Source organism: Populus nigra, chromosome 3 (genome assembly GCF_951802175.1).
Source record: "Populus nigra chromosome 3, ddPopNigr1.1, whole genome shotgun sequence".
Classification (NCBI taxonomy): Eukaryota; Viridiplantae; Streptophyta; class Magnoliopsida; order Malpighiales; family Salicaceae; genus Populus; species Populus nigra.
The window spans coordinates 22,888,258-22,958,197 of NC_084854.1; the positions used below are offsets into that span (position 1 = coordinate 22,888,258).

Below are 69,940 nucleotides of genomic sequence, written 5' to 3' on the forward strand. Positions count from 1 at the left end.
GCAAAATTCTGAAAATACATATTTACTAAAAGTTCTAATTAAGAAATAAATTATTATAGTTTAAAAGTTCACAATGTTTAAGAATCTTTTATTTGTTAATTTCTTTATAAAAAGATTAAAAACATTTTATTTTTTGAAACACTTTCTAAAATTTTAATTGTTGATAAAATTCGAAATATCTTAATCTGTTAATATTTTAAAAAAAACTAATTTTTAAATATTTTATTAAATTTAAAAAGAAAACCAATAACAGAGCTTTTTTGAAAATTTTATTTTTTAATAATATTTATTTATTCATTAAAGATTTTCTTCTGAAAAAAATAGTATTTTATTTATTTATTAAACATTTCCAAAAAATTTAATTGTTAGTCATATTACTTAATAAGTTTGATCTTATTGGATAAATCTTGCAAACATCATATAAAAGTTGACAATATTTTTATTCCTTTCTTACAGAGGTTTATTTGCCAAATCGACAGAAACACATGGGCTAGTTTGAAGGGTGTTTCCAAAACTCAATCGAACGTGTGAAAAACGAACACACGCCGACGAGGCTTCAATACATGGCATTAAGCCTTAGTGGGATCAAAGCGTGTTGTGGGGTAGCAAGCAAGAGGCAATGCCCTTGATCCTGAATATCCTGTCATTTTGGTATCAATTTTGTCAGCATCTTTCAATTCCCAGTCGAAGCATTGCACTAGCATTCCTATCGTTGAGAGAGTGACAACCAACCCATGAGAGGCACCAACACATGCTCTCCTTCCACTCCCAAATGGAAGGTAATGAAAATCTTGATCACCCTTGAAGTCCAGTGTTGGATGCTGATCAATATTATCAACAGTACCGTCCGTCGATTTGGCCGATAAGAACCTCTCCGGCATGAACTCATCTGGCTTGTCCCACGTATTTGAGTCACGCATTATGGCATACGCATTGATGAGGATTCTACAACCAGCTTTAATGTCATAACCATTGATCTTAGTATCTACGTTGCATTGCCTTGCCCGCAACGTTCCTATAGGACTTAACCTTAGGGTTTCCTTCACAACTGCTTGTAAGAAAGGAAGATTTGGGACGTCTGATTCTTTGACTAGCCTGTTATCGGACCCTACATTCAAGTGAATTTCCTCCCTGAGCTTCGTAAATACAGTGGGGTTCTGTATTAACTCTGTAATGGCAGATTGCATAGCTGTTGCAATAGTTTCCACGCCCGCAAAAAATATTTCCTGTACAAAGAAAATAATTCATAGGTAGAGTTAATACGTTTAAATTACTATACAAGTGAACTTCATTAGTACTCGCGTGATTGGTTGTTTATTTCTTATTTTAGACTTCCTTGATTTTAGAGAAAAGTTTTATACATTGATTTTCATATGAATATTGATAGTTACATTAATTTGATGATCAATAATATCTAAGATAGTTAGGACAGAGAGTACATGCATGTACTCTTGTCTTCTATTTAATTAGCATTTAATTACTATTTTATGATTAAAAAAAAAGATGGGATATTTAAGACAAAGAATTAAGATATGTTCCGTTGTCTTTTTTGTTTTCAAAAATAAAAAATCACTCAAAAACTATCTCCAATTAAACATATTTTAATTTCTTCTATATTTATTATTTTTATTATAATACACTAACCAAACACATCTATTCACTTAAGAATCACAAATTAACTCATAACTTGAAATCATGCTCCTTGCACGAGACTATTACTGACTAGCGTATGAACAAAATTCCGAAAAAAATTAGATAAGAAAGTGCAAAAAAAAAAATTACTAATAATAACAAAACTCTGCACTCAGCGAAACCATTAAGATTAAAGAACTCACCAGGAAGAATTTTTTTATATGCCTCCTTGTTAACTTCAATTCAGAATTTGTGTCTTTATACGTCTCCATTAAAATGTCCATCACGTCTTTCTCCCCTTCGTCACCACCGTTGATCAACTCAACCTTTTCTTCATATTTCTTCATCAGCTGCTCCATTAGCTGGTCATACTTCCAAGTCGCTGAAACGAGCCTTTTCCCTTTTCCTAAAAAGTCAAATCTGCTTAAAGGACCAAAAACTCCATTGAAACTAAACTTTGCTGCATTTTTCATTATATTCCCTACCACCTTCCGTATTTCTATAGGTAAATTAGGGTTTTCCATGCATCTCTTGCCAATTGCCATTCTACAAATTATTTTACTCGAAAAGACTGAAAGCTCCTCGCCTAAATCACATGGCTTCCCCTCTCTTGACTTTTCCACCAGTGATTTTAGAAGCTTCAACGTCTCTTGCTCTCGGATATGGATGAATCGATCCAGTTGCGTGCCGGCGAATAGTTTGGTCATGCATAGCTTCTTCATGAACCGCCAATATGAGCCATACTCGGCATTGAAGAAAGTATATCCATCATAAATGTCAAATCTTGAGAGGCCAAAAGCGAGTGTATACTTAGAGGCAAAATCAACATCATGGATTTTCAATATCTCCTTGGCTGTTTTGGCATCGGACACAACAAAAATAGGTGTTGATCCAAAACGTATTAGCATGAGGGGGCCGTATTGGCTAGCAAGTGTTTTGAGGGAGCTTGGTAGCCTTGAGCTTAAAAGGTGAAGATGGCCAATGATGGGTAGGGCTGGAGGGCTTGGTGGGTGGCGAGTCTTGGTGCAAAAGCTGGTGCATGTTTTGATGAAGAGTTGCACCACAAGGATAATGGCGATCCAACTGCTGCCAAGGTAGCAATAATATGCAAAACCATGATCATCAGTGGCCATGAGCAGCAAGTTTTATAACATTTACACAAATGGAAGAGGTTTTTATTGTGATTTTCAATCTAGTGCTTAAGATTGTAGGCTTGGGAACATATACAATTGCTTGCATGAATTCTTTCGTCTACAAACCCCCAATTCAAACCATTGAACTTTTACTATTTATAATATTGATCATAAACTTACATGATTATATTAATTAGATTACTAATTACTTGCAAGTGCAGCACATGCTCACATGCATTAACACACTTCAAGGAGCAAACACTTATCAACTATATTTTTGCCAATATCATTACATTTTTTTTCCTGGTAGGTTGCCCATCATTTACTTTACAATCGAGCATTGATCAACCAAATATAAAGTGTTTCTAGCATATATATCTGATAGATCATGTATAAAGCAATGTGATATAGTTGATGCATTTTCATTATTTCATGTTGATCATCAAGATCCCTCCATTATTACATGAGAAATTTAAATTTGGATATTTGATAATATAATAATGATTGCTTTTTAAAGTGTTTTTTGGTTGGAAATGTTTCAAAATAATATTTTTTTTGTTTTAAAAAAATTATTTTTGATACCAACATATCAAAACATCTGAAAACATCAAATAAAATTAATTTAAAATAAAAAATATATTTTTTAAAAATATATATTTTTAAAATATAAAAATAAATAAGATATAAACCCATCTTCAAAAACTCAAAAATCCACGTTTTAATGGTCCCTCATCGTCATCGAGATTCGAATAGGCGTTGACTAGCTAGCTACAAGCTAGGCTTGTAGCTAGCTTTGACTTTACATCAACGCCATTGACTCGAAGTGTTTGATGCCCTGTAGCTAGCCTTATGGATTCGCTTGACCAGGTTACTTTGCCACAGCCATATGGCATGGGTTGATAATTAAACTGCTGAGAAAGTACCAATAATTTTGCTTGCAAAAAGGAGTTCTTAATACAATATTTTTAACAATAAGATCAGGTCAACGTAATTCAGGAATTAAATTATCAATTATGCTGTCTTAGTGTATATAATATATATTTATAAGAGAACTTCTCAACCAAATTATTAATCTAATCGCTAAAAAATAATAAAATTGAATTCACATCCTTCTCAAAAAGTTTTTATTATTATAAGAAATACACGGGGAAGTGTAGTTGGCACACCCTTATTTTTATTCTTTGAAAATGACGAAACTATCCTTAATTGTATTATCAATATAATTTAAAAGACTCTAAAAGGCATGGATATTTTAACGTGGCAATCCACGGAAAATCACCCTTCAGAAACAAAATCAAATAAGAGGGTATTTTAATAATTTTACAGGATTCCATCGGTCACTGTTACATTTAAAGGAGGCAATTCAGTATTGCTTATAATGCACAGTAAAATGGTCATTCTACCCTTATAATCATAGTGTTTTGAACTAGAGTAGAGAGGTATTTTTATATTTTTAATTTTTTAAACATAATAAAATGACTTTAAAAGTAACTTTTTCTTTAGCTTACATTTAGGGGCTCATTTGGGTATTTTGTCAGTTTGATAGAGGGGAAATTTTATAATTTTAGAAATATAAATATTATTTTTTAAAAAAAAATGATTAACGTGTTGATTGCGCACATCAGCGCGTGGGTGGTTGTTGCGCTTTTCAAACCACATATTCATTAGCCAAACACCGGCTTTAAAGACAGCGTTTGAATCGTATTAGTGGCCCCTTTATTTTTGGACAACAAGTGTGGTCAATGAATCTCTGGTTTGGCATCGGTGACATTTTTTTCTTGCTTTCTCTCTCCTGTAAATTCTCAAAAAATCCTTTCAATTTGGTTTTCCTTTAAATTCAGTTACTTTTTATTGCTATTTTTTTTATTTAAAATAATTCATAAAATTGAGTTTTTTTTCCTCATTTTGTTTCTGAATTTGTAGAAAACAAATACTTTGCAGTAATTATATATTGATTTGGAATTGTACCAAGCATTATGGATATAAACATGAGAAACAAGAAAGAAAAACAGAAGAGAAAATATAAAAATAAATAAAAATATTAATATGTGAAAATATTAATTTTATCATTTTCTATGGAATTAATTATATATAATTATTTTTCTTATATTTATCTCGATCTTATTGATTAAGTATTGGTAGTTAGAGTTTCAATATCATTAAATTTTACAACAACAATTATAACAATAATAATAAAAATAATAAAGAAGAAGAAGACAGATATAAGACAAATTAAGGTGTACACAAGGTAAATACACATACATTAATTTATTTCAATATATATTTCAAATCATAACTTTGTCCCAGGTACTGATTGAGGGAAGTACGTACTTGCATGTTCCTAAAACAACCAAACCTAAGGACTTTCAAAGTACATATATATATAGGCACACCTTACTAAACAAAGAAGTAAATGATCGATCGATGAGAGTTCCATGGTGGCTCTCCTAATATGCGTTCATGTGCTTAATAGGGTAGCACACGAGTGGATGAGCCATTTCTGCTGCAAAGCCAGGTCCTAAAGTTAAATCCACCTCCTTCCCATCCTTGATTTTCCAATCAAAGCACTGAACCAAGGCCCCTACTGCAGCATGCATGACCATCATAGCAAGGGATGCACCAGGGCATCCTCTTCTTCCACTCCCAAATGGAAGGAAACGGAAATTTTGACCCTTGAATTCCATTTGATGCTCGCCAATTTTCTCCTCGGAGCTCTCCAAAAACCTTTCAGGCATGAATTCGTCGGGATTAGCCCATGATTCCGGGTCCCTCATGACTGCATAGACATTGACAAGAACTCTTGTCTTGGCCTTAACGACAGAGCCGTTGACCTTGCAATCTTCAGCGCATTCTCTGATGATTAAAGGTGCTGAAGGGTGAAGTCTTAGTGTTTCTCTCATGACTGCTTTAAGGTAAGGGAGGTTTGGGACATCTGATTCCTTAACAAGTCTATTAGGCCCAACAACTGTGTTGATCTCATCTCTAAGCCTCTTGAATGCCTCGGGATTGTTGATGAGCTCTCCCATGGCCCATTGCATGGCTGTTGCTGATGTGTCTGTCCCGGCAAAGAATAAGTCCTAATTAAGCACATATTATAGATGTTAGCGATGCCAATAATTGAAGAAATATGCAAGAGATCCACATGTATTAATTTGTAGAAGGTAAAGAGAAGGAACTTACAAGCAAGAAGGACTTGATGTCATTTTTAGATAATTTAATTTCAGCAGTTGGATCATTATATATCTCCAACAATATGTCCATCAAATCCTTCCTCTCCCCTTCCTTGAAACCTTTATTTGCCTTCTCTTCATGCTCCTTGAATATCCTCTCCGCTAACCTATCATAGGCTTGTAGTGCACCAACTAGTTTTTTCCCATTCCCAGAGAAGTCAAAAATCCTGAAAGGACCCAAAACATCCCCTAAACTTAACTTTCCTGCAAGCTGTAAACATGTCTTAACCAACCGCTTAATCTGATCAGCATCATTATTACTGCCTGAGCATCGTGTGCTCATTGTCATCCTACAAATAGTATTGTTTGTCAAGGCTGTAAACTCACCACTCAAATCACACAATTTCCCTTCCCTAGCACACCCCATCACCGATTCGACAAGCTTGACCTTCTCTTCATCAAGGATGTCGGTGAATTTCTCAAGTTGAGGGACAGAAAGAAGCCTTGTCATGCATAGTTTTTTCATGAACCGCCAATAATCACCATATTGGGCAGTGACGAATCTTGATCCTCTATAAATGAAGTATTCGGAGGAGCCAAATTCAGGTCTAGAGGAAAAATTGATATCTTGGGTCTTAAATATTTCTTTGGCCACCACAGCATTAGAAGCAACAACACATGTTGATGCCCCTAGACGGATCTGCATGAGTGGACCATAGCGAACGGCAAGGGTTTGGAAAGATTTTGCAAGGACCGACCCAATTAGGTGGAGGTGGCCAATGACAGGTAGAGCTGGCGGGCTCGGTGGGAGGTTGTTTTGACTACGGGATCTTAAGAATGTTTTGATGAAGAAGTGTGCTAGTAGTGCAGTGACAAACCAAAGAAGGAAGAGGAGGTAATAGAACATATCAATTGTAGCCATAGCTAGTTTGGATGGAGGTTCTCTCTTGGGTTTTACACTTGTAAGTAATGAAAGTTTATGATGTGCTTATATAGAGAAATTGCATGCACTTGACTCTTATATATTATTGTTTTTGTTGTGGTTGGCCAGCCAAAAGAAAAATACATTTCATTTGAGTTGCGAGACGTTACACTAAAATATATTAAAATAATATTTTTTATTATTTTTTAAAATTTATTTTTAAAATCAATACATTAAAACTATTCAAAAACACTAAAAAAATTAATTTAAAATAAAAATAAATCAAAATTTTTAAAAAGTATAATTATATCGTTTTTCAAACACCGTATTTAAAAGGAATATACCATGTCAATAATAACTCCAGAAATGTCATTTTCAGGACATGGGAAGGATTGGATGGCTTGAAAATTAAATATGGGATCGCTATCACATTATTGAAGGTGGCATGATACATCTTGTGGTCCGCTTTTCTCATCAAAAGGACATCTTGTGGTCCGCTTTTCTCATTATGGACATTAATCTTTGACATTAATCTTCGGGGACTATCCTCTACGATGACTGGAGGGCCAATTATTCAATCTTGATTATTCTCTTAATGGTTGGCCGATTAAGAAAAAAACAAACTTAGACAGCACTTCATTTGTCAGTGCAGATTTCCAAAATTAGACAGGTCACTGGGCAATGATTCTTTTCTTTTTAAAAACCACATCCTGTTTTGTTGTTGAAAAAAAAAAAATAAATAAATAAATTATTTTCTGATATTTGATAGTGTAATGAAAAATAAGTTGGAAAATATTTTTTAATATTTGGTTATATCATGAAAAATGAGCTGAAAAATAATTTATTAATATTTTATTTTTTTCAAATTTATTCAAATAATAAGGAACAAATCTTACAATTAAAAGGTTGAATAAGAATGAAATTGAAAAAAATATTATTTCATAAATTATCTCAAATAAAATAAATAATAATCAAAATAATAGAGATTAAATCTAAAAAATAAAAAAATTAAAAGATGAAGAAATTAAAATAATAATAATTAACATTTCATAAATTTTTTCAAATAAAATAAGTAACAATTAAAAGAATAAGAACCAAATTTAATAGATAAAAAATTTCAATTAAAAAATACTAAGGGAAAAGCAAATAACAATTATAAAAATGAAAACCAAAATTAATATAAAAATTAAATTTTAAGGGATAAAATTAAAAAATAAATATTCAAAACAAAATATATATATATATAACAATAAAAAATTTGAAGATCAAATTTGATATAATCAGCAAATAATATGATATTTTTAAATTTTTCATAATTTTCAGAAAGTGTTTTCTGTTCAAAATAAAAGAAAAATACTTTTCTGAAAAATAAGTCAAATTTTTCTTTTATTAAAAAGTATTTTTTATTAACTAATTTTTCTAACAGAAAATAAATACAAAAAAATTTAAAAAGTAAATTTTTTAAAAAAACTTTTCAGAAAACAAAGGTAGACTTATTTCCAACCTATTTTTATACTTGGAATCTTTAACTCTGGAATGTAAATCGGAGATGTCGGGTCTCTTGTCGATAGAGGCCCGTAAAGAATGGCCCAAGAAGCTGCCCACCATACGAGCTTAACATAACATGCAACTAGAACAAGGCAAAACCACATTTATTGTACTTTATCCATCTACAAATTACCATACAATGATAGAATTCAACTGTTCAGAACTGTTTCAATATTACAATAGGAAGTAATAGATCATAGGCAAAAGACAGGAGTGCTATACCTGGTATTCTAACCTATGTACATCAGTCAAAACAAATACGTAGCCCTTGTCCTACATACCTTCAAACGAATGAAGGAACAACAGTAAAACCTTCATGAGAATGAAGGGAACGCTGGTGAAAGATTGCCCGGAAGCAATCTTTCACTAGCAAAATTGAAATCTAAGAGCCGTCTGCCAATAAGTACAAGACTCCCTGAAAAGATATCACAAGAAGATGATCAATCTTGATGCACAAGGATATCACCAGAAGATGATCAATCTCGATGCACAATGATATAACTAGACGATGATCAAAGTCACCGCACAGGTTGTCACCGAAGGTAGTGACTGTATTCCTCCTGTTGGTTTACCATAGAATACTGTGGAAATATCATCAGAAGATGACCAATCACCGCATTGACATAAGAGTTCGAACTCTTTTCTCTCTCTCAGCCTTCCTAGCACTAGGAGTCCTCTTCATTTTTCGCAACTCCTCCATCACTACTTTCTCAACTGTGTCAATTGAGTTAAGGAGTTTCTTCTGGGGTGTTAGAGAGTCTGGATCACCAGAGGCTTGGTTTGTAATATGCTGCAAAATTTTCGGCACTTTACCAATGGTAGAAGAACAGCCCTTGACTGCAGTAGTTGGTTTTGCGGACATAATCCTGTTGCTGTGCTCGAGATGAGCAACTGGTGTTGCCTCAGAAGAGTCATGATTCATTCGGACTTGAGGCATTGGGCTCCTGATTTCTAGGTCATCACTTCCTCCCAAGCGTTCCCTTCTCCTTTCGATGGCCTGATCAAAGAATTTCCCCAACATTAGTTGAAGAGGAAAATAAATAAAACCAAAACCCATGAACTCTATTTCAGCAACATTCCCACCTTACTTGAACCATAACAGGTCAATAAAGGTTCCCAGTTGAAGCCTCTGAGATTAGAGAATAAGTTGGCCTTTTGTCAACAAGGCAGTGTGCATTATTTGACAGCCCATTTAACGTGGGCACTCGAGTTGGACAATGGGGATTTTTATTCAAAACCAGTAAGATTCTGTTCTTTGACCAATTTGACAAAACACGCATGCGAATTGATCTAAAAACCTAGGACAGAGACTTGAGAGCAGCCCATCCCGCCGCAGTGACAGGGGGAATAGAGACCCCCACACACCTTTCACTTCACTCTGCAGGGACTGAAATGAAACCATATAGAACATGCAGAAGTTTATCCAGTAGTCTGTTCCACTCAGTACTCAATACACACCAGATATCATAGCATTGATTGTTTTGAAAGAAACCGGCACAAATCTTTTCCTCCATTTCATGCAAAGACCAAGGTTTCTTGAAAATTCAATTACATGAAAGCCATATATTTTATATTCCTCGGAATCAAAACTAGACAGGCAGCCTGAATATAAGAAAAGCAAATTTATAGTAGCAATATTGTCAAGAATGATCCATGCACTTCAACATCGCTGCTCTTTTGAAACCAAACTTTCCCAATTAAATTATAACCAATCAACACGAAAAAAAAAATAATTACCCTAACAACAGCAGTGACATCACGAAGAGGAGTCCTAGGGTACCAGGCAGGTAACACACTATTTGATCCACGACCCCTTCCTCTTCGGGCACTCCCAGGTGGAGGAATATTTTCTCTGCCCAATGTAGTCCGGCCACCTTGGTCCCTTGGAGTGCCCAAACCACCTCTTCCACGCACAGCAATGGTACCCGCACCCACTGTTTGAGTTCTTGTTGCTGCGTTTGGTCTAGGAGAACCAAACAGCGCCATGTCAAGCTCTGGCTGGTCTTGATAGACACCAAGAATCCTTGATTGTCTTCGAGCAGCAAAGAGTGCAGCTATGTCTACTGGGCTTGACAATCTATCTCTTGATACCGGCATTTTTAACTGAGAAAATTTGACCAAGCTTCTGTTAGATTGACTAGTAAAATAGAATATTACACAAGTTTAATTTACAAAAGAGAAACTGAGTTTGATTCTTCAAAGAAAACAGAGATCTCGGATTTGTGCAAAGAGAACCCACTTACTTTCCATGAAAATGTAAAGATTCACGAGAAAATGAAGGTTTTCTCGGAAAAATAACAAGAGAATAATCAAACACGGTTTTGTTACATTGATCATTGAAGAGAGATGCAAAATTATTTACTGGATACAATAAAGAACCTAAGCCTAAGGTTTACATTTATCATTTCAAGAAAATGAATAATCTGGGGTAACTATAAAACCCACTCTCCTTTTCTCAGAAAATAAAACTTTCCAGGAAAATTAGGGTTTCTTTCACTGCAAACGAAACAAAAAATAAAAGAAACAGAGATCTCCCACATTTTCCGGGCAAACCTCCCATTTCCCGAGAAAGCTCCCAGTTTATCATCATTCAGACCCAAATTCAATTTCTTTCATGAAACAAGAAATCTCCAGCGACACACTCGAGGAAATAACATTGTCTTAAAATCCATACCGCTGATTTTAAAAGAAGAATAGGAATCCAAAGAAACCAGGATAAAGGCAATTAACAAGTAAAATAACAAAACGAGAACCAGATTTTTTTCTGCTATAAAATGATAAATCTCCAACAACCCAGATAACAAAATAACATTTCAATGGAACCCAAATGAAAGAACAGAGAAATGAGAAGAGTTTCTTGTTTGCTTGGTTGTTACCTTTGAAAGGCAAGAAACACTAGGGTTTCGGTGCTTCTTTTTTATGAGGGAAGAGGGGCTGTGTTTGGTATCTCTGCAAGTGTAAAGAAGAAGAGAGAGAGCTTCGTTAGCGAGAGAAGAGATATTGGCAAATTCTTTTGAAATGAAATATGGGCGGTCTTATAGCAGGTGAAATTTTTCTGCATCTAAAACTTTTCAGGCACGTGTTACTCAAATTTTGAAATTTGTCCACCGGCGGGATACTTGCAGTTACGTTTCTGCCCCTAACGTTGGGCTTCGTTATTGGGCCATGACTGAAGAGATGGTTTTTGGGTCAAACTAAATTGTGAGCCCACACAGATGTGAAACTTGTGATCAAATTATACATTACTTTTACAAAAATATAAGATATATATATTATTTTTATAATAGATCGTGTATTTTTATTAGAAAACATAAAAAAAAATCCTTACATATCTAATGATTTTTCATAATTTATATGTTACATAAGCATATATTCCATGAAGATGATGATAAGAGTGTGTGGCACAGTTTCTATTTCTATTTTTAAATGCTTTTAGAAGTGAAACTTTATTAAATTTATATTGTTTTATAATATTTTTAATGTGTTGATATAAAAAAATCTAAAATAAATCTTATTTTAATATACTTTTAAATAAAAAATATTATTTTAAAAAACAGCACGCATCTCAAACACCCCAAATAATGACCTCGTGGGTATAACATTGTATATTTTTATAAAACATTTTACAAATATTACTATGTAGACATAATGTATAGTGGATAAAATAGTGTTTTTATCATCTTAAATTTTTTTTAAAAAAAACTTATATGCTAAATTATATTTGTAATAGAACCATTTTGGTATTTTAAAATTAACAGGTATTTTACTTTCTAATTACATAGTAAAATAATATAAATATTTTTAAAAATAAGAAATTGCTAAGCTTTCATAAAGGGTTGTTTTTTTATTTTCATATCAAAATGTATAGTAAAATAACTTATTTACCCTTATAATAATAAAAAAAAAAAACTTTAATTAATGTTGGGGGTGTTATCATTTTTTTTCTTCTGATAAGCACAATAAAAAAACATAATTGCCCATAAAGTTTAAATGATTTACCTTAGGTTAGAGGGTATGTTTATCATTGCGCTACTAGTTTCCTTGTTATTATTGGGTGAAACTAGAGAAAATTTAGTTCCTTAATAAATGAAAAGTATTTAGAAAAAAAATATGTTGATCTGCATGTCAGTCGCTTCGTTATCTTCGAACGGCGTGTGAGGCTGATTTTAGCGGCTAAAGAGGTTGTTTTAAGATGACATCTGATTCATCTCGTTATTTTTTCCATGACCCAACAGCACGTGCACTGAAAAGGCTTTTTATTTGGTGTCGATGATCTCTTTTTTTTCTTTTTTATTTTCTCTGTACTACTCAATGTTTGTGCTCTACCCTCAAATTTTTCAAATCAACCGCTAAACTTCTTTTTTTTTGTCTTTATTCTTTTGGTTATTATTTATTTTATTTGAAATAATTTATTAAAATAGAGTTTTGTTTCAATTTCATCCTCGTTTAATTTTCTACTTTATCAAATTTGATCTTCATTCTTTTAATTGCTATTTATGTAATCCGAGATAATTTTTAGAATTGAATTCCTTTTTCTTGCCATTTCACCCTCCATTTTTTCTTTCCTATTAGATTTTAACCTCATTATTTTCATTGTTTTATTTTTGTAAAATTTTATATAGCTATTTTTTTTTACTCGATTTCATCTTTCAAGATTTAATTAGTTTGGATTTGAGTTTCTTGGTTAAACCCCTGTCTAGGATTTCACAAATTGTAATTTTTTTAAAATTAACCTTGCTTTAGGAGGTTCGTCCGGGATTTTTTTTTTTCATTTTTTCTAGTTAATATTTTTTTTCAGTTTCATCTTTCAATATTTATTTAATTGGAGACTGGGATCTATTTTTTTATGCTTTCTATGTCCTTTATTTTATTTATTTAATTGAATTATCTCAAGTCTTTTAATTTATTTTTATTTGTTAAATTTATTTTTTTAAAATAACGTTTTTCCCATGCAACTTCTTTCGATGTCATTATGCAACTTTTTACAGTGAGGTTTGATTTTTCTCAATAAACTCTTTTGGTGGTGGACGATATCCATAGTGGAGTGACATTGAATTTTCAGTGATATTTTCTTCTTCTTCTTTTATTCGGAGTATGATATTAGTGGCTCCTTTTCATTTAATTGTTGCCAAATGATTTTTTCTAATTCATCCGCTATCATTACCTACTATTTAAATCAAATTAATAGATGTTATTAAATCCATTCAAGTTCATGATTCATGTATCAATTTTTTTTTAAAAAAAAAACACTATCATTACTTGAGCATCTCTTTTATAAGTTAAAAAAAATTAGACTGCGGAGGTCACCATTCTATTTAGATACTACTAGTATATTGGCTCACGTTCCGCAGCGGGTCAATATAAGTTTTTAAAAAAATATAAAAAATATTAAAAGTATAGAGAATGTTTTAAACCATTTGGATCTGACAGCTATAACAGACCCAAGCAACTTGGGTCTGACGAATATGCCAGACTCAAGAGACATGGGTCTGGCGGCCCAAGTTACTTGGGTTGGCGCCCCTTCCCTGGGTCTAGTGTTCCCTTCCAGACCGAAGTTACTTGGGTGTGGCATCCCTGCCAGATCCTGGTTCTTGGGGCGTGGCCGTGCCAAACCCAAGTATGACTTTATTTTTATTTTTTTAATAGTAATAATATTTTTTTTCAAATTTATTAATAATTATATAAATTATATTAACAATAATGAAAAGAATAACAACAAGAACAATAATTTTTAATTTTACCCTTCAAATCAGATCTATGATTTTTTTTTAACAGTAATAATATTTTTTTCAAATTTAATAATAATAATAATAATAATAATAAACATGTCTGACCCAAGTTCTTATAGTTTTTACCCTTCAAATCAAATATGTGGTTTTTTTCAATAATGGTAATTTTTTTTTCAAATTTAATAAGAATAAAAATAATAATAATAATAATATGACCAACGTTTCTTAGGAATGACATCTTTTTCCAAACCCAAGTAATTTGGATCTAACACCCTTGTCAGGCCCTAGCTAATAGGGTTCGGCCGTGCCACACCCAGGTTCCTCGGGTCTGGCCGAGCGAGACCCGAGAGCTTTGGGTCTGTCAGTCCTTGTCTGATCCAAGGTGCTTGGAACAAATAAACATAGGACAATTATGCATTTTAATTGTCAGAAGAAAAAAAGAAGAAAAAACACAAACAACAAAAGAAATATCTCGTAAAAATATATAAAAAAATTAAAAATAAAACTATTATTATAATCCATAATAAAATATCTCTTAATTTACAATAATTTCACCTCATCATTTAGCTTTTGTTATAATTAGGATATCCACTTTCTAAAGAATACATGTAGCATTGTTCCGAAAAATGGAGACTAAAATAGACAGCATTCCAAAAATCAAACAAATTTCCAAATTGGAAACTAGAATTACATGCAACAACCCTTCTTTTCAGAATTCTGCGCTTGTGAAGGAACCAAAATCCTAGTTCCCTTGAAGACACCTGGATTTCCATCCGACTTATCATTGCCAGCAAGAGTTTTCTTGCTGATTATCCTATATATTTCTGTCAGCACTGTCCAAAAGGCAGTTTCAACATTGGTGGCCTCCAGTGCTGATGTCTCCATAAAGAAGAGATTCTCTCTCTGAGCAAACTCCTCTGCATCTTCTGTTGGAACTGCTCGAAGACTTCCCAGGTCACACTTGTTGCCAATGAGCATGATGATAATGCTCTTATCAGCATGACCCCTCAGTTCCTCCAGCCATCTGGCCAAGTGATCGAATGACTGACGCTTGGTCATGTCGTAAATTAACATCGCACCAACTGCTCCCCTGTAGTATGCACTCGTCACTGCCCTGTACCTGACAGAAGAGAAGAAACAGTTCACACACAAATTCAGATTTAAGCGTACATCGTCTTAACTTTCAACAAACATAATGGAAGAGCTCTCAGTTAGCAAACTGCCAGTGTTAGGCCTTAATCAGGGTTAAGGTCGAGGTCAATAGAGACATTGATAACCAATCAGAAGCAAACAAACAGTTAAAGCAGGCAGTCAAGCTTTTCACTTTTAGTATTAGTGGGCACAACAAACTATGCTCAGATAACGGGATTCCGGATTGCTTCAAATTAAATGAGAGAAAGTTCCTCGATATGTAATAAACAAGGCCATAGGTCTTGCAGAACTGCTGATTTCTTACTGTTTAACAAGTGGGTTCGGTGTCAATACCATACAAATAAAAAGATCAGACTTTGTTTCAAGATTAGGAACTTTTAAAGCATCAATTGTTTCCTGAAAGTTGGGTGAAAGAGCTTCAAGTGAAAAGGACAGAAACAAAAGAACTAAGATGTTTATCAAGGCTGTGTTGGTCAAGATATTTGGAGAGTCGCATAGAATGCCCTGTGTGTATGATTAGATTCTCTTAAACAAGGCACAATGCAGAAGGAATAACAAAAACAGGTCCTGAGAAATAATGACAGAGATGTAGAAAACTTCAGACAGTTGAACTTATACATCCACAGAAGTCATGCCAATGGGAGTTTCATATTGCCATAATAGCAAGTGTTCAAGAAATCTAAAATGTAAGATCTATATTTTTTTCCCATGCGAAAGCCAGATCATAAATTTTCAAGCTTAACAACTTGTACAGTAAGAATTGTTGTTGAGGGGGCGAGCCGCATGCTCCTCCATGACACTTCATTTATCTGCATCTTGAATCTGTAGCCTAATGGCTACTGAGTTTGGATTACTATAAGAGGAAAAAAACGGAAGTATGGTACTGCATTTGATGCCAAACCAACCTTCAAGCAGGTGCAAACTAAATAGAAGCAGGACACAGCAAGGAGAAAGGTGGCATACAAAAAAGAAAAAGGGTTTAAAACAGAAAAGGGAATGGTGAAATGGTCATCCTCTAACAAGCTTCCCTCATTAAGCAGCATCACCCACATACGTTCCTGTGTTTACATATGAAGTCGAAAGGAAAAGGAATTTGCTTCGAGTTTTGATAGTGAAAACAGTAGAAGGAACCGATCCCCAAAAGAATGAATGTCAAAATTTGAGAACGAGAAAAGGTGATTCTTGTTCATATAAAGCAACCATTTGAATCTTAATGAATATTTGTCTCGGTTCTTTGTCTACCAAACCTTATGCATACTCTTCATTTTCAGACTATCAGAAACAGGAATTCATGAAATCCCTCGTATTTTATTTCTTCAATTGTAAGCTCATTCACTCGATCCACCATAGCATTATCTATGTTAGACTGGAACATATTGAAGCACATATTTTCCAATCTGATTTTTAATCTTCAAATATATAATACTCAAGCACGTATCGCAAGTGATCTAATATGAATCACAACAACAAAATATCGAAAGAAAGTGTCTGAAAAGTAAAAGCATACCTTTCTTGGCCAGCAGTGTCCCAAATCTGTGCTTTGACCGTCTTGTTATCCATAGCAAGCGTTTTTGTCTGGAATTCAACCCCAATGGTGGCTTTAGAATCCGCATTGAATTCATTTCTTGCGAACCTTGCAAGAAACTGTGATTTTCCAACTGCTGAATCTCCAATTAGCACAATTTTGAAAACATAATCAATCTTTTGATTGTAATCTATATAATTCGACATTTTCAAATCCAAAATTAAATCCCACTAGATTCCCTCCTCAAAAACATAGAAAACCATGCAGCGAAAAAAAGATAGAACTTGTTGTGATCTGTTGTCAAAACAACATTATTTGTCCATGCATTAAAATCAATAGGAAGCTTTAAAAAAAGATCAAATCATGGCTAGCAAAAGGGTAAAATGGGAATGATAGGTGGATGATGAAGCAGAAATGGGAATTGGAATTGAGGGTTAGGGTTAGGTTTGAGAGGGAAAAAAAATGGAGTTTGGAAATGGTTGGTTTTGATTGTGAAATGGCTTGCGGAGAGGGACAAGCGTGTGAGTAAGGAGGAGGGAGAGATGGAGGGAAAGACCAACGGCCAGTGCGGGGCCCATTAACGGTTTGTTATGGTAAAGGTTTTTGGTGCATTATAGGATACACAGATAAATCAAGTGGGTAGATCTGGGCCGTCCATTGTGATGAAGTTGATAGGGTCAGCCATGCCATTTTCTTTGGGTGTTTTGGCAGTTAACCACCAGTACACAAAGAATAATATATTATTTATGAAGCCAAAGAAATTTAATATTTTGAATTTAAACTTGGAGATAAAGGAATGAGAAAACCAAAATAAAAACCCTATCACTCATGAAATTATTTAAAAAAAAAATGGAGGAGATTTTTTCTATTATAGTTACTAAAAAGAATTATCATACTAGAAAACGATTGAGAGGATAAATAAAATAGAAATTTCAAGATTCTCTATGTTGCATGAAAGAAAGAAAGAATTGTCGTGTTGCTTAGAGAATCTTCTAATATTTGAAAAGCATTACGTTTTAACATAGGTTAGATTTGATTTCAGACATCTCTTTATTTGAAATTTATACAAATAATTATATTTGCTTGAGTTATATTATTTTTTTATTATTATTATTTTAAATGACTAAAAAAATTTGTAGAATAATTTATCAATAATATTCACATCAATAAAATTATAACAGAATCTTCATACGCATGCGCCATCAACTACTAGTTTATAATGGTAATATATTAAATTTCTATGCAAATAGAGTAAATTAGTGTTAAAAAATAATATAAATTATATATTGTGGTTTCACTATAAAATAGCTTATATATTAGATAAATAAATAAATAAAAACTTTATTTCACATTGAAAATATAAGAGGTTTTGTTGTACTTTATAATATAAGAAACACCAAAACAATAGATTTATGTATTTGAGGGAATATATATATATATATATTCAAATTAGATAATTAATTACTTATGCATGACACTTTTTGCCAAGTTATTTCGTTAATTTGATCGAAAAGTTGTTTTTTAAATTCAATAAACATATTGATATGAAGAGTTGTATCTTATAAATATCAATCTGATATTGGCAAAAATCAATTAGAAAATAATATTTTTTTTATCTATTTTTTCTCTACAAACTCTATGTTTACGCTTATCATAAACAAAATAGAAATTCTTAAAAAACTTATAGAAATTATTATTTATAAATTTAAACTTTTATTGTATCTTAAAAGTTTATTGTTTTAACCCTACAGTAAATATAATAGGTATAATTAATACCTTAAAGATGATAATTTTTACGTTTTAAAATATGTTTGAATTCTGTTTGCTATGTCTACTGACATAATACTAAACTAAACTAATAGTTTAAATTTTTAGATTAAAAAAGTTGTTAAACAATTAAAACCAGTAAGTTTTGTATTTCAGGCAATAAACTTTAATTTAGCAATTATTATCTCTTGTTTCAAGGGTTTTGACTTTTAATAAATTCTTGATTGATCTCCCTTATACTTGTTCATGATGATCCATTGTTACTGAACCAATCATAATATGAGCTATCCATAGGTAAAGAACTTGTTGCAGAACTCTGCCTTGGATAATGAGGAGGCAAATCTGAATGCCTCTGTGGACAATTTACAAGATTAACACCATCCTCTCTCACTCTTGCAGCAAGTTCTCTCTCCAAACACTAGAAAATTCAAAACAGACTTATCCTCGACTCGATCCATTAACAGCATGTGATCTTGGAGCTAACCAACCTTACAAGGACTGGCTGTTGTGATGATAGTTGTGATTCCTACATGAATTCATTATTAACAAATGCTCTGTCTGTTCTGTTTTCCTCTGTCTATTCTCTGAACGATGAGCTCAGATTACAGCTTTGATGCTTGAGAACCTTGTACAAATAATGGTTTTCAGCAGACGACACCATCATTCAGAACTACCATAAAATGGTAAGCATTCTTCACTGTCAGAATCACAGTGAACATTCTATTTACTTATACGAACACTTGCTGATTCTTTAAGATTAATCTGGGCATTACAAACACTATATTTGTTTCATTAACCATGTAATCCAATATGTTAAAATAGCGTTTAGAGTATCCAATTTCACCCAGAATAAACAGCTACAAAGGAGATATTAAACATAAAAGAATATAACAGAGTACAAAGTGTCTCTAATTGAGAAAGGAAGGTTCAAAGACCAGAAAGATAATCTTCAAAAAGATGACAGCATTAACGTTGCCCACTGAAAGCTACTGCAGCAAGACTAGCCACGTCCTTAAAAGATCACAGTTATCCTGTCCTCATAATACTCGCTGGAGACAAGGTCGTTTATTTCAGATATATCAATACTTTCCATGAGATTGTCCTTCAACTCGAGGAACTTTAGCCTCAGAGATTAGACACAAGATTTCAGCTTCCCCGACGAGTCTACCACATGCCACACTTCACGAGGTTAGAATTCAACAGAAGGAACTCAGCACACTCTGCAAAGCACATGATGGATTCTTTATTAAAAGCAAACACATTAAACCTGACAATTTCCACTACCTTAAGCCGTTGATGTTCTGGGCGGCTAATAAACTCCATGATGGAGACAAAGCATACAATCCACATTCACTGCCCAAAATCGACAAACATAAAGATAAGGGATGTAATGAAGGAGAAGCTTCTATCAAAGACAGGATATAGTGTAGAGGAGTGTCATCATTATCAAATGTTTTCACCGACATCTGCATCTTATTGCTATAGGTAGTTTCTGGAAATTTAGGACGCTACCGTAAAAAAGTATCAGCCATTTAGGCTTCAATGTGATAGCTGCCATTGAGAAAGACAGCTTGAAAGATCAGAAAGATTACCTTCTAATTAATAATTGAAGGCAAAAAGCCCCCCAACATCTACTGCAGCAAGACGGGGCTGTTGTCTCGTCCCCATAATGCTTATAGGAGACAAGGTTTCTTGTGGATATCCTTAACTCTAGGCATTATAGCCTCAAATTTTCAGCTTCCCCAAACACTGCGAGACTAACATATGTAATACTTCAACACGGGTTCGCGTTGCTTCCCCCAGTGTCAATCGAGGTAGAATATTGTTGATCAAAATATCAGCATGTGGTCGACTAATGTGATCCATGGAATTGCCAATGGGTATGGGAGGTTTCTTTTTGCCAAATCCAAGCAACGGCAACGAAATCAAGTGATCCCATTACCCTCTTTGGATAGTAAATATCTGAGGGTCGAACTGTTCTCTTGTTTTTCAGTATTGCAATTGCAGCCAGCTGCTGCCTTGTTCCTTGGTTCCTTCCTTGCGGTAGATTTTCCAGTGACAGATGCGACCATCTTCGAATTTTTTCTTGTTTTTTGTGGGTGTATTCTTTTTCGCTTTTTAGGATGAATTAGATTGGTTACCCATGTGATGACGAGGGCTGGACTAACTTTTTTAAACCTGAAAAAAAATTAAATACCAGATTAAATCTTGAATAACTTGATGAAATGATAAAAAATTAAAGTAATAACAACAAAAAAAAAATTAAAAAAATATTATCATTAACAAAGTTAGGTTAACATGTAAAATTTATGACTTTGATATGAGATATATCCACGTTACATGTCAATCTTGCGTTCCAGATTATGAGATCAGGATAATTTAATAGAAAAATAAATTGACAAAAAAAATATGAAAAATTAAAAAACATATGTAAATCAATATATTTAATAATATAACACGGGTCATTTACACAGTTGTGTTTGATAAATTTGTTAACTAAAATTAATTTGTAATAGAAATTGACACACATAAGATTTATTGAATAAAATTAAAGGAAAAAAATTACTATGTAAGGTTGAACAAGTTAAAAATATTATAAAAAATAAAAAATTTAATTTTTTAAAATAAATTTAATCTATATGAAATATATATATATAGAAAAGATAAATCATACTAACCTCAACAAAAATTAAACACAACCAATATAATTTAAAAAATAATCATTATTTAAAAAAAGCTAAATAAGTAAAAAACAAATCACAAAGAAAGAGTATTAATTAAAAAATAAACTTAAGAATTATTTAAAAAAAAACATAAAAAAATAATTAAAAAAGTATTAAGAAATGTCAAGCCCACGCCCATGCGCCTAGCCCTGTTATTTTTTGTATTATTTAAAGAGGTAGATGACTAATTTTTTAAAAAAATAATAGGTAGCTGACATGTTACTCGCTGTGGTAAATGACGTGTCGTCTACTAACCCAGATTCTAGTTACTCTTGTGGTGGCCAACAGGATTATGAAATTTTTACTCAAAAAACTCATTTTTCAACTCGTTTCAACCATAAAACACCCTACAAACACCTTTAAAACACCAAGAAACCAACTTATCAAACTAATAAACCCAAAAGAAAGGGACTAGACCACAAAATTGAACCACGGAAAATATTTCATTATCGATCTAGATCTGGTTTTTTAGGCTACATTGAAACTTGATATAACCACCATAAGACTCTCTTCATTTAATGGAACCCGCTGACACCAATTTTATCCTGTCTTTTGGTCGGGAAAGGTGTCAATGATGAGTTTTTTCTCTCTACACTGAAATCCAACGAGCTCTCTCTTTTCTTACAAAAAAAGGACTGGAAAATAAAAAAATAAAGTTTGGTATCGAAATGAAATTTTTAAAAATCAAAAGGACTAGTAACCTAAGAGAAAAAAAAAATAGGAAGGTGAAAATGAACATTTAAGACAAATTTCAAAGTCACCATTTATTTCACCCACTTTTTTTCACTTCAGTTCCCTATCTTTCAATTCAATCATTTCTCCTAAAAAAATATGCAATTAGGTTCTTATTTGAACTCAAAAGAGTTAAATTGTGCAAAGTAAAAGTTTAAGGGTCAAATTAAATTTTTTTAAAAAAATTACCGCTCCAGTCCATAATGATTTGTGAGATAATAAACAGTATTTATGCTAAAAAAAAAATTTGTTTTAGTATATATTAATCAATTAGTGGCGAAACTCGACCATTTTTTAAGGGGGGAGAAACCAAAATTTTTGAAAATTTGTATTGATGCGCGTTTATTATCAGATTGCTGATTTTTCTAAGATTTTGAATTCATACATAAAGATTCTCCTATGAATTTGACTATTAAATTACACAGAAAAATAGAATATAACATAGATTAGTAAAATGATATTTTTTTAGAAAATAAAATCAAAATCTTTTGAGAGTTAAGAACTTCGAATTGGAATTAACAATTTAATGTAATATAGTAATACACTACAAAATATAAGGTATAATGACACAGTTTTGTAATATAGTAACACACTACAAAAAATTGCACAAAAATTAACAAATAAAAGAGAGAGAGTCCCAAATTAGTTCCTTAGCTTAAAAAATAAAAAGATAATTAATTATTTTTATATCTAGAGGATTATTTAATTTGTTTTGAAAAACTAAAAAAAATACTGATTTATAATTTAATCGTTGCAATTTTGTGTTATCAATTGAAGATAGGTTTAAATGAGCTTTCAATTATAACCTCTATCTTAATTGAGTATTCAAAGAATTTTTTGTTTCAACAGGGTCCTTCAAGCACTCCGAAATTTATAGGTAAGGCTAGAAATTGTATAATTTATATTATTTTTTAAGTTTAAGGATTAAAATATATCTTTTACAAAACTTATAGCACACTATTCATGTTTGACACTTTTTTTTATTTTTACTTCTCGTCTTTCAAACCTATTTTTTATAAAAAATCATTAATTGATCTTCAATTAGAATTAAATCACTAAAAAAAAAGCTTGAACATCAAACTGAAAAAATAAAAAATTTTGTAAGGGATGAACAATATACTTCTACACACTAAAATACTCGCGCCTATAAGTTATATCCTTAAAACTTAATAGTACATTGCATAACCACACGTTGTAAAGAAGTTACAGAAATTGTATAAATCGTGAGAGACAAATAATAAGAAATTCCAATTTCATATCACTGCATCTCTCTCTTTCTTTTCTTCTCAATTCTCACTTCATTTTTCTTCTTGAATTTTCATTATTAAGAGAAGTTCTTTTAACAAGTTTTGAGAGTGACTAGCAAAACATTTATTATATATCCACATCTTTCATAAAAGCTTCAATAATTACTCTACATGAAACAGTACTAGTAATAATTAATGTCTAATATATGAGTTTCCAATAAATTGGAAAAGCACCAAAACAACCAAGGGCATCGAATCAGTTCAGTTCAGGCTATACACCAAAGAAGAAAGATTCAACTTGCCTTGTTAATCCACTCCTCCATGTAAGAATTGAAAAATTGGGAGGATTTGTACAGACAATTATAATCCCCTCTTCATCTCACCTTGTGTGTGATAGACCAAGAATCAAGATACAATGATTGGCATTACTTTCCTTGAATATCAATAAAGATATAACAAGACAGCACAAGGAATTAATGCATTTATCTTTTCATAACAAGGAATTGATGCGTTACAACATGTTCTGTACATTTATGGCTTTTTTTCAGGTATTGTGTAATTGGAAGCTTTGTTAGCTTCAGGATCAGAACATGAGGGTGGAAATTTCTACCAAACTTGCTACATAAAAAAAAAATATTTATCTTTGCTTACTGATGCTAAAGATCAACAAGAACTGGTCGTACAGCCCCTTGGATTTCTGTACAGAAGCACCTCAAACAATTCTGTTTTGCACTGGCTTCTGCTTGCTTAAACACTTGCAGTTGGCTCGGTTGTCACTTAGTGTCTGCAAAGGAACATAGATTCGTGAATGACGGATGATATATTAGGAAATAATTCCTTGGTTTTTTGTTTTTCTTCTCCATACCTTGTACTGTTTCTGAAGGTCTTTAATGTACACTACAGCCAAATCTAACATGTCTGCTGTGTTCGTTTGCTGCCAAGAGAAAAATGAACATATAAGATTTCCAAGACAACTTTGAAGCTGAACCGTACATGGAAATATCCTACCTTGTCCATGTTTGGAACAAGCTCTTGTAGTTTCCTCATTCTTTCACTGATCCGAGTTCTTCTCACCTGAAAAATAGTTTATGCCATCTAATTATAACTACGATCACTGATTGAGCAAATGAAGGTGAAGGTGAAGGTGACTGTAAATATGGTGATATGTGATAAGAGGCTCATTATCTGGATACTTAAAAACGGGAAGTGTATGGCATGGGATTTAGATAGATCACATACTCTTTCCGCGATACTTCGAGGATGAGTGGCACAACCACGCTTTGCTCTAATTTTACAAGGAACAGAATCTTGGAAATGGAGAAACTTTTCCATGGCAACCATTTCCATTGCAGTCTTTGGCAAACTCAAGTGGTGGGATAATACATGAGCCCGATTTCCAAGTTCTCCGCTCTAAATTTAAGCAATCACTTGGATTAGAAATTGAGGAATCAACAGTAATGGATAACTTAACACCTAATACACAAATTACCTGAGCATTAGAAAACAAGTTTTCATTTTCTTGCTCTCTTTTCATGCTGCTATAGTTCTCTGACAAATGCAAATCATTCCAAGAACCATACGGAAACCCGTGACTGCTATAAAATCGACCGCCAACACTGACACTTGTGAGTTTTCCACTGTCAGGGCTGCCTGCCTCCATGCTTTCGCTCCCAATTTCAGAAATCTGTGACAGCAAGCCTAAGGAAGAAGGTACTCTTGATGAGAAGCTAAGTTGACTCTGCAATCTCGGACTTGCTTCTCCATTAGTACCATTCAACCCAGAATAGTTTCCCACTCCTTTTATGGTGGGATAGCCAGCAATTTACTGAGAGGTTTTCTATAAATCTTTCTATCATCTACCACAATAATATATATATATATATATATAAACACTCGAATTGCATTCTTGAAGATTCTTCAATCATTTAGGGATAATGGAACCTTTCTGGTCTATAATTCGGAATTAGTAATTCCTAATGCCGAAACACCATACTTGTTCAACAGAAAGGAAAAAAAACACGCACACAACCATTTAGTTGCTTCGATAAAATGTTATCTTTAGATCAACCTTTCTACGAATCTGATGAAACATTTGAGATTATTTCAACTATCTTCAAAACTCAATGACATTTTCTAGCACCTCGGATCAATTTCCCTAATACAAGCATCTTGGACTAAAACACAGATTCTAAATTAATAGCAATTGATGGTTTGATACAAAGACACATACATACACTCTATCTTCGGAGCAAACGAGCTTCTAAAAACAATACGTTGAACACGAGTATCAGAAGCAAACATGGAAATTCATTTCAAGAAATTAACCTCCATAGTAAAAGAAACTCCCAACAATACAAATCTAAACAACCATGTATTACCAAATCGCTCAAAAACACATCATTTAGAAATGAGAATAAAAAAAATACCATTTTGAACAGGAAGGTTCCCAAAAAGTCCAGCGGGAGAGCTATTCTGCCTAGCAGGATTTGAATCAACCTTTTCAACTTGCTCATGATGACCCATTGATATTGAACCAATCAAACCATATGAACTATTCATAGCTGAAGAACTTGTAGCTGAACTTTGCCTTGGATAATGAGGAGGCAAACCTGGATAACTCCGCGGCAAACTTGAATAATTAACAGCTTCCTCTCTCACTCTTGCAGCGGATTTATCCTCAAACTCTTGGAAATTCAGAACAGAATCATTTTCGACTCCATTATCAGTGAAATTTGCAAGAAGTGAACTCGGAGCTGAGCGAAATCTCAACGACCCTGAACTGGAGTTGTGACTACTACTCGAATCCATTAACAAATGCTCTGATTCTCTCTGTTTCTTCTTAACTATTGTGGGCTCAAGTTAACAGATTTGATGCTGAAGAACCATTTACAAGTACCTCAATAGTAACTACTTTATTAAGGCTGGAAGAAAATTCTGGGAATATTTTAGCATCGCTTTCTTGATAAAATTTTCTGTCAGCTTATTTTTTAAGCAGAGTAAAGATAAGATCTTGAAGAGGAAGCAATCAAGAAAAGAAAAGGTTTAAACCTTTTCAAGAGAAGCATTAAAGCTTAATGAGAAGAATGAAAAACCTCTAGAAAAGGTTTTACTGATTGTATGCGTATATTGTCAAGTGAAAAGATTGAAAGTGAGAGAGAGAGAGAGAAGGGAAGGTGAGTTTTTGTGAAGGAAGTGGAGAGGTAGGAACCTCAGATTTGCTTTTCAAAGCACCGAAAGCAAGGAAGATCTTGAGCTTAAAGGGTGAGAGAGAGCGCGGTAATGATGAGAGCAGTGGAGAGAGGAAGACCGAAAAGGAAAAGAGAGAGGCGAAGGTTTATCTTTCTTCTTTGTTGGCCAGAAAAGGTGATGAAGTACGGAAAGCGATCGATCTAATTTATCTACCAAACTTTTGTGTCTTTTCCTCCCTTACCAAAATGCCCTTGTTGTTTTCCAAAATAATATATATATATACATATTTAAAATTGTTTTTTATTAAGATAATGTTATTACCATCATCTCATCCATGAATTAATTTTACTGTTCGAGATTAATTGAAAGACAAGGAAAATCTTCACAGGGAGAGAGAGCGAGAGACGGGGTGGATCGAGTGACGCTGACGGCGTTAATCCTCGAGAATAGTGGAACCGATACCGTGGATAAGGCATATTAAGAAAAAACACAAGGGGCAGGAGACTACAAGATTATTGGCTGATTAAATGCCTCGACGTCACCGTTAGATCCTTTGAGAACAAGATTCATGCCGCATCTGATTCGTGCATTCCGTCTTGTCACTTTCCCTCCGCGCGTAGCTGTGATAACTGTCGCAGGCGCCGCCTTTCCATTTCATCAATTCCACCGCTTCTCTCATTTACAGAACCCGAGAGCCCGTTTCGGCATGTTCTTATATATATATATATTTCTTCCCCTCGAATGCTTTAACTTTTTATCGGTATCGGTATCTAAGCTTGAGAATCTTTGTGTGGGGAGAAATAAATAGGAATAATTCCTGATTCTTTGAAGTAATCAGATCCTCATCTTACCAGGGAATCAGTTGTTTTCATGCATCCCAGAAATAGAAATAGAAAAAAAATAAAAATAAAAGGAGGAAAACAAAGGAGAGGAGAATCTGGGATCGGAGAGAGAGTGCATGATTTATTTATTTATTGTTAGTACTAGTATTAGCTTGTTGTTAATTGCTAGAAACAAGAAGAGATCCCCTTTTAAGCATTGCTTTTGTTTTTTCATTAATGTTTGTTTAATCATTGATTGAATCTAATCTATGTATTTATTGGAACATTAATTAATCAACTCAATGATCCTCTGTTGTCCCTTGTGGTCCTCCTCCTCCTCCTCCTCTCATCGTGCCTGCCATAAAAGGACCCAAAAAGGGGGAAGAAATAAAGTCAACACAAAAATGAGCGAGGGATAAAAGACAATGCTACCACCATATTTAAAGCAAGGTTGTGTGTGTGTGTGTGTGTGTGTGTGTGTGTGTGTGTGTGTGTGTGTGTGTGTGTGTGTGTGTGTGTGTGTGTGTGTGTGTGTGTGTGTGTGTGTGTGTGTGTGTGTGTGTGTGTGTGTGTGTGTGTGTGTGTGTGTGTGTGTGGTGGGTACCAAGTACACGTGAGAGAGCATTTTCTTCGATGCTTACATGAATGAATGAAACAGTGGTCCTGCTAGAGTTAATTTTCCAGGAGTAAATCTTTTTGGAAAGGGCAGGGGAAGAAAGGGGGCTAGGGCAAGGATCTCCTGGGCAAGATGCTAGACATCTCTTCTCATGTTCTTGAGGGGGGGGTGTGGGACTAAAATAACCTAAAATCTAGATAAATTTTATAATGATTCTATTTGACGCAGCAAGAAAATAACAGAGGGATCCTCACGTTCACCCTCAAGAATTCGTCTGGATTCCACCAGAAAATGAGATAAAGTCTCAAAACTGTATTCAAATTTGGAATGTCAAAAGTGCCGTAAAACAAGGCTTACATTGTGTATTTATTCTAATTGTAACATGCATGATTAATTATAGCTATTGAATGCTATTTAAAACTTCAACGTTTAATATTCAGGACCTCTGCACCTATCAATTTGCTCTTCAATCTCCCCTGCCAAGCGTTCTGCATCAGACTCCTCTTCTTTGAAAGAACTCGCCTCTGAGTTATCTTCAGAATAAAGAGCTTCATCTTCATGATACTCATACAAATCGGCAACATTAAAAGTACTTGAAATTCCCATAGATGCAGGCAGGTCAATGATATAGGCATTATCATTGATCTTCCTTAAAATCTTGTAAGGCCCATACTTGCGCGGCTTCAGCTTGCTGTAGGTTCCAACAGGAAATCGCTCCTTTCTGAGAAAAACCATCACATAATCTCCTTCATTGAAAACTTTAGCTCGCCTATGCTTGTCTGCAGCAGCCTTGTACTTAGCATTGGTTTTCTCTAGCTTATCTCGCACTTCTTCTTTAACCTCAATAACATCTTTAGCCATATGTTGAGCACTTATGCTAACTCCATGAGCTTTTGGAAGTTTTACTAAGTCAACGACATGGTTAGGAACTGAAGTATATACCAAAGAGAAAGGAGACTTTCCTGTGGCACTATGAACTGCATTATTGTAAGCAAACTCCACTTGCGGCAAGGCATTATCCCACTTCTTTGACTTATCAGTGCAGACACTTCGAACCATGTTGCCAAGCGTTCTATTAGTCACCTCTGTCTGGCCATCTGTTTGTGGATGTGCTGTACTGCTTCGCTTCAAGGTAGTACCGAAGAGCTTCCATAGAGTAATCCAGAAATGACTCAGAAATTTGGTGTCACGATCAGATGTAATAGTTTTGGGTACACCATGCAAACGCACCACCTCCTTGAAAAATAGTTTGGCTATATGAGTAGCGTCAGAAGTCTTTCGGCAAGCTATAAAATGTGCCATTTTAGAGAACCTGTCGACCACAACAAACACGGAATCAACCCCACTTTGGGTTCGAGGAAGCCCCAACACAAAATCCATGGACAAGTCTTGCCAAATATCGCTAGGAACCGGTAAAGGCATATAAAATCCAGTATTTTGAGATTGTCCCTTCGACACCTGACAAACATAACAGTTTCTCACAATTTTTCCAACATCTTTCTTCAACTGAGGCCAAAAATAACGTTCCTCAACTCCTGCAATGGTCTTGTCTCTTCCCAGGTGCCCGCTTAAACCACCCCCATGAATATCTCGAATAAGCTTCTCTCGTAAGGATGAGCTGGGGATGCATAACCTGTTGCCTTTAAACAAATATCCTTCTCTCAAGTGGTAGTCTAAAATAGGTTGACTTTGAACACACTTCACCCAAATGTCTTTGAAACTGAAATCAGCTTCGTATAACTCCTTCAGAAATTCGAATCCCACAATCTCTTGTGCTAAAGTAATCAACAAATTTGCTCTCCGACTTAAAGCATCAGCAACACGATTGAGAGATCCAGATTTATGCTTAATCACAAAAGGAAACTTCTGAAGAAAAGTGGCCCACCTGACATGCATCTTACTGACACTCTTCTGGCTGTTGATAAATTTTAAGGCTTCATGATCAGTGTAGAGAACAAATTCTCGTTGCACCAAATAATGCTCCCATTGCTTCAAGGCACGAACAACTGCATAAAATTCTTGATCATAAGTACTCCATTTTTGACGGGCTTCACTTAATTTTTCACTGAAAAATGCTACTGGTCTTTTTTCTTGAGACAACACAGCTCCCACCCCCAATCCACTTGCATCACATTCGACTTCGAATATCTTTTCGAAGTTAGGAAGGGCCAAAACTGGTGCCGTGCTAAGCTTCTCTTTAATCAGTGCAAAACTTTGATCTTGTGCTTCACCCCAACGAAACTTTCCTTGCTTGAGACATTCGGTCATAGGGGCTGCAAGGGTACTAAAATTTCGTACAAAACGCCTGTAAAAAGTAGCAAGACCATGGAAACTACGTAACTCACTTACAGTCTTTGGAGTTGGCCATTCTCTGATTGCCCGTACTTTGTCCTGATCCACATGAATTCCATCTTCACTAACAATATACCCCAAAAATAGCAGTTTGTTTGTAAGGAAAGTGCACTTCTTCAAATTAATATAAAGCTTATTCTCTTCCAAAACATCCAGAACCTGTCTTAATTGCACCAAATGTTCTTCTTTGCTTTTACTGAAAATAAGGATATCATCAAAATATACAACTACAAATGACCCAGTAAAAGGACGCAAAACCTGGTTCATGAGTCGCATGAAAGTGCTTGGTGCATTTGATAATCCGAATGGCATCACCAACCATTCATAAAGACCCTCCTTGCTCTTAAATGCAGTCTTCCATTCATCCCCCGGTTTAATTCGAATCTGGTGATAGCCACTACGCAAATCAATCTTCGAAAACACCTTGGAACCCTCAAGGACATCCAACATATCCTCCAACCGCGGAATTGGAAATCTGTATTTGATAGTGATTTTATTAATAGCTCTACTATCAACACACATTCGCCAGGTGTTATCCTTCTTTGGCACTAGCAAGACAGGAACTGCACAAGGACTCATGCTCTCACGAATAAATCCTTGTTTCAGCAGCTCTTCAATCTTCTCCTTCAAAATCACATTTTCCTTCGGGCTCATCCGGTAATGGGGAAGATTAGGTAGGCTTGCTCCAGGGACTAGATCAATCTGATGTTGGATATCTCGCATAGGAGGAAGTTGTGCTGGTAACTCTTCAGAAATCAAATCTTCATACTCGCTCAAAATTGCTTGCACCTCGTCTGGAATGTGACTCGAAACAGCATCTGTCACCATAAGCCCCTTAAGAACAATTGGATACATAAATCCAACTTCTTTAATACTGTCTTCAAACTTGCGACTACTCCTGGAGATAGCTAGAAAATTTGAACTCCCAGCTTGCGGTTTTTCTAACTTTCCAGATGGGTCAACAGGAGCAAGTGCAATTTTACGAGAACCCCACTCAAAGATAAACACATTATCACGCCCTTTGTGGGTAGCATTAACATCAAACTGCCAAGGCCTTCCTAGTAATACATGACTGGCATCCATTTCAATAACATCACACCAAATTTCATGTTTGTAATGCTTACCAATAGAAAGAGGAACCCTGCATGCTTCTGTCACCTTTACTGATGGTCCTCTCTTCACCCACCCTAGCATATAAGGATTTTTATGCTTCTCTGTTGGGAGTTTTAAATGATCAACCAGCTTTTGTGACACAAAATTCTCACAGCTGCCACCATCTATAATCAGTGTGCACACCTTGTTGTCAACAGAACACAAGGAACGAAATATGTGATTCCTCTGCCCTTCTTGTTTAGGTGAAAGGAGAGCTCGTTGTAGCACCATGTTGAGCACTTTGTCTTCTTCCAGAGCAGTACGGGTCATCATCAAATTTACAACCTCATTATTATCTTCATATGCAAACTCAGCCCCATCATAATCATCATCATAATTTTCACTATTATCATCAGCTTCGTCGATTTCTTCTACAAGGTTTGCTTGCTTCCGCTTCGGGCAAGTATTTGATCGGTGGCCAGGCTGGAAACACCTGTAGCAAACATCACCAGTTGCTCTAGTGTATGGGCCATGGTTTGGTCTCTGATTTCGACTCTGATTGATGTCATTGTTCTGGCTGCTCTCTCTTCTGTAATTCTGCCCTTTATAATTATTTCTTTGCATCGGCTGGATCTCTTTCTTCTCCCTGTTAGGAACATAAGGATCTGCTGCCTTCCTCGGGTAATTATTGTTGTTGCCATAGTTTGTTTTCTTTCCCTTCAGTTCACGTTCCTTCAGTTCTTCCTCTAAATGTTGCGCCTTCATAGCCATATTTTGAGCCTCATGGACGTCCCAGAAAACTTGTAACCCGATTCGCTCCTGGATTGATGTCGTCAATCCATTGACATATCTTGATACCGTCTGCCCCTGAGTCTCATTCAACGAATTCCTCTCTGTCAACCGTAGAAATTCATCAGTATAATCTTCTACGGTTCTGCTTCCCTGGACACAATTATGATAGAGGCGATATAGATGTTGCTCATAATCTACTGGAAGAAAACGGTCCATCATCAATTGTCTCATCCTACGCCATGTCCTGACCGGTTGTTTGGCCTGCCTTTGTCGTGTCTTCTGCAAATTATCCCACCATACAGCCGCACTCCCTTTCAAACGAAATGCTGCTATCTTAGTCATCCTCTCCTCTGGTATTGACATAATCTCAAAAAATCTCTCTACCTCCACAAGCCAATCTAAAAATCCTTCAATGGATAGATGACCATTAAAATAAGGGATGTCGGCCTTCATCCGATAATCCTCAATGGGTTGTCGATTATGTAGATTGGCACCAAATGCGTTCCTGGGACGTTCTATCTCCTCCTCAGAATCCGATTCAATCTCCTCCCGTTGACGACGACCTTCGCGGTTGCCTCTGCCACCACCACGTTGGTTATCTTGTTCATTGTTGTCGTTGATGTTTCCCATGTTGAGCAGCAGTTGTCGAATCTCTTCAACGCTTGTAGCAAGCGTGTCAAACTCTCTCCTGGAAACTGGTTCCCCACCAGGAAGGGGTAGATCATTGTTTGGGTCATTCGCCATCGAGCCAAGGCAAACCTGCTCTGATACCAATTGACGCAGCAAGAAAATAACAGAGGGATCCTCACGTTCACCCTCAAGAATTCGTCTGGATTCCACCAGAAAATGAGATAAAGTCTCAAAACTGTATTCAAATTTGGAATGTCAAAAGTGCCGTAAAACAAGGCTTACATTGTGTATTTATTCTAATTGTAACATGCATGATTAATTATAGCTATTGAATGCTATTTAAAACTTCAACGTTTAATATTCAGGACCTCTGCACCTATCAATTTGCTCTTCAATCTCCCCTGCCAAGCGTTCTGCATCACTATTAGTTACTTCTTAGAATTTATATGTTGTTGAAAAATTCCGAGGAGAAATATTTTTATTATTTTTTATAGATCATGAATACAAATTTTTATATTTTCATTGTATTTATTTATTTCTTAAGTAACTACTTATATGTCACAGATTACTCCCTTTAACGCCATAAATTTTTTTTATTATTTTTAAGGATCTAAGTATTTTTACCTGAAACATTAAATAAATTCCAATTGTTCTTGAGAGGGGGAGGAGAGTTGGATGTGAGGACTAATAACCTGTTTATTTTTATATTTTAAAAGTGTTTTTGAAAGAATTTAAAAACTTTTATTTTTTTATTTTAAATTAATTTATTTTTATATTTACATATCATTTTGATATTCAATTTTTATACGAGCTCATGCTAAAATTATCATTTGTGATAGGCTCGGGCTTGATTAACATATTTCCTATACATCTTTCTTGTTGCTGATTCCCAGTTTATATCTCAAGCAGCATGTCAAAGACATAGCTTTGAACAATTTTAAGCCTGCGTTTTGGATTTTAGGTGCCCCCTTCGAAGGAGAACATGCCCAATATTATATGGTCGGTTACATGTCTTCCATCGCGGCAACCTTAGCTTTGCTAGGAATTGATATCACGACTGAAGATTCCAAGTATTAGAGACAGATTAATTATTAATTAACATATCCTCGAAGGCATTTGCATTTAGTGAAATGCTTTGTCCTTTTGCAATTTTTTCATCAAGATTTTTTTTTCATGGGGTATTGAATTTTATATTTTATTTTTATGAAGTTATATAGGGTTTATTACTTGGTTTTGACAAGTAAAATTTGGTTTTTTTTTTGTTTTTTTTAATTTTATTTGTTAATATTAGGTTGATTGAAAATTTAATTTTAATTTTAATTTATTTATTTTTCATAAATTATCATAATTTTACAATTTAAATAACAAGTTTGGCTGATTTCTCGTGACATATCTGAAGTGGTTCGCAAGTGGCGGTGATAACAAAGACGTCGGGTTCAGACTCCGGGCGGACAACGGCTTCTTTTACTCGACAGGCAACTTCTCGCCTGTTTTTTATAAAGGCAGATTACAAGTTACTTGCTTCTTATCAAAAGCAAGCAGAAAAATAATAATAAAAAAGGACCTAGGGGTGTAGGCTTATCTCTAGCCCATGCGACTGGGCTTTTTTAAACAGGTCCAACGTAGATCTTTCAAGTCAATATTGCAGTAAATCAATTTTAGTGCGTCTCTGACAGTTTGTGCTACAATACCTCCAGTGGACTACTTCACCAAAGAGTTCATCATCACCGTGTGGGACAATCAGAAGCTTGAATTAACCTTCATTCCGTCTCCAGCATCTTTTGCCTTCATTAATGGTATCGAAATCGTTTCCATGCCAGACAGCTTCTATGCTCGTGGCGATGATAATCCACTGACCTATGTGGGCACCGATAACCTCTTCTCTCTGTATAACACAACTGCGCTTGAGACAGTTTATCGACTGAATGTTGGGGGGCAAGATATCAGCAGCATAGAAGATACGGGCATGTACAGGACATGGCATGAAGATTCATATCAACACTTAAATTTACCCTTATATTTTTGTTGTATTTATAATTATAATGTAATGCTTTTTGCCTCTCTTTTTTGCCTTCCGTTATAATGTAATGCTTTTAGCTTCCTAATGTGGCATTCTCAACTTCAACTTTGGAATAAGGGATTTTTCAATGAAATCATCAATTCCATCATATTTTTGCTTTAATGGGCTGCTCGTTGTAAGGATTAACCTATTAGATTTCTCCACATACGTAAAATATAACAGAAATAATAAATTTTAAAATTTTAAAAATTTTCAAAAATCTTATTAAATAGATTTAAAGTTGTTTAGAATTTATAGAAAATCACCTTAAGATTAAATATTCTTCTTAGTTTTGAATAATTGCTTCAAGTCAAAGTTGTCGCAAATTACAAACTCTCCAAGTATTTGACCTCTAATAATAATTCATATTAATCACCAATGAGAAATCTCACACACCTTTTTATAAGAGAGAGAGATTGCTATATTTTTTAGTGTTATGTCTTTTATTATATGTTTAGGTGTTTCAATACTGTATTTGTTATATTATCTTATATAAAAAAATAAGAGATATAACATTTTATTTATAAAAATTTCTAAAAACTCTATAAAAGATAAAATATCAATTTGCTCTTTAAATAATATCACATATAATTTTCTATGCAAAACATTTTTGTTCCACAAACTTCAGATTTATTTATCAAACACTAGATTCATTAATAAGAAACATTAGATTCATTAATCAGATGTAAATTAATATTAAATATATATATTTTTATTAATAATAATATATTTTACATAAGTAAAATTATTGCTACATGTAACAACAGATTACCTGCATGACATATTCATAAACATAATCTCCACTAGCTATCCCTGTAAGCCATTCAATAAACCTAACGCAATAACTTCCTGCAAAACAATGCCAATTGCCAGCTTCACCATAAAACGCAACTGGATTTTTTTTCTACCTTTTGCCTCTTGACATGAACGTGTTAGCTGTAAACTTGCACTCCAACATACCAGCGTGTGAATACCATCCTTTTATTTTCTCCTTTTTTTCCCTTTAAGTTGATAATCTCGTGTTTCATCTAGATTTGCTATAGACATTTGACTACTGATAAATGTAATCAAGTTTTCCAAGTCGGGCAGTTTCAAATATCTGCATGTCTATCGTGCAAAAGAACCACCGCAGGTCACGACGGACAGATATCATCACATTCAAAGAGAAAAGGTTGCCTGGAATAATCTGTCTAACAAGACATCCAGTCCTCTCCAGAGCTTGGAGGGGACATCAAATACAATTGGAATATTACATTAGACATACAGAATACATCCAAAGAACAGTACACAGATTTCAGAAGCAAAGCAAGCTTCAGCATCAGTCGCAACTGGAAACAAGAACTTTATCAGGGGTCTTCCTCTCTTCAATGCAATTTGATGCAGTCAAGATTCTCAGACACAGTTCTCATCCTAGGACGCAATTCAGGATCCAGTTCAGTGCAATTGAGTGCGATATGAAACACTGCAACAACATGTCTCTCTGCGTGAACCTCACTTAATAGTGCAGGGTCTATAATCTCAGACAAGGGGCGCTCCTCTCGAAACATGTTCCTCACAAGGCTATCTAGTCCCTTACCATCATTTTCTGGTCTTGCATCTGGTAACCGACCAGTTAAAAGCTCCATCAGTACAATTCCAAAAGAGTACACATCGCATTTCTGAGTGAACTTGTGGCCAGAGACTCGAGCTTCTGGTGCCAAGTAAACGTTAGAGGGAGCTGAAATTTTCAAGCCCGTTGCAGAGGAAATGGTTTGGTTCAAATACTGCTTTTTTGATGCTGAAGTAGTGAATTTTGAGCCACTCGATACAAGACGAGCAAGCCCAAAACTGGAGATGTAAGGCTGGAGTTCATCGTCCAGCAGAATTTTTGTAGATTTTAAGTTGCCATGAACATGCTTTCGAGGGCTGTGCTCATGTATGTACATTAAACCCCTAGCCGTTCCTTGAGCAATTTTCAACCTAGCCGCCCATGATAGCACTGGCAAAGTATTAGAAGGTCCTCCTGCAAAAATTTTAACACCATATGGAGATTCATTACATTGATAATTGAAACCTTCAGGGGCTGTCTTTAACACCATATGGAGATTCATTAACATCGCTAATTGAAAACCTCAGAGCCTGTCATACAGGTTATGAGTGAAATAATAGCAACAAATGATCGTTGCAAGCACGATAATACCAGTGCTGCAATGCATATTCTCTTTTATATTTTAAGATGCAAAAAGGAACTTAACATGCATGTGTCAAGAGTATCAGTTAACATGAGAAGATTATTCGGTGTACTGAGAAAAATCAGATAACTTACACGCCACACACCAATATATAAAAGAACAAAGTTCCATATTTTAGAGTCAAATAGCACCTATGATGCATGATGAATCACAGTAATACAAACAAAAAGCCTGCCCAGTGGTCCATGATTTGGATACATGTCACAGAGAAATATCAATAGTGAGAAAGATATCGACCTCAGCATTCACCCTCGAGGGCTGTTAAAAAACGTTAGATCTTGTATTTATAGACACCAGCTATGGTAGATTGAGAGGACCACACAACAGTGAGCATAAGCAAGCGTGGTAGATTGAGAGGGCCACAGCATCAAGAATACGTCCTGAAGCCAATTACCATTTATGGGAAATCAAGTGAGACAAATACTTTGAATATTTGAAGGGTAGAAAACGACGAGAATGATGCCCCAGGTGCATCAGAGCAGGAGTTATTACCGCTTCAAAGAAGAGGAAGGCATTGCAAACTTGAAATATTCCAAAGTTGCCAGTGCTAACTGCTAGGATAATTCCAACGTACATACCTGAGTATATTCTTGTGGTTGAAACATATTCAAAACTGGGAATGTGACATCAACACGTTCCACAACTGGAACATAACATCAAATTGCCCCCAAAAATAAACACTAAGTATTTCAATTTCTAATATTTAGGGTCAAGCATTGCCGCAGGTCCTTTTCAGTTGCCAACGAATTTGACCCATTGTTGAATATGTGCTCTTCTTAAAGCACCCATCAACCATCTCTTAAAACCGAGGAAAACAACATTTGACACAATTTACTAGCTTCAACAGGCTTCACTATTCCAATCTCACCACCCAACTTAAAAGACTAAGAAAAACATTTTGTTCATGGAGATCTACGACCCTGAAGTGTGTACGCAGAGTAATGATATCCAGATATAGCATTAAAAATCGAATGCAAAATCAATATCTCGAGAAGTTACAGCAGATAAAAGCATAAAACATCTCACAGATGCAATTAACAGTTTGAATTTTCGCATTTTAAAGCATAGTTATCAAATCAAGCTTCGAGGTTTGGTTGTTAAAATGAAACGATATCATTTTAAATAAAAATTAAAAGAAAAATCATTGGAGTTGACCGAGCTAGGTCTCTCACCCTGGTATGACCGAGCATACCTCCAAACTGGTTCAAAATAAAAACCGGTTAGAGCTAGGCCCAGGGTCAGGTCATCTTGGGTTTGTTAACTATGTTTTAAAGTTTTGTCGTCTATGGTTGATCAACTAAGCGCTCCTCATACATGATCTGAATTCACTTGTTTTGTTCGGGAAAAAAGCATTAGACAACAAGGCCAAGGATCAACATCACATGAAATTTAAGACTCGTGATATTTTTGGATAGAAAGGTTCCATCTTTGGACTCCACACTTCATTGTAAGGCAATCAAGACATTATTTATCGGGTTTTTTTTTTAACCAACGACGTTATTTATCATGGAATATATTGTTAGTGGAAACTTGAAGTATATTGTAAAGTTAAAATGAGTAGTAGCAAATCTAATAAATGCTCCTAGAATATTGTGTGACCAAAAACAGCAACATTTGACTTGCAAGTATGAAGGGGACCGATGTTAAATTCGATGCAGAAAGACATGAACATGGCTAAGAGAATTAGAGAAATGTTACCATGCAGGGCAGAGTATAAACTTCCATTGCGGATAAAATCAGAGACCAACAACTTCTCATCATGCGCAAAGTAATAAGCTCTCAGCCTTGCAATATTAGGATGATGGACCCTCCCAATTGCTTCAATCTCGGATTCAAATTCCTTCAGCTTCCACGTGGCATCATCTTCACTCAGCCTCCTCACAGCAACAACCATAGGCACCACCGTACCAGACCCACGACCACCCACGACCACCTTGTACACGATCCCACTCCTACTTTTCCCCACCACAGAAGCAGATGCCCTCAACAAATCCTCTAATTCCAAATTAAACCCTTCATCGATCACCAGAAATTTACCATCCTGCCCCTCCTCTTTAAAAGTAACCTCATTATTGTCGCTCTTGTCTATCTTTTCTTTTCCCACTTTACCCTCGTTAGCCCCCCATTTCTTTCGATACAGCCACGCTGATACCGAAACAACACCGATCACCACCGAAACGCCCGAAATTAAGGGAACTGCTATCGACTCTGTTTTGATTTTCACGTTCTCAACACTCCCAGGGATAAAAAAAGGATTTGGGCCTTTTGGGTTCTCAGGATTATCACTAATCGTGATATTAACAGCTTCAGGACATGGAGTTTGTAAAGGAAAACCACAAAGACTTGGGTTTCCAGCAAATGCAGTTGGCCCCTGGTTCACTAATGACCCAACTAAAGGCACTTTGCCACTAAGATTATTGTGTCTTAAATCTAAACTCAACATTACTGGAAAAAACCCATAAGACCCTGGAATCTCCCCAGAAAACGAATTGTAAGACAAATTTAAAGTCCCAGTTAAGCTTTTTAGCTTGATCAAAGATGCAGGGAGAGACCCGTTAAGACAATTGGAAGATAAATCCAAGTGGGTTAAGGCTTGCAAAGATTCAATCTTGGCAGGAATTGGACCCGACAGAGAATTGTGAGACAAATCAAGAAAGCGGAGAGTTGATGCATTGAAGAGGTGTAGAGGTATGAGTTTAGACAAGTTGTTGCGAGAGAGAGTGAGTCGAGTTAGTGAGTCGAGAAGGCCAAGTTCAGAAGGAATGTAGCCAGTGAGGTTTTTGTTAGGGAGCGAAAGAGAGGTGACTCTGTGGTTAATGCAAGTGATACCATGCCAGTGACACGGGGTTGGGTCAGTTTCGGTCCAGGAAGCTAGAGTGTCGGTTGGATCAGTTGTGATTGCGGCTTTGAGGGCTAGGAGAGCTAGACCATCAGTGTTAAGAGACAAGGAGAGAAATCGAAGGTTGGTGAAGGTGATTGTAACGAGAAAGGCTGTGACTTTGAAAGGGATTAGTGACATTTTCATTTTTTGCTGTTTTAGTTCTGAGTTTTAACCATTTAGGAGAGTGAGAGATCGGAGAGGATATTTTGCAACGAGGAGTTGCTGAAGAGAAATAGTGGTTAAGTGTGGGGAGAAGAAGAAGAGGAGAAGGTTTTTGGATTTGAAAGTTTTGAACTTGAAATTGAGTTTCGAGTTGGGAAAATCGAGGTTGGCAAGCACCGAGCAACATGGGAAAGTGGTTAAGTGTTTTTATTTTTAGAAATACATTCAATTGAAATGCTATTTTATTATTTTTAAAATTTTATTTTTATAATATAAAAAAATAATATTTTTTAAAAAATACTTTTAAAATATAAAAACAAACATTAAATATAAATGTTCAAGTTTATGATGCGCTTCTCTGCTACTTTCTACCCACAGCCTTTTTATTTATTTAATTAATTACTTATATATTTTTTAAATAATTAATTAATTACTTTTAAGATAGTTTATTTTATTATGGCAGTAATTGCTTTTAAGAAAAATTTAATTATAAATATTTTAAAAATATATTTTAAAAAAAATTATTTTTAACGCCAGTATATTAAAATGATTTAAAAAATATCAAAAAATAATAATTTATAACAAAAACAAAATATCTCAAAATTTTATAAAACACAGATTTTACGTCAAAAACAATCATGTTCTAGCTTATTCTCGATATGGTTGAAGCTATGTTTTATTTTAATTATAATTTTAAAAATATCTAACTAATTAATAAACATCATTATAATTTTTTTATTGTTAAGAAAAAATTATAATAACACGTGAAACACACACACTTGATTAAAAATTCTCTTATTTATAATTTTATACTACATCGTACTCTCATAGCATAAAAAACCCAACAATATTGATGTAAGGGACTGAGTTCAGAAGACTGCAACATAATTTAGAATTTAGCATTGCTAGGAATAAAAAGTTCTAGCTGAGGCGTTGAGAAAGGAGAGCAAAACCTCGGTCACTTGCCACTTTAACTGGAAAAAGGATCAAGGGTCTTTGAAGTGCCCTTTCTCAAGCTGGTTTTAACAAAAATGCTGAAGTTTGATTGTCAAATTCTGGGAAGACACCGCAATCACTATTTATTTTTGTATTTTAAAAGTAGTTTTAAAAAATATTCAAAATATTTTATTTTTTTATTATTTTAAATTAATATTTTTTTGATATTTTTAGATTATTTTGATATACTGATATTATAAATATTAAAAAAAAACAATATTTTCAAGTAAAAAAAATAAAAAATAAAAAATTTTAGTTTGTAAAACTATGACTGGAATTTAATTGGACGGCCCAGTGGAGGATTAGTTTGACAAATTAAATTCCAAGTACAGTTATTAACTCCACACGGAGAGATGTGATTGTCTCTGGTTCATCGTACATACAATAACGTGTTCTGGGATCAACTAGTTTATCGTCATGCGTCACGTCTAACGAAAAAACAATCTTCCTACTTTGAAAAATTTAATCATAAATGTAAAGATTTGATATATATTAAATATTTTTTTTAATATTAAGATAATGATATATTAAAATTATTTTAAAAAATATTAAAATAATAATATATTGAATTAACTTATTAAATTTATTATTTAAGTTATTTATATCTTTAAACTTAATAACTTTTTACCTCTTAAATTATTCTGCATTTAATTATAAAATAAAAAATAATTAAAAAAGAAAAAGATGACTCTCATGCCAGTTGGAAAACAAACTTGACCTTTAAATAACAATTTTTTTAAGTAATTATTGAAAAAAATCTAAATAACAAAGGAATTCTTTTTTTCTTCGAGGAGTTGAAAATGCTTCTGTAAGAAATGCATTTAAAAAAATAAAATAACAATCTTTTTGTGTATGAATCATCCATTCGCATGTCCCATCAAAAAAATAAAAATAAAAATTTTAAAAAATAAACATTAAAAAAAATAATTAAATTCAGTGCGTGCATTTTATTTATTTGAATTGGGTTTTAGATTTTTTATTTAATTATACAAGGGCACGAGATTTTTTTTGAATAAAAAACTTTTCAAATGACAATTGATAAGATTGACAAATGACAAATGACAAGATTTGGAATGATTAGCCTTCAATGATTGCCTAACATGTCAACCAATCTTTTTTTTTCAAAAACAATTCATCAATAAAAAATTTCTAAAAACATTTGAAAAAGATCAATAAAAAAATACCTTTAGCCAGAAAAATTTAGTTTAATTTTTAAAAAGATATTTTTTTTTCAAAAAAATGTTTTAAGAAGTTGTCAAAAATTCAAAAATATTTTATTATTTATTAATTATTTCAAATTTAGTTCAAATTTTTTTTATTATATATTTTGTTTTGAATCTTATTTTTTAATCTTGTCCATTAGAATTTAATTTAATGTTTTTTTTATCAACTTTGGTATTTATACTTTAGATTGTTTTTTGTTTTGTTTTTTTAATTAAAATTTTTTATCTATTTTGGTATTCATTTTTTTTATTATTATTTTTTTATTTAAAATAATTAATGAAATTATTTTTTTAATTTTATTATCTTTCAGTTTTTTAATACATCAAATTTAATTTTTAATATTTTAATTGTTATTTTTTATTTAAAATAATTTATGATATTATTTTTTTTCAGTTTCATGTCCCTTTAACTTTTTATTTGTAATATTTGGTGTCTCTTCTTTTAATAAACTTGAAAAAAAAACATCAATAAAATATTTTTCTACTTATTTTTCATGGTTAAACACTGAATAATGCAATCCAATTTATTTCTCATGATATTACCAAACATTATAAAATAATGCTATCCAATTTATTATTTATTTGGAATTGCATTCCAAATTTAAACAAAAAAAATAATTAAAAAACTAACTACTACTGTGCTCCTAACCACCCCTATTCAAAATACAAAATACAAGATACAAGACAAACGAGGTGTGAAAATAACTCTTCCCAAATTTTAAAAGGAACTCTATTCAGTTAACAGTGAACTCAATTTAAACTACTGAAACAGAAAAAAAAACTAAAAGAAAATTTTTCTTGCACCGTTTGCAGTATTAACTCTCAATTTTCTTCGTGATATGAATTCTATCACTTTCTATAATCATATTTTTCATGATAAGATTTTGGAAGATTCTTCCACTTTTCTCGTAAATTTTATTGCAATCAAAAAGCTGAGCTGTTATTATCAATCAGTAGATGTGATTTTTAAATTATTTTTTATAATATTTTTTATTTTTTAAAAATTATTTTTAAAATTAATGTATAAAAATAATTTGAAAACATTAAAAACATATTAGTAAAAAAAATTTAAAATTTTTTTAGAAACGCTTTTGAAAAGCACTCCCACACGCTCTTATTTAAAAGCTGTTTAGGAACGCGGTGTAAACCATATTTTTTAAAAAATAATTTTTTTTGTTAAAATTTAATATATTTTATATATTTTTAACCGTTTTGATATGCTGATATCAAAAATAATTTTTTAAAAATAAAAAAAATTAATATATATTTCAGCATGAAAAATTATTTATAAAATAATTATAATTTTAATGATTTTGATAGCATAAAATTTTTTTAAAAAAATAAAAATAATTTTTTAAAAAATACAGCCTAAACCCGGAGCATCAAAAGGGGGGCAGAAATTGGAAGTGGAGAGTAGGGACGGGATTGTAAATGTGCTGTTTACAGACTCTGTGGTTTGGTGTCAGGAAATCATTTGAACAAGGACACATTGCAGACATGCTTCGATGCTGGTGAGCTTCCCTTTTCAGTTTCCACTACCCATCAGGACCGCTCTCGTAAACTCTACAGTGGCTGTAAGATTCAAAAAAATCCATCAGAAACGACGATCGGAAAAAAAGTAGAATTTTGTAATCCTCCAATCTTTACTTAATTCTTTGCAGAGAACATGCTCGCTCAGCCTTGGTTGAACCCTAGCGTAAATCATATAGATTATTGGCCACTGGAAGCTAAAAAAAACCATTTGTGTGATCACAACAGGCCAAGAACGAGATGCGGACTTAACAACTAACATTTCAAATTAATTATCCTAATTTTTTTCTTGAAAAATTCACATTTATTCAATAATTTAAATGGTTAGTTAAGATTTTAAAATATAATTTATATTATTCTCTAATACACCTTCTTAAATAAAAGTTTTTTAAACTTGAAACTTGTATAAGTCTACATTATCTTGTGCTTGCTTTTTATCAAATAAATAAGGTGGTAAAATTCAAACCCATGATCTCTTAGTCATTAACACTATGATACTATATAAAAAATTATTTTAATTTAATAATTTAAACTATTAAATAATATTATAATATATAATTTATATTATTATTTAATAGTAAAAAAAAAAACCGAGCATAAAAGCCAGCATGAGTTCGTTTCTGCTAGAAAATGGAGCACCAGAACAAATGTCCAGACTTCAACAAAGAAGAAATGGACAGGTGCCCTAGAAAGTCCATCTTTCTGGTTTTACGTGGTCACCCATTTGGGGTCCCGACTTGTGTAGGTGTCAACTAGCCAGGGCCAGGCCTGGTTGGACAAAAGATTATATAATAAATTTAATAAATTAAAATAATTTAAAAATATAATAAAAAAATTAAAAACTTACAAAACTCTAGGTTAACCACGATTTCAAACACCCTCATGATGAAAAGTGTCCTTTAAGTTCTGACGGACACTGCCCACAAGGCATTACACTAGTGAGCAATGAATACCGTGAAGTACACCTCTGAGCAAATACACTAAAATTGATGGAGGTTTAAATAGTATCTTTACTGTAGCTCTGAACGTATTTTGATGTTTATTACAGTAGTAAAATCCCTCAGTCAAATAATATTTGGCATGGCTGATGAGAAAGGTTGTAAATTCTCTTTCATAATGGCTGAAATATTTCATATTAATTTAAAAAATAAAATAAATTTTATATTATTTTAAATCTCGATCTGTTTTGCATTTTTTTGTTAAATATCCTTTGAAACGTTCCGGTTTCATTCCACCTGTTCCGTTCCGTTTTTGAAAAGTCATTAAATCAAATTGAATATTGTTCAATTTAATTAATTAAATCATCCAATTATAAAAAGCTTCTCTTCATTACTATTTTCAATAACAATGATATTAATAATAATGTTAAAAATTATTATTACTATTTTCATTAATAATAATATTAATTTTTTTAAAATTAGATTCATCACTAATATATATGATTTATATTCATGTTGTTTTTTTCATATTTATACTTTGTAGAAATTTGAGCAAAACAAGAAATGGTTTAGATTCCATTAGCCTTTATAACATTGACCTAATTTATAAAAAAATTATTTCTTCTTAATTTAGATATTCAATTCCAATTTATATATATATATATATATATATATATATTATTTTTAAATTTAATCCTTATTTTTTTTAATCACAACTAAAAAAACTACCATTACTATAGTAACAGTTAGACAAGAGAATTATTTCCCACTCCAATTTACGCTCAAGGGATCACTTCAAAAAATTTAAAACAGAGAATTTAATCTGTTAAGAAAATTACTACAGTACGCAACATAACATAAAACGATACAATTGCATTCATATATCATGATTTTCTTTCCAGTTTCAGTTAAAAAGCACAGCTAAAGTTTTGATTTACCGCCTCTGGTTCCAGGAAAATTGCAAGGCATCATAATGACCAAATCCATTATATATAACTCTAATTGGATTTTCCACCCCATACTCCTGACCATACTCTGCAATGGATATCAAGCCCCTGGCATTCTTGTCGTGCATGTACACAGTGATTGGCATCCTGCAGTTATTTTATGGCTTCCATCAATATTAACCCTCAATGAATCTTCCTCTCTCTTTTTCTCAAAAGTTGAAGACAAGTAAATGAAAATCATATGCTAAGTTGTATGTGCGCAAACGCGTTTGCCGCATGCAAATTGCTACAATTTTCAAAGACTGCATGTGCACATACTTTTCTTCCCCATGCACAGCTTCTGTTTTTCCTGATAAGAGATGAACACATCGAGAGAGAGGTCCTTACTTGAGAACATGTGAAGCCATTAACAACTCAGGCTCACCACCCCACACGTGTGGCTTCCTCATTTGTGACACATAGGTGTCAAAATTGCCTTCTATAAACCTGTTGGAATCATGGAGTTGTCAAACAAATTTATACATAAAACTTTACCATTGGAGGTATATTTCTTCACTGTGATATCATATGCCCTGAGGAATAGTGCAAGTAGTTCAGATCCCATGTAAACTCGATTTACTTTACAAAGGCATGAACTGCTTGAAAAAGTATGTGGGAAAAATTAATGGGCGTGATTGAACCATTGAAAACATTGACAGCAAAGTTGCATCAATACATCTGAAACCAGTTTTCATGGTTTGCCAACATGAACCCAACTTCTTTCTTTCTTTTAGTTTCTATTACAGTGGTTCTGTAATATCACACAAATTGGATATTGTTTGTCCCCTTATATAGCATCCATTATTGCTATAAATATAGTGAAAAAAATGGCGTATAGCCAAAAATTCTCACCATTCTGTATCTTCCCTTCTCTTGATAAACTCATCAGCAACCTGGCCAATTTAACAAAAGATCACAAATCAGGAGTCCTATAAATATAAAATATTGCAATTAACATGCCCTGGATGGAGAATTTATGAATATGATAGGGTAATGGCTAATATCATGGAGTTTTTCTTTTGTTAAACAAATTGTTATCACTTCGCAGTTTATAAGAGAAATGTTGATTTTTCTCTTAATAGCACAATATACGCAAAAAGACGATCAAGAGAAAAAGGCAAATTCATAAAATGATAGAAGGTGATGAGGCAACAGGAAGTTATGCTTTTTGCCGAAACAAAATGTAGCACTTCTCATTATCAAGATGAAAAAACATAAGAAAAATACTTTAGAACGCAAGTCATCTGCTAATTCTCTCTGAAGGCTTTCACTTGGAGCTCGTTTCCCAAACCGTAAACAAGCCCCATGAGCCACCGAACGGAACAAACATCTACCATCTCCTGGTACTCCTGCACAGAGCGGACATTGACACTTCAAGTCACAACTAATGATATGTGCATGCACCACTAACGACCTGTACAATAAATTGATGCTCACCAATAATGGAATAGTCAGTGTAGACTTCCTTCCCATGTGAGAATTTAATATCTGATGAATTGCAAATGTCCTCTTCTTTGTTCTTCCGAGTAGCTGATTCAGCATGTGTTGGCTCAGAACTTGAATAACAAACCAGAAGACCAAAAAATATACCAGTGGTGGTATGTCTTTGTGACCAAGAAACAGATCCCACATTACCCTTGATTTTGGCGAGCAGTCCTCGTTTCGAAACTGAAAACCTCAGAGCCATGTTTTGGCTTGGCAATGAAATATTGAATTGTCTCTTCAGAGGACCTCTGGAATTAACTACACCTTTTACAGTTAATGATAGCAAATTATACCTTTGCTTGATTGAGTCGGATCCAAAACAGTTTCTATGCAACGTGTGAAAGCTAATTGATGGACAAGAGAATGTCTTTGAGACAGACAAACGAGAATAATTTGATCTGGAATGACTAGGGTACAAAGAAAAACAGCGGGAAGTGGATTGTCCTCTAGACACCACATTCAAAATAGTGCTGCCCATTTGTTGAACACGGCCACTCAGGTGGACAACATTCTTCACACATGTTTTGATAGCAGAGCAAACAATCATGCTGGCATTGCCTGGAAACACCTCAATGCAAATAGTATAAGTTGCCAACTAGTAACAGGAATCTCCTAAATGAAGACCTATGTAGAGGGCTATACACATAATTCACCCTTTCCCTCCCGTACGAAAAACACACGTATTGTGTTATATAACATATAACACAATACGAGCCTATATATTCCTGTATACTCAAAAGTTCACTTATCAGATCTCATGGATTGGATCAGGGCTTTGGATTCGACAAGTTCTCAACTTGATACCTGGACCTGAACTCATTTTAGAGTTATCGACTTTTTGCACTACAGTCTCATTATGCCCCCTGAAAAGTAAATCCTAACTACACCGACGAAACTAAGAAAACACAAGACAGTTTGAATTATCATGTAATCTGATACAGCCCTGGTTTTCTTCCTTAATCTACTCTATAGCAATATAACTAATCCCTTCAGTTAAACAAATCAATAATAACACTTCAGTAAAGGATATAGAAGCAGAAACACAAAGCTCATAGTACAAAACAACCATTCAAATGTCAAGTTGCACAACTAACAAAAAGAACAAAATTTGGTCTCGCCCTCACTTTCTTAGAGTCACTTCAATTTCAACAAACAATTTAAATTTATAAAACAACTAGCTTATCAAAGCCTAATGTAAGATCATTTTTCCTCAATATTCACAATACCCTCAAAGTTTATATAACTGCTCAGGCTCAAATTAACAAATAAGAAATCCTCAATTTCCACATTCCCTTCACTCTCTTCTAAATTAAACCCAGAATCTGTCTTGCCAAGAATCCTTCTTTTCTATCAAGATCATCAACTACGCTACGGTCTAGTCAACAAGCCTCAAAGACTCACCATTCTTGTGTGCCATTTTAATTAACATGAGCACCAAATAGAAAAAATAAAAATCATTTCTTTTTGTAGAGTAGTATGTAAAAATTCTTATAATTTTCACCCTTCAAGAAAAGAAAAAAAGGGTTGCTGGACAGTTGAAAGCTCCTTTTGTCAAATTTGCCAGAACAGGGAAAAAAACCAACATGATTAGAAACAATTATAGAGAAATGTAGAAGAGAAAAGGCGAGAAATAAAACCTCAAGAAGTGATCCAACAACAGCTAATGGATTTGGGAAATGGGAACAGTATCTCACAAGTCAAACAAAACCCAGAAAGAAAGCAACAAAAAGGCTATATTTTGGGTGTGAATTTTAGAGGAAATAAGGGATCATAAAAGTAAGGAGAGAAGGGTTTTTAAGCAGAGAATTATGCATACTTGCTTTAACCAAGAAAACAACATGCTACAGAAAAGAAACTTCCCAGTGGATGTTCTGTAGCTCCTTCAATGCTTGTGGTTTGGTTTTTGTATTGTTCAATTAGCTGACCATTTTTTCTGGTTCGGTGAACCACAAGGCAAGCTGCCCCACAGCTTTGCTTTCGTTCTGGTTCACATGGTTAACGACAGGTCGTTTGTCTTAGTTTTAAACTTGGAATGCTAGTTACCGTTTTCTGGCTGTACGGTTGTGTTTGATACACGTGTATCTCATTCAAGAGCTTGCAGATTCCTTCTTGATGACTGCTGGTGATTTGGACGCTTGCCACTTTTTCTTGTTTTTTCTTACTCGTGACGGAGAGATGACCCGATACAATGATCAGGTCACGAGTCAGCAAAGTTGACGCAGGTCAACTTAAAAAACTGAAGAAAAAATGAATGGACCAGCCTCAATGCTTTAATATTATGGGCATTTTATAGCTGTTATGGGCTTATAGGATTAGGCTTCCACACTTCCCATTATTTACCTCCACAACCTGGGCTTAATAAGCCCTGGTAACAGTAAGAATCAGCCAGAAATTAACCCAGCAACATTTTTTCAATTATTTAATAAAGGAGGCTAGAAAAAAATAAATTATAAGATGAACATATGCCGAAATTTCGTTATTGTTATGAATGTGCTTAGAAGTATATTTCCTTTAAAACTTATTTGAGAAAATACTTTTTCGAATCATGATTGTAGTTTTAATCACGGTGGTGATGTAATTATATCACGTGAACAAATTTAAATATTACATGTTAAATATTACCAGAAACCTAAAAGGGACTAGGGTTTTATTATAGATACATATACGTGGATTGGAATATGTTTATATTTTTCTCAATAAAAATCAATGATTTAGCTATCAAGGATAATATATATATATTTTTTCATGATTTATGGTCATCATTGGGTTGATCGACATCAACTCAATCTTTCTTTAAAATGCAGTAAAAATGATTGAATTACACTTAGAAATAAAAAAATCTTAAACTAATATCTATGTTTTTTTTATAAAAAAAATTATATTTTAAAAAGTATGATAAAATGATTAAATTATCATTAAAAACAAAATATTTTGAACCAGGGTCTGGTTTTTTTTATATCTAAGTTGATCATTAATCTTTTAAATTTTTTTTTAATTTTTTTATCTATTTCTTGATTTATTTTATTTTTTAATTTCATCTTTTGTTATTTTATTTCATTTAATTTTTATACTATATTTTTATAAAAAAATATTTGTAAATCAATTCATTAAAATAATATTTAAGCCATTTATCAATTATGCCATTGTTTTTTAAGGTGTTTAGGGTTTTATCATGATTATATTATTGATTATTTTATAAATTATTATTTATTATCCTAATATACAAAGTTTTTAAAATAATTTACCCATTAATATTTAACGATAATAATATATATTTTTATTTTTTTATGGAAATTTTTTTATATAATCTTCTTAAAACCTTAATATTTTTTTTTCCATATAGATACTCAAGAAAATGATAGATTCATGATTTTTTTTAATTTTTTAATTAAACTTTTCTTTCACTATTATAATAAGTCTTTACTTAAAAACAATATTTTTCATAAAATGTTTTTTTATCAAAGTAAAAAAAATGCATAAATAAAAAAAACAGATTTTTGATTAAAAATATATGTTTTTTTTCCTTTTTTATTTTAAATTATCATATTATTTTGTGGATATGTTTTTTAATTTCTCTTATTTTCATTAAATGAACCATGCTGATGATAAAAAAATCATTTTGTTATAAAAAAACTACATAAATCAGAAAAAAAATTTGATAAAAAAAATTTCTTCTCTATGTGTTTATTTGTTATTTTTTCTATAAATATTAATTTTTATTATTATATAATTAAATAAAAAAATATTTTAAAAAACTTCTGGCGAAAACCTGCGGGAAATATCACTGGTACAAATCTATTAAATACGCAGATAAGTAGATGACATGAATCAAGAAAAAATAATTTCGTAACGTGTAAAAACAAGGGCCGAAGGGCAGCTTTATCCCACTATTTAAAACGGGCTCCGCCATCACTTCAATATTAGTGAACTGGCCCCCCCACCCAAGAAAAATAGTTCACTAGGGCCCAAAACGGCCCATTCAGCGGGACCCTTTTTGTTATTGGCTACTGACTATTGACTATCGAGCCCAAACTAGGACACCGAAAAACGCTGTCCAGAGTTCCCTCTCTTTACACTCTCCCTCCATCATCCCTTTGCTTGCCTTTTTTATTTGTCCCCCACAACAAAAATCAAACCAAAACCCCACGCTGCTCTCTCTCTCCCTCTCTCGGATTCTTTGCCACTCTCTCACTCACTCACTAAAAAGTGCGGAAGAAAGAAGGAAGCAAAAAATGATTTTGAATTTGATTTTCTGGATCCTCTGTTTACTCATCAACTTCGGCCTCCTCGCCATCGTCTTCTACGCGGTATTCACTATACTCCTCTTGCATCCTTCTAACAAACCCTAACTCTATTTCATTCCTTGTTTCCTCTTTTTTTTTCCATTCTATTTGCTCGCTATAATTAATCTAGCCAGAAATTCATGCTAAAATTAATTATTATTGATGCTAAAGTTCATATACATTATGCGCAATTTGAATTTTAAATTATTATTATTATTATTATTATTATTATATACTTCTGTATTCTCTAATATTATTTATTTATTACCTTTTTTAGATGTTAATGGTACTATTTATTGAACTTGTTTGATTTTTTTTTATATTTATTTTTTGCGTGTTTGAGATTTTTAGCTTTTATGCTTAACGGACTTGGAGGTTGACCAAATGGATCCGTTCGTGGCGACGGCTAACATCAACAGGTGGATACTGCCTGAGTTTGTTTTGCAAGCTGTACTCAGCCTTCTTTTGCTCTTGACTGGCCACTGGATCTTGTTTTTGTTGGCAATTCCTCTTACCTGCTATCATGCTATTCTGTAAGTGTACTTCTCAATAAACTCTCTGTAGTTTCCTTAACAAACTGCTGATATTTCTTCCGTTGCATTTGTTTTTCGCATTCTATCCAATTCTATGTTTCAATCAACGTGCATTTGTTTTGCATTGTTAAACCGCAACAAACGGCTTCATCTTTGTTCTGACTAAGAATTTTGTATGTGCTCTTGCTTTGCTTGGGGATGTGTTATGGAAGCAGCAGCTTCCCTGTGATATGCGGGTGAATTTTAAAAGTAGATAATACATATACCAAATGCACTAAACCAAAAATATTGATGAAAAGTAAACAGCTTAAAATTTTTTTTATACCCAGGATGTAACTTGAAAATGCCATTTGAACTATGGCATAACATCTTGCCCTTAATAATGCATTTGAACTTCATTTCCTAACTTCTCCTAGTAATTAGTAAACCTTGTAAAATGAAGGCTAGGCCTTTCCTGTTTCCATAAGTTTTAACATGCGATTTGTAACGACTATATTTTCATTGTTGCTTTGCGCTGTTCAAGTAGTAGGAATTCATGTTCCTGGATCACCAGATGCCTAACATAAACCATTACCCCAAAGACATTTTTTTTATTGTTTCACACGGAGTTTGTTGATTGTTTGGTAATGATGATTAAATGATGGTCCTCTTGTACCCTGCACCCGCTCTGCACGTCTGATTCTGCCTCGTAAATGTCCTTATCTTAGATCTGGCTCTTTGGATCAAAGATTTTGGTTCTTCCAAATCTATTAATCCTTTTCTGTTTGCCAACTATCACAGTGTGTGTTATCCAAAATCTTTATGGTTGTATTTAACCTTTTTAAATATTAAGAGAAAACAGCAAAGCTTCTTTGCCGTCAGGGAATCATCAACCTCTCAAAAGAATCAGCTACTTTTTTTTTTAATGTGTCCTCCTGAAGTGCTCTAGCACTGATTTATAAGAGCAGTGTGTCTACCAATTTCATCATAGTGACTCCTTCAAAATTAGAACAACCTATTTGCATTCAATTAATTGGTAAAAAAGAAGAAGAATTGTTTTCGTATCATTCTACTTTCTCTAGTTTTTTTTTTCCTGAAAGAATAATTACCAGCTTTGAAAAATCTTAATTATCAATTTTGTCTTCTGATCGCACATTAGATATCTAGCAACATGATATGTGTTACTGCTAGAAAAGAAACCAATGGGAATATTGTTCATTAAAAAAAAAGATGTGTTACCACTCGTGCATTTCAAAAAAATTTGATATATCATCCTTGGTGGAGCCAATTATATTTGTTTAGTCATGTCAAAATTTGTAAATATTATGATTCTTGCTGTTCAAATGCAATGATTGGCAAAAAGAAAGTGAAAGGTCCCCAGTGAGGTTCCTACCCATATTAATTACAAATGTGTTTGGTATATGCTCTCCATGCTTGCGTGTAAAATATATGTATTCTCCCACAATACTGCAGGTTTATTAGACGGCAACATCTTATTGATGTCACTGAAGTTTTCCGAAATCTCAACACTGACAAGAAGCGTAGGATGATCAAGCTTGGTGTATACATGATCTTCTTCACAATTTTTATATTTAGGTTTGTTCTGACCTCAGTACATAACTATCCTAGTTTCTCATCAAGTACGTATTTCTCTTATTTCTTTGTCTGATATAGATTTTTTATTCTGTTTGGGTATAGAATTGGTGCAGGCGTCTTAGCACTATTCAACTCTGAAGAATTAGATATCCGCTCATCTTTTTTTGAGTTGTAGAAACTTACCATTATATGCTTGGATGGTTAATTCTTTTTAGTGCTTTGAAATAGGATAGCAATTAATCATATGAGTGCTCCCAGGTTTATGTTTTTGTAGTTTTGCATTTTTTCAGAAAAAGTAATGCTGGCATAAAGTGTTTTATTCTTATTTTTTTGCTGTACCATTTCTTTTTCTACACTTTACATACAATTGTGCATAAAATTGATAATAGCTTTTCTCATGTACAGTAGTAAATGTACTATATATAATGAAGAAGGCAGTTCCATTTGTGAAGAATCTTAAGTTCCTACTTTAGCCAAATCACTTACTATCATTGTTAAAACATTGACATAATAGTTCAGGGCACTTGATGCTGCTATATAGACTTTTCCCTTTGAGCTCTCCTTGGTCATGCTTTGGTAAGAGGCTAAGATTGTATATCAACGGTTTTGTAATTGATACATTGATAAACATCTCATATGCAGTAGAGGACATAAGCATGTTCGGGGTATGTAATATGCATTTGATGGTAATCTGTTTTTGGCTTTGATTTTTCACTAGATAACCATGGTTGTATAATAATAAATGACATGATTAAAAAGGAGTATTTTAACCTCACATCAGAATATTTAAAAAACCATTACAAGTGGCATTTATGAACCATGCTGTGGTTTTGAGTCCTCGTTTGGCAAGAGTATCTATGTGAGTGGGTCTGATCAGTCATTGTGAAATGCTATGAGTGTTGTGGATCTGACCATGTTCAAAGGTTTTATGTATTGGAAAGGTTTACCTATTACCAAACTTTTTAGAATATCTAAGAATATTGAAAACATTCAGATTCAGATACTCGATATTAAGGAACTCAAAATTGCTCGTGTCTGACGTGGCTTAACTTGTAGCAACAGGGCGTAAGCCTCATGTTCTGGTGAGGTTTAAGGAGGGAGGGGGTATTTGCAAGGTGTAGGATTTAAAGGTGAGTACAACAGGGCCAATCAGGATATGATACGGTGTAAAACCTCTGGATGAAAAATCATAAATTGACTAGTTTTATGTAAAACAAAAAAATTCGTAACTCTTGATTGGGTTATCAAAAAATTCTGAAATTTTGCGTGAAGCCTTCTAATATGATACCTTATTTGAGGGTGTTACATACGGCCTCCAGGATCCATCTTGGGGGTGTAGCGTGCATCTGAGCTGGCATGTTATGTTTGAATAAGAGGGTGTTCTCTCTTTCACTACAGTTCCATTTTTTTTTTTGTCTTAGTAAACATGTTTGCAAGGTTCTCTTTTACTTGCTTTAGGTTCCAAGATATTTGCTGATTATTTTGAATTTCACATGGATTCTGTGGGAGGGCTTTTCCTTTGTGAAGGGGTGGGGGGTACTATTTTGTGTCCATTTAACCATGGACTGTAGTTCTCTGCCTTTCTGAAGGACCTTGGGCTCTCTCCCCCCTATGCTTACAATAAATTCTTCTTGCAGGGTTGTGTTGTTCGCTGTCAACCATATACTAAATGATGACGATGATGACATAGATTCATTTTGATTAGTACTTGAAGGGTTTTAGCTGAACATTGTAAGTGGGTTTTACATCTCTGATCCATACAAAAAACAAGGAAATCTTCATGTTAAAAGGAACATCTAACTGTTTTCAATGTGGTTAGTTGTAACATGTAATATGCTTATTGATTCATTTTAAGCTGAACTTTACAATTAGGTAGTTCCCACGAAGGTGTCAACCTATCACAAAAAAAAGAAAAGGAATGAACAGGCATCAGCCAACAATGATGGACATGTTGCTTAGTTTTCAAGTATATAATGACCTGCATTTGAGTTCTCTGTCTTTCTTGATCGAATACCTTCCTTAAATGTCTTTTATCAGATTAATATACATGTGGATTTTTCACAGTTCCCTGCACGAACATACAGATAGTGTGCAGTCCCTTTGCTGCCGTTGTGGGAGTCAAATGTGTATGAATTAGGTAGGCGGTGAAAATTTTAAATTATATTTGCCTTTACTGTCTCTACCAATTTGGCTCAGCTACATAGTACATATGATATGTTGAAATATGTTGTTGGGGCCAAGCCTAAAATCATGATTACGATATAAAACCTTTCCTATCATTCACTTGCATGTTTCAAGTCATTCTTTCTTTCTTTCTTCTTCTTTTCTTTTTTAAGGTAAAGAGTATTCTCGAGCTAGCTCATGCGGTAATCTAGAGGAAGTCACCTTTTTAGGAACACATCTTTACATCTGTATGGTGCATACAGGAGAATAAATTTCCCTATATCGGTATGGTGCGTACAGGAGAATAAATTATTTGTATGGTTAGGTGGGGCATTAATTGATTCGAGATCTCAATGCCTAAAGAGTGATATGAAAATTAGAGCTGCTCCCTGAAGTCTTACCACAAATAGGGCTTTACTCCTTAGTAACAGTCATCTTTAGGCCAGCACAAGTTGTTTGCCGAACAAGTTTGAGCTGAAATGGGTTCGATTGCCATGGTGTGAGCTTATAGTTATAACTCTAAGTTGAACTTAAAGCTCCAGCTAGCAAACTAGTCGAACCCAAGTGGAGCTTCAAGTTTGAGTCGATTTTGTTCAGGCTGTATGGAGCCCAGCTCGAGGGACTAGTACTGGAGTCTTGATTTTGAAATTGAAGCTCCTTTCTAATCTATATATTAAATTTGAGGATTTTGGAGTCTGTCTTTGAAGTGAAAGAAGTCTAGCTAGATAGTCGAGGTTACTGGTTTCAACCCTCAATCCCAGGCTTAGGATGCTGTGAGCTAGAGGCTATTAAAAACGCAGTAAAATTTTGGTTATTAGCACAAAAATTTTAAAGAAATAACACAGCTGTCAAATAAAATCTTTTGGCAAATTGTACTTGTGGTTGCAGAATGCAACATATAAAAAAAGTTGTGATTGAGATATAAAAAAGTTATGATTGAGAGACGCAATATTAAATAAATATTGCAATTCTGAATCTTACAGGTTGAAAATTGTCGAGGGAGAAGGGAGGCTGAGGTTTAATTTCATTAAATACTGTAATTTTAAATCTTGACAGTGGAAGTTGTATAAGATAAATTTTCACGTTTAACCATGGCGGCATCTATAAAATATTATATTTTTGAATTGCGACAGTTTTAAATAGTTTTATTTAACTTTTTTTTTTAATTATGCTGTTCTGTCAATTCTTTAATTTGCTATTCCAATTAAAAAAAAAAAACAATCCTAATTTATTTATTTATTTTTTAAATTTTTAACTGCATGTAAGGTGGGTCTGAAACTGACCCTGGCGTCACGGGTCCACTTTACTTCCATAAGCGTTCTATCCCCGACATACTGTAGGCAGCTTGACAGCTGCTTGCCCTTTATACAGCAAAATAGATACTGATAATTGATGATTGGGCCCATATGAGAACATTATGAAGGCCCACGGGGCCATTTTCTTCCCTTTCTCAGTCGGGTCCTCGTCCCGATGCGGAGATTTTAACCACCTTGATGGGTTGACCCCACACCAAAACATCACAGAACAATTGGTTCGTGACCTTTAGTGGCATGTTGGGTAATTTTCAGGCCCTAGACTTGATGCCGTTGTCTTCCTCGCGGGCCTAGCATGATTAAGCTCTGTTTGAGCTACAACCACTGGGTCTTATTCCAGATAAGTTACTTTCAAAGCGGGCCAATCATGGGAACAAGATCCGACCATCCAATGTACCAGCCTTATCTGTGATAATTAATTTTAAGGGCTTTGTGGGAAACTGGAAACCAGTGGGTGGAGCCCAATAATTTCCTTCTGTTTTTTGCTGTTTGGGAAAATGTCTTCTTTGCTCAAGGTTTCACCACAGGCTCTGCTCTCATGTCACACGCAGCATCTTGTCGTGAAAATTGTGGTATCTTGCATTTAAAGATTACAGCGTGTTGCTAAAACGTTGTCCTCGTCCACAGCTTCATGATCTAGTTATGAAATTCGAGCATAAATAATATCTCAGCGAATCACGTGCCAATGAGTCAATGATTTATTCATTAAAGAAGAAGAAGAAGAAGAAGAAGTTGGATATTGCTTCACCTCGTCAAGGACTTGATGTTGAAACCTATGGAAATGCTCGGATTACAATTATTTGCCCCCAAAATAATATCAAGTACGAATTTATAATTAGTTGGTTCCACCCAACAAAATGTGAAGATTTACAGTGGTGTCCTAATCATTATTCATGAGGAGGAACCCTATCCAAAGATATAATCTGCGAAGATTAGTTGTTACTATCATTAGAGACATAACCTTTCATCACTTGATGTTGATTTCTCGTATTGCACCATATATAAACTTCACACTCCCACCTCTTTTAACTCTTAATTGTGAAAAATATTGAGGTCGATCGATGTTGTTAAGCTTGTTAAAAGAAAATCGTTTTAAACCCATGGCCAATGGGTGCATTTCATATTAAAATTAAAGTGGATTCCACTTCTTTTAAGGTTAAAACTAACTTTGTCTTCAATTTAATTTTATTAACATGATTAAAATAAATTATGAATAAATAAAAAATTAATTTCAAGGAAGTCTTATTTGATTTTTTTTTTTGTGAAACTCAAAACATTTTATCCCATATATAGAAATTAAAAAAAAAAGATTATCTTATAATTTGTATAGTAAAAAGTTATAGGATCATAAATGAGTCTAAACAAAGGAGTATAAGTTTAACCCTTATGTGCGTTTGGCTCGAGCACAAGCTTGGACAACAAGTATAAGTTTTTAATTTATTAACCTATTTGGGATTTGAATTTGAGTTTATTATAAAGATTGGGAGGAGAGAAGAAGCTTTAGAAGAAGAAAGAAGAAGAGAAACGTGCCTGTGTGTTCTGATTTTAGAGATTTTGATCTTTTAATTTGAGAGATTTTTACCAAAGACTTTTTTAATGGACAATTAAATATTAATATTTTTTTCTGTAATGTCAAATTGAAAATTTCAATTTAATCAAAAGTTTTCATAAACCTCCCAAATATTATCGATGATTTTTTCATTCATCGATGATTTCTTCTGAAAAGAACAATAATCAAAAGTTAAGTTGTTGATGACTTAAAAAACCTAATTAGGAATGGATTTAGTTTTGATATACAAAAAATGATGCATAAATCCAATAATTATTAAATTATGTTAAAGAATCAATTCAATAGCTTAAGTTGTTAGGTGAGGTTTCAAGTTATGATTTATATTATCCTCTAACATACCCCCTTAAGTGAAAGCCCTTTGAACTTGAAACTTGCAGAGGCTCACACTATCTTGTGCTTAATTTTAATCAAATAGATAGGAATAATGAGATTCAAACTCGTGTCCGTTTGGTCATCAAAGTTATGATACAATATCAAAAAATTAATTCAACTCAATAACTTAAACTATTAGATAAAAAATCAAAATATAATTTATATTATTTTCTAATAAATTAACAAAAGTATATACCATCAACACCAAAAGCATATATATGCGCTGGCAATCACCACCAACCATGAGCAATGCTAAGCAGTAAGCACCATTCCCTTTCACTGTTGAGCACACTCACAGAATATCGACGGTTAAAGCCGCATTATTTCCTTCTACCCTCACCATCAATGTTTCCGCTGCCATAATCTCTTCCTTCACCTCCACATATACCACCGTATGTCCATAACCACCGCTGCCAACCTCACATTCTCACATCCTTTTCTATTTTGTTGGGTTCACAAAAACAGTATAGCAAGATAAATTAGTCACATTTATGATATTACCAGACCTTGCCGTCAAACACCACAGCCATTACTCAAAAATCATACACGAGCAGCCCGCCAGTGCAACCTTGCTTGCTTCCAAATATGCCTTTTGGATGGCGAAGTTACTTCAACAACTTGAGGGAAGAAAATGAAATCTTTAGGGTAGGCCATCAACTCTGAATTGGACAATTGTCAATGGTTCAGTCTTGTATAAAGCTGTAGCTTTCAGTGACGCAGATATGCCCTAAACCATGGCCCAGAAAAGAAGAAGTCTGCATCACCCATAATTTAGCCCTAACAGCCTACAATATCTTGTAATAATTACGTCTACTTCAATAATTTTTATAATCATGACTATCAATATTGATTTTTTTAAATGGATGAGTGGATTCTTAAAATTATAATAATTTAAAAAATATGTATGATGTAAATTTAAGAGATTACATGACAAATGATTAATAATTCAACAATTAAAAAAACACTTTTACAAGGAATTTTCTCTTTTTTTTTAACTTCTCAATTTTTTTTAATGTGGATTTGAGTTTGTGGCATAAAGTTTTTTCTAAAATAAATTTTATTTAAAAATGTATTAAAATATATTTATTAGACTTTTTTTTATTTATTTTCAACAACAAAACCATAAGAGAAAATAATAAAAAGATAAATAATTTTAATAATTTTTCAAGCCAAAATTTAAAAAAAAACAAAAACACTTAATATTGTTTTTTTAAAAAGAGAGGGAACAATTCTAATTTCCAGTTAGGTTAGGGTTGGTTATTTTTATATATATTTTATCAAAAAAGTAAAAGAAAACGAAAAATTTCCCTCCAAAAATAGATTTCTTTTTATTAATGTCATATCATCAATCATCTTCCACGTCATTCTTTGAATTCATCATATCATGTGTGCCACCTTAGTATTAAAATGACACTTGATAAATTTCATGCCACATCTTCAAATTTTATTTAATTATTATAATTTTGAGAGTTCACACGTCTATTTAAAAAATAATAATATTAGCACACAAATACATTAGAAACATTAAATATTACTATCTTCTTTCCTAAACTTCTATATATATATATATATATATATATATTATTACTAAGTGCACTAACAAACATTAAATCATTAAAAATAATTTTAACAAAAGTGGGCAACTTAAATTAGAAACATCAAAGCACTAAATCTAATATAAGGACTGCATTAACAAAATCTAAGTGTATTTATCTAACATTAACACAAAGGAGATTGAAGGTTACAGAAGTGGACACTCACCTAGTCCTGATCATGGGATTCAATGTGGATTTTGGGGTTTGGGAAAATCTTTTGTGGTCCGAATTCCCAAATCAGAATAAAATGATCTTGCATTTTATCAACTTTTATGGCAGCATCTGGCTTCTTTTTCTTTTTTTTTCTTTTTTTTGGGGGGGGGGGGTATAAAAACATATACCTATATGCATTCGAGAAATCTATGCCCATCGATCACAAAGATTTCCACCATGCCTTTTTCTCTTCTTTGGCTTACCTTAATCATCAATGTATAGATCAAATGATGTGAGCTTGATATGCTCTGTATATGGCTATGTTTCTTTTGAAGTAGATAACTTATACCATATGGTTCTTATAATTAAAATTTTAAGGCATGCAGTCGACAAACCATTTTACAAAAGGATCATATAAAGTTGGGATGATCCTTGTTACTTCACAAACACACAAAAATAATGAATGTAAGAAGATTTAGGAAATGTTTTTGTATATTTAATCCTTTTTTGTGCATGCTAGGGCTTGAACATGGAATTTATCACAAAATAGATCAAGGCTAAGCTAAGCCTAGAGAATTAAATTGAGAACTAACCTAAATCATTTCTTGAAATAATTACAATATTGTTCATGGGTCACAGCCCTACCTTTGATTCTACAAATACTGGAATAAATGCACATATACAAGGCTAGCAGTGTATGATCAATGGAAGTTTAATTAGTTCAGCAACCTGCAGAGCAGAGAAATTAAAGGAAAAAAGATTTAGTTTGATTCTTGTCAGTATTGCCGCCTTAGCTAGCTAGTAATATATACATGTATAGCTCACGGTCAAGTAAAATTATTAATAAGTAGATAATGGCTATCCGATCCCATGCGCAGACTCTCGTCAATGCCTGTATTGGTTCTTGAGGGCATGAACAGGAATCGTGGCTGTAGCAGAAAAATCAATAAAGCAATTGAAAGAATAAAGGCAAAAGGCATAAGGATTATAGAAAGCAACAAATAATTAATCTTTTTCAACATGGAATCGGGAGAATCTATAATCTAATATCAGTATAGCTGTACATATCAAGGTTATATATATATATATATATATATATATATATATATATATATATATATATATATATATATATAGCTAGGGTTTAGGAATATTATTTCCTTTTGACATATTTGTAATAAACTATATCATCTTTTTCATATTGATTTTCCCTGTCTGTTTTTCTAATTTCAGCACAAAGCTTGCTTCCATGCTCAAGTCATTATCCTCTGGTAACGTCAAGCTACCATCCCTTAAAGGCTTAAACCATTAGTCGGTGTTAGGTAATTTAGGGCAACTAGTCGCAGGCGGCAAGAGCGAAGAGTCAAGATTGTGTATAATTCGAACAGTTCTCCTCAATTATTTACCAGCTGCTGCTTTTGGGGACAGTAGCAATAATTTCTGCACCATACTTAATTGGTAAGTCCAAAAATGGATGTACTCCTTCAGTTTGTCAGTGTCATGGCAAGATATATAACAGCTGTAGGAGTGCACAAAATTAATGGCAGAATCTAGCTGCCATTGTTTCCTTTCTTTTCTCTGCTGTCCCTTCTTACATATTTTTACTATCTCCAAGAATGATGTTGAAAAATGGTTAAATTTCCCTCTCTCTTTCTTGTGATGAACTGACATATTAAACCCATTATTTATTGATAAGAATAATTAATCAATGGACTGTCTTCTGACTGCATAATATTAGTCAGGGAGCTGATGATCATTGCTCTTTACACTGTACGTATCAATAGTATTTAGCACTGTGATTAAAAATTGTTTTAAAAAAATTTTAATCTTTTTATTATTTTTATTTTAAATTAATATAATTTTGATGTTTTCAAATCATTTTAATGTCCTGATATTAAAAATATTTTAAAAAAAAAATAAAAAAAAATATTTTCTACATTTTTAAATACCCTTTAGTCTAGCCGGTGAAGATAGGATGGAATTTATTATGCTCACCCTATTAATTAATTATTCCACCTATCTACTTTAATTAGCACGATATGATAATTTAGCTTGTTGCGTATTAACTGGATCTTAATTACACAAGGGGAGTAGATTAATTGTCAGAATAGCAATACTAATTAATGCTATAGCTAGGTGATTGATTAATTTTTCCAGATTAAGGAGCATTTGGTAATATATATCAGTATGATTTTAATAGTTTTTACGAGATTTTATGTAGAATTTCAATATTTTACGTCTTTGTTTCCTCTTATTTTAGTTGTGTTATATATATATATATATATATATATAATTTCTTCTTATTTAATGACACCATATAAGAGGATAATATTTCTCTAATTTAATTATCACGTGTGTGTCTTTACTTGAACTAATTGTATCCTTCTAATTATTTATCATTATAACAAGTTTTTTAAACTAAACCATCATAGCTAATCACGTGATTTGCATATGAAAACCTTTCATTTGTCTGGTTGGTACGAATAAAAAATAAATAATTATGTACAAATTATGTGACTAATTAATTCCGATTATTTGGTTTAAAAATCTTATTAGAATGATATATTAGAACCTTCAATAATATTTAAGGATAAATTTGATATAAGAATTAATTTAATAAATTTTTTATTATATAAGGATAGACTGAGCCATTATTTCTCCATGTAATAATCCTATATTAGTATACATAAAATAAAGGGCGAAGGAGCTCCTAGGTGTCAATAAGTGAGCGGCGTAGAGGAAAGAGTAGATTCGATCCCTATAATTTTACTTTTAATGCAGTACTTTGGTTATCGTATTCCTAATCTTTTTAATACCAATCTAATTTTTTTTAAAAAAAGAATCTTCAATGTCACTCCTAACAATTAAATAGCTAGAATATAATACAAAATAAAAAATAATTTAATTTTAAAAAAATAAAATTTTTAAAAACTCTGATTAAAAAAAAAAATACCCTTAGCAAGATTTAGACGAGTTTGATGTTTCTGTGTCACTTTTCTAAAAGCGGTATAAAAAAAATGCCCTAGATGAGTTGATAAATAGCACTTCTCCCGAGACATACCATATGTCTAATATATTTGTGATTTATCTCTACAACTTTCGAGAGGAAAAATATATTAAAATTGAAGGGACAAAGACCATAGGTCAATGACAGATTTAAAAATAGACAGTTTTATCAAGAACAAGGCTCATTAAGAACATATCTTTTTGCCCAGAGGTCTGATTTCACGACGATATTTTGGTTCTTGAATATGTAACTTGTTCTTGTATCACTGCGTTGCCTTGTCAAAACTAGAGGACACACTTGACAGAGGCTATCACACCCAACTCATTTGATAATTTACAATCTCCGAAAATCGCGAGTCAATCGTGTTTTATAAAAATTTAATTTTTTTATTCAAAATTAATTTTTTTAATATGTTATGTTTTAATTTTAAATTTTTTTTTAAAAAATACTATTTTAAAATATTTTAACATAAAAAATATTTTAAAAAATAATTACAACTACACTTCCAAATAAAAATCTCAAAACAATACCACTCCTCGACATCTTCCTGAAATGATACATCCTCAATGAGTACCTTGTCTGTAAGAATAGACATGTAATGTCTTAATAATGTTAAAAATAATTTTTTTAAAAAAATAAATAAATATTTTAATACATTTCCAAACAAAATTTTTTTTTTAAAAAAAATCTATTACCATACACATAAATTTTAAATGCAAAAAGGGAAGCAATGTAAAGGGGGCCGTGAAAAAACCAAAGAAAGAAACATATTGTGTTATTTGATTAATAAACTTCTCGCGATTTATTTTATTTAATTAATTTCTCATATTTCTAACACACCTTCTTTTTTCTACCTCTCTAACGTAAGCACGGGAGGCCTTCCTATGTGTATATGAAACTTGGCTTGCAGGATTGCATGAGCCGCCGAGCAAGTCTAGCCTGTAATATTGAAAAGCTCACAGCCCCTTTCTAAGCCAAGAATCATTCAGGACAAGCTCACACCTCGTAAACTATAAGCTGGCTCTCCTAGACCCATAATCATTCCAGACGAGCTCACATCTCGTAACACATAAGTTTAACGGTTCATATTTTATCTTCTAATTTAAATAATAAATTGAAATATGATCTGTAGATGTAGCTACCACTTGTTATTTATGGTACCTCTAGGGAGTCTTTTCCTCTACGAAAAACAAAAATACAGTATTATTGTGATTATTATTCACGAGATCAAGCTCTGTGGTACGTAATTCACAGAACATTAGTATTTTATTTGTTTATTTTTTATCTAAGTTTGAGACGCGTAATTGATCACTAATATCTACTTCCTTTTCTCCTGCCAAGACATTGAACTGTCCAATTTGGACTTAGAAATTTACTTGTTTTAACGCTGTAAGAGAGTCTAGAGTGGCTTTCTTTCTCTGTGATTTCAGAAAACTTCAACGACGTTAACAGCTCAAGCAGGACATACCAAGCAAAAGAAAAGGAAAATGCTCCTGCTTCAGATGCTGTGTATAGTACTGCTGCTCTTGCTCTCATAAAAACATATGATCTGTCCTAATTGATTACCGTGTCTCCATATTTTCTTGCTGTGATTATGTGTTTCCTTCCCAAGTTCCCAGTTTATGATCAGTCATGAAATTATATCATGACCAGGCACATATATATTGCCCCTCCAAGGCTAAAGTTAAACCCCTGGTCTGAGCCCTAGATGGCTAGCTCATGGAGCATCATAATCAGATTGCATAGTAGGCCATGGAAAGCTGCAGAATGGTCCTCTTAGTGCAATCTCAAGTATAATGAATTATTTGTTTTTGTAATTACATTTGATTTAAATCTATTGAGCGTAATTTCACACATCTAATAATTAGACAAACCCCGTACGAAAATCAAGCCTAATTAATAATTAGCAATAGGTTTATAACTAATACAAGGGCGTTTATTAATTCAAGTACAATCCAACACAACCATGAATGTCGAGAGCTAGGCCCTTCTGGAGTACTTCTGATCCCTCTCGAGCAAACATACTTAATTAGCTAGGCATAAAATGATTCGGATGTGGAACTATCAAATCCTTGAAACTTTATTTTTCAGCAATTAATTCATCATGGCCATGGATGTTGGTTGATACGATGTGTCAACTAACATCCTATCATTTCTTCCATGGAATTGCTTGCCTCTTTCAACTTATTGTTACAAAAAAATAAAAAATTCTCAATTAATTTTTTAGGGGATTCTGACGTCTCTTCGATCAACGTTTAAATTGGAATAAAAAAATGTTTTTATTTCTAACAATTAAAGTATTTTTGAATCGATTTTCTGATCATATGAAGATTGAATTTTTCTTTCGTTGAATATTAGATAGACCATTATAATATCTATTCTTAATGATAATCATGGGATTGCCTTTGGAGGATAGAGTCTATTTATTGAACTAGACTAGAGATGTCAATTGAGTTTTTATTCTTATTTTATTTTTCTGTGGCGAAATTAATGGGTATAATTTAATGGTTACCTCTACCTCCTTAATTTCGTAGCTCCAAGTTTTGGTGAATCGTTTTTTAATAAAAAGCCTAAGAGTGATTCTGGGGTAATTATTAATATTTTATAATATTATTAACTTTAGAGTCTGTAGAATTAGTGAGATAATTATCTAGGGATAGACACAAATAATATATAAAAAAATATTTTTGAACCTAGATTAAAATATCTTTATCTTCTTTTATAGATTCAAATATAGTGTTTTTTCTTTTATCACATATCTCTTTTTTAAAATGGACTCGTGTAGCAAGTATTCATAGTTGCTATGCTTTTAAATTTTATTTTGTTTATTAATATAGATATCTGAATCAATTTGCACGTAACTCGATTAATTCTACGGATTCTGTAAGCATTTAATGATCATCATATTAATAATTATAAAACTCGAATTTAAAACCACAAGAGAAATAAACTTTTTAATTTCAAATTTTTATCACTTAACTATCAGATGGTTAGAATACTTTTAAATTTTCTTCTTCTTGATTGCTGTCGCTATTAATAATAAGCTTAAAGAATAAAATTAGTTTGAAAAAAAAAACGATATTCTAATTATAACATAAATATTTACATCCTGGAAATCATCACGTACGAGTCCCAAATTCAATTATCCAGTCATTATATAATGGGGGTACGCAAAATTGACGTGACAACTGCTTTTTTCAACTATCAATCATGATAGCAGTGCTGCAATTAATTTTTTGTAAATGATTTTTAAAAAAATTATATTAAAAAAATATTTTTTTTTATTTTTTAAAAATTATTTTTAATATTAATATATCAAAACAATTTAAAAATATCAAAAATTAATTTCAAATAAAAACTTACATTTTTTTTAAAACACAGGAGACAAGTAATTAAAATCATCCAATAAAAGATGAATTTTTTAAAAAAACTAACACAATTTGAAAAAAAAATTAAGAGTAAATAACATTTTTTTAAAAAAAGTTAGAAAACTATGCTTTTTTCAAAATATTTTTTTCCTGTGTTATTTTCCAGTTTTTTTTTATTAAACTATGCTAATTTGATAAAATATCTAATATAAATTATAATAAAATACCCATAAAAGATTTGGTCTTTGTTTGTATGCAAGTTAGACTTAAAGTATCCTTATTATCAAACAAATAAATAAACAAGTTTTTTCCTCAAATTTTTCTATTAGCTGAAAGCTTGATAAAAAAAGTTATAAAAAGAATTTTAACTTGAAAATATTTGAAATATTTTTTTCAATAAAACCAATTTAGAAAAGCAAGTCTACGTTAAAACTGCTTACATCTTAAAATTGTTAACAGCCAATAATTAGAGAACTATTACAGTAGAGTCGGGGTCTGTTTAGTATTTGATGAAAGTATTTGTTTAATGAACCATTATTTGGTCCCTTCATTATCAATTGCTTCCTGGTTTGTCTTCTTACTATCTTTTTTTTTCAATTTCACCCCCCTATTTCCTATTTATGTAACGATTTGATCTTTATTTTTCCAACTTCATCCCCCAATTGTCATCAAAGATTGTGCTAATTTTAATACACACATAACATTACCATCATGAACCTAACAACATGATGATTTGGCAGGGAATGATTGCAATTAGGGGCAAGTATTTGAATAACTCGGAAAAAGGGTCATTTTGAAGATTTTTTAATTATTCTTCTTTTTGTCAAAATCTGCGACCCAAAATATAGTCTTTTAATTCTCTGAATTGTATTTTATTTGAATTATATTTCGAGTAGTTTAAGCAATCTGAATTGATCGAGTTTTAAATCCATTCCCCTACTCCGATTAATTTTTTATCCAAAATTCCTTTAAGAAATTAAATGAACTATATAAAATTCGGCCCTGAAAGATTTTCGACCATGCAATATTAGGTGTAAAGAAAACTAGAAGCCCATTATTTGAAACAATTATAATAAATAAGTATATAAATAAACAAAACTATAATTTGAGTAATTCAAGTAACCTGTTTTTTTCTTTCTTTCTACCAGAATATCCTTTTTTAAGAATTTACTACAAGAATTGATTCATATAGTTTGGGTAGTTAAGGTTTTTTCTTGATTAGTGCTCATCCCTAATTGCATCAATAGAGATTAGAGGAGGATATTAAAATAAAAGATTGTAAGAGGACTAAACAGAGAGAAAGCGGAGATCCACCACAAACCGTGTTGCCTATGAATGCAAAATAAGGACAGGTCATCTTCAACAAACAAAAACTTTGTCGGGCTTCGGTTCGTTTCCGGTCCCCGCCTAATTGGACCTCAGCAGTAACTTCCGGCCCACACTCTCTCTCCTTCCTTTCTTGCGTTTTAACTTTCATAGAAGCTCCTCCTGTCAAACTTATTAAAAACACAGAAACAAGAGGTGCACGTGTCAAGATCTTTCATCAGACCATGATTCTCCAGCATCAAGGACTAGAGCAACAAAGAACTCTGCAATGAATGAAAATTAACAGAAACAATAAAGAGGGCAGCCAAAATACTCCAAAAATCAACGTTAAAAAAATAATAAAACAGTAAAATGACCTATTTATCTCTGATATCTAAATAAATAGAAATGCTGACTAGTGATATTTTTGTCATTTTTATTTTTTTAAAACACTAAAATAACTTTTTGCTCTTAGAATCATACAAAATTAAGGCATGTCTTCAGGGTTATTCTTATTTTTTTACAGGGTTTTTTTTTTGTTGATTCCAAAATCAAGAAGGGCATTTTGGACATTTCACACTCAATAATTATTTGTTAAAATAAAAGGTTGATTGTGTGTTTTTCTCCCGCATCATTCTTTTAATTACAATTTTTTTGTTTTAGATTCTTCTTTGTTATTGATTTTTTCTCAGTTTTATCCTTCAGTGTTTTATTTGTTGGAGATTGAGTTTCATAATTTATTTATTTATTGTACTTCTAATTTAATGACCCGAGTCACAAGTTTAAAAAACTTAATGCGGGACAACATTTTTTTGGCTCATTTTCTTTTTTGATTTCATCGTTTGACATTATGTTTTTTTTTTAAAAAATATTTATGTGATTATCTTCAAAAAAATTTTACCAGTTTATCCATGCCTCGTGACCCGAGCCACATTTTTTTTAATAGAGTTTTTTTTTAAAAAAATTTGTGTATTTAATTTCGAAATATGTTATTCTGATTCATTATTTTTATTTTTGTTTTTGTTTTATAAGGATGAACTTTATTTTAAAAAATATAAAATATTTATTTTTAGATAATATTTATAATATGTGCAACTTTGCATTATATTTTTCATTTTATTTTATTCAATCATTTTCATGTGTGTCTATTTCTATTATTATTTGATTTTAATAAAATATTAGCTTTAATAAAAAAAATCCAGTTAACACATTCGAGTAATTTTTTCATGTCACGAGACCAAATATTTTGGTCTACAACTATCTCTCAAATTTTCTAGTTTTACCTTAAGTTATTGTTAACGATTTATTTTTTCACTTTACTTACACATATAGTTATTGATTTATTTAATTAAATGCTTGCATGAGCTTTTTGATTTAAATTTAGAATTTTTTTTATGTAAAAACACATGTCAAGAAAACCTGTATACCCAAATTTTTTTG

At 32.9% G+C, this 69,940-nt stretch overlaps 8 protein-coding genes across 22 annotated transcripts; 1 reads left to right on the top strand and 7 right to left on the bottom strand.

The window, feature by feature from the left end:
- Positions 1-419: 419 nt before the first annotated feature.
- LOC133690316 (3,9-dihydroxypterocarpan 6A-monooxygenase-like) lies at positions 420-2,881 on the bottom strand. Its single transcript, XM_062110563.1, has 2 exons — positions 1,836-2,881; positions 420-1,226 (listed from the first exon to the last, which is right to left on the bottom strand). Exons 1-2 carry the CDS (start codon positions 2,763-2,765, stop codon positions 570-572), a joined length of 1,587 nt encoding a protein of 528 aa, XP_061966547.1. The 5' UTR covers positions 2,766-2,881; the 3' UTR covers positions 420-569.
- A 2,135-nt stretch (positions 2,882-5,016) lies between these two features.
- LOC133688515 (3,9-dihydroxypterocarpan 6A-monooxygenase) lies at positions 5,017-6,919 on the bottom strand. Its single transcript, XM_062108013.1, has 2 exons — positions 5,946-6,919; positions 5,017-5,842 (listed from the first exon to the last, which is right to left on the bottom strand). The coding sequence occupies exons 1-2, from the start codon at positions 6,855-6,857 to the stop codon at positions 5,213-5,215; spliced, it is 1,542 nt and encodes a 513-aa protein (XP_061963997.1). The 5' UTR covers positions 6,858-6,919; the 3' UTR covers positions 5,017-5,212.
- A 1,569-nt stretch (positions 6,920-8,488) lies between these two features.
- LOC133688967 (protein POLYCHOME-like) lies at positions 8,489-11,422 on the bottom strand. The gene is made up of 3 exons (XM_062108643.1): positions 11,282-11,422; positions 10,143-10,508; positions 8,489-9,402 (listed from the first exon to the last, which is right to left on the bottom strand). Exons 2-3 carry the CDS (start codon positions 10,500-10,502, stop codon positions 9,016-9,018), a joined length of 747 nt encoding a protein of 248 aa, XP_061964627.1. The 5' UTR covers positions 10,503-10,508; positions 11,282-11,422; the 3' UTR covers positions 8,489-9,015.
- A 3,054-nt stretch (positions 11,423-14,476) lies between these two features.
- LOC133688035 (ras-related protein RABA4d-like) lies at positions 14,477-17,017 on the bottom strand. The gene is made up of 2 exons (XM_062107414.1): positions 16,794-17,017; positions 14,477-15,254 (listed from the first exon to the last, which is right to left on the bottom strand). Exons 1-2 carry the CDS (start codon positions 17,015-17,017, stop codon positions 14,822-14,824), a joined length of 657 nt encoding a protein of 218 aa, XP_061963398.1. The 3' UTR covers positions 14,477-14,821.
- A 2,308-nt stretch (positions 17,018-19,325) lies between these two features.
- Positions 19,326-26,642, bottom strand: LOC133688467 (transcription factor bHLH130-like). 7 transcript variants are annotated; one of them, XR_009841154.1, is made up of 9 exons: positions 25,707-26,642; positions 24,770-25,077; positions 24,520-24,690; positions 24,289-24,354; positions 24,146-24,214; positions 23,932-24,064; positions 20,171-20,756; positions 19,863-19,931; positions 19,326-19,742 (listed from the first exon to the last, which is right to left on the bottom strand). XR_009841154.1 is itself a non-coding variant. In XM_062107956.1 (6 exons), the coding sequence occupies exons 1-6, from the start codon at positions 26,086-26,088 to the stop codon at positions 23,993-23,995; spliced, it is 1,068 nt and encodes a 355-aa protein (XP_061963940.1). In that variant the 5' UTR covers positions 26,089-26,642; the 3' UTR covers positions 23,749-23,992. The 7 variants fall into 7 exon arrangements, 2 of the variants coding, with proteins under 2 accessions (XP_061963940.1, XP_061963942.1); XR_009841153.1 differs by having other exon boundaries at positions 19,326-19,757; XR_009841152.1 differs by having other exon boundaries at positions 19,326-19,798.
- Positions 26,643-35,944: 9,302 nt separating this feature from the next.
- On the bottom strand, positions 35,945-40,285 carry LOC133688720 (receptor protein kinase-like protein ZAR1). Of its 3 annotated transcripts, XM_062108303.1 has the most exons (4): positions 38,761-40,285; positions 37,555-37,640; positions 37,300-37,442; positions 36,715-36,833 (listed from the first exon to the last, which is right to left on the bottom strand). In XM_062108303.1, the coding sequence occupies exons 1-3, from the start codon at positions 40,085-40,087 to the stop codon at positions 37,347-37,349; spliced, it is 1,509 nt and encodes a 502-aa protein (XP_061964287.1). In that variant the 5' UTR covers positions 40,088-40,285; the 3' UTR covers positions 36,715-36,833; positions 37,300-37,346. The 3 variants fall into 3 exon arrangements, with proteins under 3 accessions (XP_061964285.1, XP_061964287.1, XP_061964286.1); XM_062108301.1 differs by lacking the exons at positions 37,300-37,442; positions 37,555-37,640 and having other exon boundaries at positions 35,945-36,833; XM_062108302.1 differs by lacking the exon at positions 36,715-36,833 and having other exon boundaries at positions 37,332-37,640.
- Positions 40,286-45,586: 5,301 nt separating this feature from the next.
- On the bottom strand, positions 45,587-49,324 carry LOC133689807 (OVARIAN TUMOR DOMAIN-containing deubiquitinating enzyme 4-like). Of its 4 annotated transcripts, XM_062109862.1 has the most exons (7): positions 48,901-49,311; positions 47,414-47,527; positions 47,216-47,308; positions 47,006-47,127; positions 46,631-46,671; positions 46,127-46,225; positions 45,587-45,886 (listed from the first exon to the last, which is right to left on the bottom strand). In XM_062109862.1, the coding sequence occupies exons 2-7, from the start codon at positions 47,463-47,465 to the stop codon at positions 45,727-45,729; spliced, it is 567 nt and encodes a 188-aa protein (XP_061965846.1). In that variant the 5' UTR covers positions 47,466-47,527; positions 48,901-49,311; the 3' UTR covers positions 45,587-45,726. The 4 variants fall into 4 exon arrangements, with proteins under 4 accessions (XP_061965846.1, XP_061965843.1, XP_061965845.1 ...); XM_062109859.1 differs by having other exon boundaries at positions 47,216-47,821; positions 48,901-49,324; XM_062109861.1 differs by having other exon boundaries at positions 47,216-47,527; positions 48,901-49,315.
- A 1,992-nt stretch (positions 49,325-51,316) lies between these two features.
- On the top strand, positions 51,317-55,943 carry LOC133688722 (protein cornichon homolog 1-like). 4 transcript variants are annotated; one of them, XM_062108308.1, is made up of 5 exons: positions 51,321-51,570; positions 51,898-52,079; positions 53,532-53,654; positions 55,292-55,385; positions 55,719-55,943. In XM_062108308.1, exons 1-4 carry the CDS (start codon positions 51,496-51,498, stop codon positions 55,353-55,355), a joined length of 444 nt encoding a protein of 147 aa, XP_061964292.1. In that variant the 5' UTR covers positions 51,321-51,495; the 3' UTR covers positions 55,356-55,385; positions 55,719-55,943. The 4 variants fall into 4 exon arrangements, with proteins under 4 accessions (XP_061964289.1, XP_061964292.1, XP_061964290.1 ...); XM_062108306.1 differs by lacking the exon at positions 55,719-55,943 and adding an exon at positions 55,527-55,646; XM_062108307.1 differs by lacking the exon at positions 55,719-55,943 and adding an exon at positions 55,531-55,646.
- Positions 55,944-69,940: the final 13,997 nt, after the last annotated feature.

What these genes read in the sequence shown, in the direction of transcription:
- LOC133688967 (XM_062108643.1), bottom strand. Translation starts at nt 10,502, where the DNA reads ATGCCGGTATCAAGAGATAGATTGTCAAGCCCAGTAGACATAGCTGCA. An exon ending in ATGTCACTGCTGTTGTTAGG is followed by an intron (nt 9,403 to 10,142) that starts GTAATTATTTTT and finishes TTCTTTGATCAG; the next exon opens with GCCATCGAAAGGAGAAGGGA.
- LOC133688515 (XM_062108013.1), bottom strand. Translation starts at nt 6,857, where the DNA reads ATGGCTACAATTGATATGTTCTATTACCTCCTCTTCCTTCTTTGGTTT. An exon ending in ACATCAAGTCCTTCTTGCTT is followed by an intron (nt 5,843 to 5,945) that starts GTAAGTTCCTTC and finishes GTGCTTAATTAG; the next exon opens with GACTTATTCTTTGCCGGGAC.
- LOC133688720 (XM_062108301.1), bottom strand. Translation starts at nt 40,087, where the DNA reads ATGAAAATGTCACTAATCCCTTTCAAAGTCACAGCCTTTCTCGTTACA. An exon ending in TTTATACTCTGCCCTGCATG is followed by an intron (nt 36,834 to 38,760) that starts GTAACATTTCTC and finishes AAATTTTTGCAG; the next exon opens with GAGGACCTTCTAATACTTTG.
- LOC133688467 (XM_062107956.1), bottom strand. Translation starts at nt 26,088, where the DNA reads ATGGATTCGAGTAGTAGTCACAACTCCAGTTCAGGGTCGTTGAGATTT. An exon ending in GAACCTTCCTGTTCAAAATG is followed by an intron (nt 25,078 to 25,706) that starts GTATTTTTTTTA and finishes CCACCATAAAAG; the next exon opens with GAGTGGGAAACTATTCTGGG. An exon ending in ACCTTCAGAAACAGTACAAG is followed by an intron (nt 24,065 to 24,145) that starts GTATGGAGAAGA and finishes GTTCCTTTGCAG; the next exon opens with ACACTAAGTGACAACCGAGC.
- LOC133689807 (XM_062109859.1), bottom strand. Translation starts at nt 47,810, where the DNA reads ATGATTGTTTGCTCTGCTATCAAAACATGTGTGAAGAATGTTGTCCAC. An exon ending in CACTGACTATTCCATTATTG is followed by an intron (nt 47,128 to 47,215) that starts GTGAGCATCAAT and finishes CGCTCTGTGCAG; the next exon opens with GAGTACCAGGAGATGGTAGA. An exon ending in ATGGCTTCACATGTTCTCAA is followed by an intron (nt 45,887 to 46,126) that starts GTAAGGACCTCT and finishes AAATAACTGCAG; the next exon opens with GATGCCAATCACTGTGTACA.
- LOC133690316 (XM_062110563.1), bottom strand. Translation starts at nt 2,765, where the DNA reads ATGGCCACTGATGATCATGGTTTTGCATATTATTGCTACCTTGGCAGC. An exon ending in ATATAAAAAAATTCTTCCTG is followed by an intron (nt 1,227 to 1,835) that starts GTGAGTTCTTTA and finishes TTCTTTGTACAG; the next exon opens with GAAATATTTTTTGCGGGCGT.
- LOC133688722 (XM_062108305.1), top strand. Translation starts at nt 51,496, where the DNA reads ATGATTTTGAATTTGATTTTCTGGATCCTCTGTTTACTCATCAACTTC. An exon ending in ACCTGCTATCATGCTATTCT is followed by an intron (nt 52,080 to 53,531) that starts GTAAGTGTACTT and finishes ACAATACTGCAG; the next exon opens with GTTTATTAGACGGCAACATC. An exon ending in TTCACAATTTTTATATTTAG is followed by an intron (nt 53,655 to 53,756) that starts GTTTGTTCTGAC and finishes GTTTGGGTATAG; the next exon opens with AATTGGTGCAGGCGTCTTAG.
- LOC133688035 (XM_062107414.1), bottom strand. Translation starts at nt 17,017, where the DNA reads ATGTCGAATTATATAGATTACAATCAAAAGATTGATTATGTTTTCAAA. An exon ending in GACACTGCTGGCCAAGAAAG is followed by an intron (nt 15,255 to 16,793) that starts GTATGCTTTTAC and finishes CTCTTCTGTCAG; the next exon opens with GTACAGGGCAGTGACGAGTG.